Source organism: Hordeum vulgare, chromosome 6H, assembly GCF_904849725.1.
Source record: "Hordeum vulgare subsp. vulgare chromosome 6H, MorexV3_pseudomolecules_assembly, whole genome shotgun sequence".
In the NCBI taxonomy this organism is placed as follows: domain Eukaryota; kingdom Viridiplantae; phylum Streptophyta; class Magnoliopsida; order Poales; family Poaceae; genus Hordeum; species Hordeum vulgare.
In genome coordinates, this window is record NC_058523.1 from 20,368,095 (window position 1) to 20,439,701 (window position 71,607).

Consider the following 71,607-nt stretch of genomic DNA (forward strand, 5'->3'; position numbering starts at 1 on the left):
TATTTCATAATGTTGTGGGAGTTATAATCATATTACCTACATTTATACATCTACTGGGGTGAGACATGCATGTAAGGTTGTGCAAAATGCATACCTTACATGGTTTGATGCCTTGACCGGTTCATGTGTTGAACTTGGGGTGCGGTCATATGTTGATTTGTCACCCTGATCCATTTTGGACGACATGAATGTTCTGTAATTGACAATTATGTGTTCATTTGTCCAAATTGTATATCCTTGGATTTTGATAGGCTTGTGTAGGCATATCTACTATGTGTAGATGCACATGTCGTGTCTATCGTATCTTTGATCCAATATATGTATATGGTAAATCAGACGTATCCATTAAAAGGTTAAGGTGTGCTTGAAAGTAAAACTTATATCTATATGCACATAATTGAGTGATCTTACCCTATATATATTGTAGTTGGACTAACTACTTCGGACCCAATAAGTTTGGGGACCATATTGTGCTTAATTGGTGGTTTAGGTACTTTGGAGAAGCATTGCCATCTTGACTTATTCTCAGAAGAAGATGGTGCTGGTCACGAAGAAATTAGAGTCAAAATAGGACTCGGCTACTTCTACGCCATACCAATGCTTTTCGGGTAACAAGTATTTACTTCATGCATGTATAACATTAGAGTCAACCCTGTGTAGGTTGCATCATTGCATGAACATAATACTTTTTCCACTTTGTAATTTCCTGCATGTCCTTGTGAATCACACTGATGAAATGCTTAGTGTTGGTGTTCTCTTAGCACTTCATGGTCATATGAATGAGACAAATTTGTGCCATGGCCCTTGTGTCATGTGCCTTGCTCTTATAATAGGATAACTTGTGCATGATTCTATGCACCCATGCGTTTGACCATATTTTGGACCCACACTTATCATAGTAATCGAATTAGAAGATTTACATCATACCATGTCCAAAATATGTTTGTTGAGAGGCCTTTGGTTGCTACACATGCGAGAATACTCCTTATCACCTCATCATCCAAATCCCAGAAATTGCCTCTGCCTACTTCTCCCTCGGTCGTCCGACGAGTCTCGGACGTCCGACGGCTAAACACACTCCGGACGTCCGGCACATGTCGGTCGTCCGACGGCTGATGCTCTCCGGACGTCCGACGCCGTCGGACGTCCGACACATCGGGAGCCTCTATAAATAGAGGGGCGCGGGCTGGACCTTGCCCTAGCCCCCATGCGCCCCCCTTTCTCCCAGCCGCCGCCAGTGCCTGAGGAGCTCGACCGCACCGCCACCGGGGGCCCTGCCCCGCGATCTGGCTATTCTCCTTCGTGGGATCCTTCTTCTATTCCTCTCCTCTCTCGATCTGCAAGTATCCTCTCGGTTTCTCTCGTGATTGGTTCCCCTTCTCACTAGTTCATGTGTTCGTTCATGTGTTTTGACCGTGACCGTTCCCCATTGGGTTTCCAATCCTGCAAGCCTTGTTCCATCATGCCCAAGATTAAGCACACTGCCCAGAAGAACTCTGCTGGCTCATCCGCTCATGCCCCTCCTGGCACGGGGTCGGATGACTCCGATGTACCACGTTGTCCCTTCAAACGGCTCGCCCGGCGTCCTCCTCCACATCCCCGCTCCTCGTCTGATGGCTCTGACTTCGAGGATGAGCTTGTAGACGAGGAACGTGCTGAACACGTTGCCGTCCGGAAGACTATGCCGAAGCCGGGGACTCGCAGGCCCTCATATATGCCACCGCCTCCTCCTGAACAGCCCGAAGGTGATGCTCGTCGCATCTCCCTTGAACCTCCTCCTACTTTAGGTCGTGAAGTCAAGGACTTCACCACGGTTCCTAAGTCTTCCTACTTTACATTCCGCCGCGATGTTAACCAATTTTCTGTTGTACGTGACTCTATGGACTCACGTTTCCGCACACACGTCCAAGTGGACATCTTTTCTACTGTCATCGTTCCTAAGGGTCTCTCAGTCCATCATTATATTGATCTTGAGCATATTCGCACTCACCCGGCGAAATACCCGGGTGCCATTGAGCTCATTGAGTCATCGGGGCTCGCTGCCCCCCTTTACTTTTCGGTGCGATTTTAACAGTGCCACTATTCATCAATTTTATGCCACGTGTTTCTTTGGCTCAAACAACACTGTTAGCTGGATGACTTCTGATGTTGAGTTCACAGCCTCTTATGATGAGTATGTTGCCGCACTCGGTTTCCCTGACTCCGGCTTCAAAATCCATAAGAATGATCCTAACCATGCACATAAGCCCATTGAGGTGTGTGGGCTTCTCCTCAAACCACTTCGTGAACTTGATGCAGACGAACGGATGAAGGATCTTAACCAAGTATCCATCTGGCGCTCTCCCTTCTTTATCATTTTCAGTGTCTTATCCGCACCATCTATCCCAAGATGGGTGATAGGGGATCCTACAGCGGCTACTGTATTGATATCATGTCACATTTACACGAGTCCCCCAAGCGCAAGATTAATGTGCCTCACTTTCTCTGGCATGAGATTCGACTCGCTAGTCTTCAATACTAGCGAGCCTTCCCTCATGCCCCCTTCATCCAGGCCTTTATTCACCATGTTGCCGAATTCACTGTTGCTCCCACTCACACGCATCACAAGTGGGCCATTCCCAATCACATGGCGGATGACTATGCTCCTAAGAAAACCTCATCCACCTCCACTCGCCGCACTGCTGCCCGGTCAGCAACCCTTCATCCAGCTCAGCTCCTCTTGGTCGCTTTGCCAAATTCATTGACAAGGCACATTCTGCCATGATGAAGGCTTTCTCTTTCCGGTGCGGCCAAACTCATGATGTGGTTTCTCGCCTCGTCTCCTCCAAGAATGCCCTCAAGGCTCGTCTGAGAGACTCGGGCGCTCTTGATGTGAGTGACGATGAGGACCTTCCTGCTCCTCCTCCTTCTGACTTTGGCTTCCCATCTGGTCCTGAGTGGGCTGACTTTCTTGATGAGGCTAGTGGTAGTGGCTTGCCTGAGGATGATGATGATGAGGATGATGCCTGATGATGATGATGTTGATGAGGGTGATATTTGAGTATGTGGTAGCATTGCCGGGTTCCTTCCTTTTTGGTCCTTGATGCCAAAGGGGGAGGACATTATCTTATCTTAGTTTCGATTTTAGTTTCTCTCATAATGTATGGTATGATGTAGTATGTCGAACTTAATGATATGTCATCATGTAACGATACTTATGGATGATATGCTATGCCATCACTTATGGATGATGTATTGTTAAACTATCATGTGGTGATGAGATATCATGATATTATCGTTGTGTCATATGATGATGAGTTCTATGATATCCTATTGATTCATATGATATGCTTTGATTCATATGATATGCTAGGAATTATTGATTCATATGATATGCTACGTATTGTTGAACTATTATGGTGAAATGTTATATCATGCTATTATCTTCAAAGCACGCATTAAGGGGGAGCTCCCACACTTACCTATTTTACTATGCATATAATCAAGGGGAGCTTCATAAGCATCGTAACAAATCTCTCCTAAGCCACACATGTTTATTCTATTTTTGAGAGCTATATGTATGTTGTCATCAACTACCAAAAAAGGGGAGATTGAAAGTGCAGTCATGCCCTTAATCGTGTTTTGGTGTTGCTGACAACACAAATCACTAATCCCCTTTAAGCTATTGTTAATGATCATGTGTTGATAAGGACAAGCTCATGTGCTAACAAGGACAAGATCAAGATAAGCATTCCTGAGCACTACATGCTTGATTCTTGTGGATGTTCACATGGTGGACAAATGAAGATGAATACATAAGCTAGGCTTTCCACATTGTGTATGGGAGAGCTACTTGAAGACTTCATCATGTCTTGCTTTCAACTTGAGCCAAGAAGGAACAACAACATCAAGCTCAAGTGAAAGGGCTAACTCAAAGGTATCAGTTCCTTTGACGTTAGTTGTGCGGAGTGATGATCAGCGAATAAAAGTATATACTCAAGTGATGGATCATAAGTACCCTTTTATGATTCTTGAGTCTTTAGGGATCCCTCACTATTAAGAGGGGATCACAGGTTTTGCGATGAACTTGCTCAAACTACATCTCTACTTTTCTGCTCATACCACATCTCCACTGCTCTGCTGTTATCTGAAAACAGAACCAATGCCTCGGACATCCCGCTTCCTCCGGACGTCCGAGGGACGGACGCCCGACCACTTCGGAAATCCGGAACCTTATACCAGAGAAATCCAGAGTCAAATAACTCGGACTTCCGGCTCTCTCCGGACGTCCGAGGACCGGACGCCCGACCACTTTGGAAAACCGGAACCTTGCACGAGAGAAATTTGAGTCAAATAACACGGACTTTCGGCCTCCTCCTGTCGTCCGAGGGCCGGACGTCCGACCTCCTTCGGAAATCCGGTGCCCTTGAACAGAGCCAAAGTCTCGGACATCCGGTCCCTGTTCGACTTCACAGTGGTTCCTGATATATGTACATCCCTCGGACGACCGACCCCTGTCGGACGTCCGAACCCTTGTGGGCGTCCGGACATCCGAGAACTGCCGGACGTCCGACCACTGTCAGACTTAAGTGACCCCAACGGTCACTTTCCCTTCTCCACTATAAATAACCCCCTCCCACTTCGTGAGAGGGTGCCCAACACAGCCATATCCTCATAAGAACACATTTCTACCTCACACAAATTTGCTCACACCAAATCTTAGATCCCAAGAGCATTTGTGAGTCCCTTTGAGAGTTGTTCCAATCAAAAGATAGATCGTCTCCCTCTCCTTCTCTCAACCCAAGCTATTTGAGATTTGAGCAAGTTTTGAGCATTCCCTGTGATCTTGTTACTCTTGGAGGTTGGAGACTCCTAGGCGGTAGGAGTTCTTCGGAGAGGAATCAATCTGTGTGATTACCCCCTGGAAAAGTTTGTGAGGGTTTGGAAGCCACCTCACCACTAGTGGTTGAGAAACGCCTTCGTGGTGTTATCTCAAAGGGAGAATAGGGTGAGCCTTCGTGGCGTTGGTGTGCCTTCGTGGTAACATCCACCTCTCTAATGGTGACTAGCTTCCCTCCAAGGAAGTGAACATCGGGATACATCTTTGTCTCAGTGACCTTGGTTATCCTTAACACTAACTCCTTACTTGTGGTTTACTTGTGTTACTTGAGCATACATACATTGCATATTGTTTGTGCTCATTATATTGTGTTGGCTATTTCTTTGTACAAGATTAATCGTTCAGGCATACCCTCTATATCCACACGTTCACACTTGCAACTTTTGATATATCGTGTGCGTGTGATCTAGTATCTTGTGTTGTTCACCTACTTGTCGTGTGATATAGCTCAAGTAAGTTTGTGTAACTTACTTGTGCTTGTTAGTAACCATGTTGTGTCCATCTTGGTAGATCGTGTTGTTGGTACACATTGCGATGCCTATTGCATTTAGGATTTGTGCTTGAAAAGTATCCTCTTAGTTTATTTCCGCATTAGGTTTAAGTCAAATCCTAAGAAGTTTTTAAATAGCCTATTCACCCCCCTTATAGGTGTCATCGTGGTCCTTTCAAGCGTAGAAGGAGGCGGATGAAGCAGACCGATCCATCAGTTGAACTTGAGATTTTTCCTTTATTTATTCAAAAGCATCGGATAAGTCCGAGTCCAAAGCATCCTTAACACAGTCAAGTGGTACATAAAATCACATTACATAATTCAAAAATGGCAAAAATTCATGGCTAAGTAGAAAAAAATCGCCTTGCGATCAAGGCCCCTGATCAGTGATCTATGAAGATGCACCACCAAGTGGGCCACCTCTCGCGGCGGCTGCTGCTGAGGCCTTGGACATCGCGGGGGTGGCTCCGACGAAGCCTTCAATGGGTTCACTGAGGTTGGCGTTTGAACTCGTGAGAATGGGTGATGGGTTCGCCGGATCGAGAAAGTCCACTGCCCGTTGGATCGAACAGGGATGGGTGAGATCGGGTGCGGTTTCGGCCGGCCGGCCGGCGCCGGCTTATCCTGAGACGAATTCAAAATTTGAATTTCGGAGGCGCCGATGCGAGATGCCTATCGAGACAAGAACGCTCACATTAGAAATTTTAAAAACACGTGGGTAAGAGAAACAATGAAATTTCGGAGGAGGTAGCAGTTTATATGCTCAAAACCATGGAATAAATATCACGTCTATCTTTTTTGAGTTGGAATTGCTGCTTTATTTATCCTATAAATGATAACGTTCACACGTATGGTACGGGGCAATATGATTCACATGCCTTCATAATCATCCATCTTACCACATCAAATATACGAGATCAACGAATTTTTTTGTACTTAAAAATGTCTTATCTTTTAAATAAAAAATTCAAATAAAAATCAATTTTCATCACTAAATCCGTCTCGAAGGATCTTTAGTGTTTACAATAAAGTTCCCATGACCTGTTTCATTTAGTTTTTTTCCTAAATGTAATTCTAACATTGTATTTCAACTACTTTTCACTGTAATTTTTATCAAATGACCATGGAAAATTTTAGTAATTAACAATGTCAAAATAATTTCATTGATCATGATAATTTTTACTAATTCATCATGGCAAATTGAGTTTATAGATCATGGCAATTTTAGTATTTTGACCACGACAATTTTTACTAGTTCATCATGACAAATTGAGTTTATAGATTTGGTAATTGAGTTTATAGTTCATCATGACAATTTTAGTATTTTGACCATGGCAATTGAGTTTATAGACCATGGCAATTTTAGTATTTTTACCATGGCAATTCTAGTATTTTGAACCATGCCAAAATTATTTTGTTAATCATGGAAAATTTTAGTAATTCATCATGGCAAGTTTAATTTCTTAATTCTTTTTTGTAACATGTCAAAAATTATTTTAAACTTAGAAGGAAAGGTAGTTGAAATATATGATGACAACTTCAGTGTAATCATGTGAAAGCACAACTTCTTCCTAGATGATTTTGGTAATTAGTAACTATATTTTTCATTGAACTAATGATTTTACCAAGTATATTTCAGGAATGGTTCAATGAATAGATTGACAAAGGATTGTGAGGAGATCCTCTAAATGCAAGGAACATCAATTGGCAACAAGCTTCAAGTCTCTACATTTTTCTTTTATGTGAGAAATCATAGTTAAGTCATAGGAAATTCAATAATATTAAAAGGGAATGAGGTATCTATGATGATGTAGTTGCTCAAGTGCTTAGAGATAGCAACCAAAAACCCTCATGAAATTTTCCCACATAAACATTCTGTCCAAAACCTAAAGTCCAAATTCGTCGCCACCAAGTTTCCAGAATCGTTCCTACCGAGTTTTTTCCCAGACAAAATCAAGAGTCAACCCTGCCTTCTCGGTGACACCAAATTTGACTTCGGTGCAACCGGAAAAACAGGTGACCAACTCCCTGGTATCCATTTGCTCAAAAATGGAATTTCCGATTTTGCAAATCGGTGCCACCGAGTTTGCAAAACTGCCTAGGCCAGCCAAATTGGACTCAATGAGAATTATATATCGGTCTTACTGAAACGCCAAAAGTTGCCACATTTTGCACTAGTCGGTGCAACCGAGTTTTTTTGCTTTGGTTCCACCGAGTTGAACAATAATATTGTAACAGTTGAATTTTTTGAGATGCCTATATATATCCATCCACTTCCCTCTCATTCAGAGAGAGATTACCTAGAACAAGCCAACACTTGCCCCATCTATTTTCTGAGAGATAATCACCTACTTATGTGCAGATCGCTGGACACGGAGAGGATAATGGAGGTTGGTGCCATATACAAGTATGTTGTACGTAGATGGAGAGGATACTAAGGGAGAGTGTATACTTATACTTCGTTTCCCCTTTCTGGGTGTTGGGATTGATTCCCTTTTGTGCAGGCTCTGGATCTGAACCTTCAACACAAGTCCTTTTGTTTCCTGATGTCTATGGAGGCCACCAGCGTCGGGAACGACATGAGTCGGTATGGGCATTGCAGGTGCGCATGATTTTTTTCTAGGTGCAAGCTTCTCGTGTTCCCGTCGGCGCCAATGTCAACTACCTCGAGCCATTGCGTCCGTCCCCTACCGCACATCCCTCCATTAGCTACGTGATTATCCTACCAGCTGAAAGAAATTTGTCAGTTTTATGGAGTGAGATGTGTTATCAAATTTGTGCATCGTTGAAATTATGGTCTGTCCTTGATCCGTGAAATGTTACAAATCCGTGAAAGGAATAGCAAATCCGTGAAAGGAATTGCATGTGGATTTGCAAAGTACCTTGTCAGCTGCCGATTTAGACTTTCTACACAATTCTTTGCAGAACCATGTAGTTCATGCTTGATGAAATTCACCGTACTCCATCCTATTGGGTTGATATTGGATTTGCTATTTAATATCTAGACTGTTTTTCATTGTGATATTTGTAGGATTCTGTACTTGTCATGATTTGGTGCAAGATATAGAGGAGCATGATCAAGGTGTAGAGAAGTTCTCGAGTCACGCATTCAAAGAAGAGAGATAATACTTTCATCTTTGTTGTATCAAATAATTTAACTTCCCAGTCCAATATATATATATATATATTATTGTGCATTGCACAAAATCTGAGATCTACAAGATACATATACTCACTCTGCCCGAAAATACTTCTCCGAAAAATGAATGTATCTAGATGTATTTTAGTTCTAGATACATTTATTTAATTTATTTTTATAACAAATAATTAATTCCGTACGGAGGAAGTACATACTTGTGTAGTTCTGTGAGATAAGTATATCTTTCTTTAACATAATTAGTGTAGTTACATGGCGAGGCAAATTCTACCAAATGCTCATTGTGTCAGATAGTGGACCAAATGCACCACATCGCGGGCTAGCCTATCATGGTCGGAGACGAGACCAATCTCTCGAGGAGCCGGAGACGACACCGCCGGATCAGATGTTGTTACATTATAGACTTTTGGCAGTTTTAGCTTCCCCTAAATAAAGATAACATTTTATTTATGTTGACTACTACTCCCTCCGTTCCAAAATAACTGTCTCAACTTTATACTAGCTTCAGTATAAAGTTGTACTAAGCTTAAGACAGTTATTTTGGGACGGAAGGAGTATTTCAATGTTCTGAGGCAAAAACTACTAGAGCAATATCTGTGATTTAGTATGTTTAGCGGATTGTAGTCGTGAGTAGTTGTGTGTTAGTATGACGAATATGTGTGCGTGTGGCCACTTGAGAAACTAATATTACAGTTTAACACTTATGTGGAAAAAAAATTCCTTCGCCCAGATACTACAGACCAACTACAGGCTCAATTTTTTTTCCTTTGTCTAATATACTACAGACCACTATGCATGCAGTACTGATTGTCCGATATCATTTTATTTGCTATTGCCAGATGCTCTACATCTTCTCAATATATGACATAGCAAATACTAGGAAAACCAAGTATAGAGAATAACAAGCCTTCTTGCAAGGCCAAGATGGAGAAAGTAGCATTTGGCTTAGAAGGGATTTATAGGTTGGAAGCCGATATTGTGTATCTGTCAAATATATGACAATGATTTGATCAATGTCTCACTACATTCGTAGGTTCTGCCCTAGCCATGCATGCACACATCTTTTTTGTGATTCCGTAGCGTAGCACGGGCTTCTTGCTAGTAAATATAAAATAAATAAATATCGAACAAGTGTTTAAAAAATGGTAAGCAGGAATGTGAAATGTGTATAGAAAAAATGTAGACCATATTAAACAAATGATGAAAATATCTGATCACTTATATAAAAATGTTAATCAAATATTTTAAAATGTTGAATATGTGTTTGAAAAATGTTAATCTACAATATGAAATATGTTAAATTGGTATACAAAAATGCTGATCATGTATTAAAAATTTGGTGAATTATGTTTTTATCATGTATAGAAAAATGTTAATTAAGCATTTGAATTAATTTGAATAAGTATTTGAAAAAGTTAATCAAACATTAAAAAAATGTTTGATGTGTTTCCAAAAATGTTGGACATTTGTTCAAAACATGTTAATTTTGCATTTAAAAAATGTTAATCAAGCATGTCATAAATGTTAAATATGCGCGGAAAAAATCTTAACCATGTAATAGAAAAAGTTAATCTTTTACTCCATTCGTCCCAAAATTCTTGTCTTAGGTTTGTCTACAAATGAATGTATATAAATGCTAAAATGTGACTCGATACATTCATATCTAGAAAAATTTAAAAAAAAAATTTAGGATGGAGGGAGTATTTGAACATTTTAATCAAGCATCTGATTTTTTTTATAAATGTACATAAAAATTTAGTTTTGTATTTGTAAAATGTTAATCAAGCATCTATAAAATATTAAATATATTTATAAAATGTTGATCATGTATTTAAAAAACATTTAATTTATATTGATTTTTTTACTAAATACTCCCTTCTTTCCGGTTTATTGGGCTCAACTCAAGAATCTCACCAACCATGATAGATGATGAGTGGTGGAATAATTTTGATACTCCCTTCATCTCAGTTTATAAGTCCGGCATGTGTATCTAGGTCGTCAATTTGACCAACTTAATGATAAACATATATTATAAAAAATACTCCCTACGTTCCTAAATATAAGTCTTTAAAGAGGTTTCATTAGTGGACTATATACGGATGTATATAGACATACTTTAGAGTGTAGATTCACTCATTTTGCTTCGTATATAGACTCCTAGTAAATTATCTTAAAAGACTTATATTTAGAAACGGAGGGAGTATATCATTAGAAACTTTAGATGTTCTATTTTCTAATGATATATATTTTATATTAAACAATAGACTTTATATAAGTCAAATTGACGACCTAGATACACGTGCGTCCCTTCTAAACTTTGACGGTGATAGTAATGTTCAGCAATGCATTAATTGCAATGCATGCATGCATGACTAATAAATAACTAAAAACTTGTAGATGCATTGATGGATTTTCTTTAAACCCTTGCATGCAGAGATTTAATGCACCTCAATATTTGAGCGTGTGATGTGAAGCGTTAGAAATGAGATTTATAAAATGGGAAAACGAAAGTTTTGAGATAAATCCTGTAAACCGAAAAATAGGTAGTATGTATTAAAAAATGTTGTTGACATATACCAAATATGTAGAATAGATACCAAATCAAATAAAGAAAACTAAAAAAATTAAAACCCCAAAAGAAACAAAATAAACCAAGAATAAAATAGAAAACATGAATAAACAAATGTAAAAAGAATGAAAAAATTGAGAAGAGAAAAGAAAAGTAAAAAAAACGAAATATAAATTAATTAATTAATAAAGAAAATCAAATAAAATTCTGAAAGTGAAAGGAGAGAAAATTTGCTATTTGGTGCGCGAATCGGTTGGTCCGATCACTGTAGACCCCTTCAACGAAAGCTTAGAGCAACTGTAATAGTCGGATGCATTTTTTTTTATTTTTTTATCCATTTGGATCGACTCGTCTCCCCCTTTTGCATTTGTTAGGCGCACGGACACATTTTTGTCCTTGCGGACGGCCTGCGTCCATTTTTTTATTGTGCACAATTATTTTTGGTTGGCATTGAAACATTATTTTTATTCCATCAAAAACATTTTGATACATGGATTTATCAATTCTTTGCTACGAGAACAAAATCAAAGAAAACAAGAACGACAATTTAATATTCTAAAAGATGTCCAACTTTCATAACTGCTCTCACTAGTTGGGCTACTATATCTTCATTGTTGATCTGCAAATTCTTGAGCTTGACAACTTCTTTTTCTTTGAATCTAAAGAATTAGAGGTTGCTTCTCCTCTGGTCTCTTCTTTAGTCTCATCTCTAGCTTTAATTCCGACTAGAAGTGTACGAAAATCTAGCAAATTATGTTCGGTCAATCAATGTAATCTTCTTCCCCATACCATAACTTGCACCCCTCCTACACACAAATTTGAGCAAATAAGCTATCGAAATTTGGTGGAAGAAATCGAACCAAGAGAAGCACCTACCCCATCATTTATGCACTTGACGAACAACCATCGGGGATGTTTCGACGTCATGGAGACACGACACATGACCTTGTGTGGGCCTTCGTCGCACTTTATGAACGACAAAGGTGAGCCGGTAAGCCTCTGGGTCAGTGTCGAGCCAGGGCGACGGTCGCCCGTAGCTTTGTCAGAGAACCGATGATGGGATAGATCTGAGCGGCCAGAGGCGGACTAAACACCTGCATGCGGCACCGAAACATTACGATGACCGAGTGGACCGACACCAGTGCCAATCCATGGCAAGGCGGAGCCGCGGCAACCGGATTCGGCAAATCCAGCTAGCAAGATGCGCCAGATCCCACCGTCGCAGATCTATCGCTTGGCCTCCCGCACCAGGTCAAGGGAGGCACCAAGCCGATGGCTGTGCCGGGAGGAGGGGAGGGGGCTGGAGACCTTGGTGACCGAAAAAATGGGTGTCAGCGCAGGGTTTGTGCACGGGAGGGCGGCGGGCGGAGGAAGGGGATAAAAAAAGGGGTTATGTGTCCCCGACGGACAAGCAAGAGAAAGAAGTTGGCGGGCGAGACACGTGTCCGCACCGATGCATTTAAGACCTAAACTTGGGCTGTAAATATACCGTGTGACAAATTAAAAAACGGATACGTGTCTATTTGAATAGATGCATGTGACCGATTTTTACGTCCGCCACGATCCAAAGAAACACATATAAAACCAAATAGGTCGGCGGTTGAAGTTGGTCTTAATGCCAGATATAGTTCTGATGATTTGTTCCGGAGATTTCCCCGTGTGGAAGTCAACCATCCGAAGCTGAACGGAAGCCCGGCCATAGCCGCCGGCCCGCCGCTGTCTTACCCGGTGACCTTTCTTCCGTCACTACGTTGTGCCACGCCGCCAGCTTCCTCCCCATAAACTACCAGTCGTCCAACCACGTCACCGCTCCCATCATCACGTGTACAAGCCGCCACCGGCGCTTTCCCGCCCCCCACCGCGCTTGTTCGCCGCCGGTGCCCGGACCCCGACCAACCCACCCACCTGCCCGCTTTCCTGCCCAAGTGCGATGCGGTGCGGTGCTGCCTATAATAAATATCCTCCCTCTCACCGTCACTTTCACCATGCTGGGTCTTGCCCCCTCCTCCCCCTCCTCCTCATCCCACCTCCTCTGCCGCAGCCTCGCCGCCGCCAGGACGCTCTCCGCCGCCGGTGCCGGATACTCCTCCTCCTCCTCCAACGTCAAGGTAACCAACGTCCGCCCTCGGCAAGCTGCTGGATCGACGGGGTCAGCTGTGCTCAGTAGTTGGTGGTGGTACTACTCCGTTTAATTTCTTACTTGTCAGATGGCCCGCTCGGCGCTGGACGAGGTGACCGACACCGGCGCCTTCGACCGGACGCCGTCCACCTTCCGGAGCTTCGTGTCCAGCGACGGCGCCGCCCGCTTCCCGGCCGTGGCCGGCAGGTACCACCTCTACGTCTCCTACGCCTGCCCCTGGGCCTCCCGCTGCCTCGCCTACCTCAAGCTCAAGGGCCTCGACCACGCCATCTCCTTCTCGGTCAGCATACCATACCATACCAAACCTCTGTCCGATGATCGAATCAAAAAGTTGCTGCACTGCACCCGCTGACAAATTGCCTGGGTACGAGTCCCAGTCGGTGAAGCCCATCTTCGAGCGGACCAGGGAGTCGGACGACCACCTGGGGTGGGTGTTCCCGGCCGCCGCCGGCGAGGTGCCCGGCGCCGACCCCGACCCCTTCAACGGCGCCAGGAGCGTCAGGGACCTCTACGAGATCGCCAGCAAGAACTACACCGGCAAACCGACTGTCCCCGTGAGCCCTCATCCTCATCCGACTGATTGATTGCAGTACCGAGCAGAGCAGAGCAGGGAAGGTGATGGATGGATGGATCCTTTGGCCATGGCAGGTGCTGTGGGACAAGCAGCTGAAGACGGTGGTGAACAACGAGAGCAGCGAGATCATCCGCATGCTCAACGCCGAGTTCAACGACATCGCCGAGAACCCCGGGCTGGACCTCAACCCGGCGCACCTCCGGGCATCCATCGACGACGTCAACGGCCTCGTCTACGACGCCATCAACAACGGCGTCTACAAGTGCGGCTTCGCCAAGAAGCAGGGGCCATACGACGAGGTAGGTTACGCAGGGAACTATATATGTCTGACCACCATTTATGATGCGATTCCGAGTGTCTGACCACCATTTATGTGCTAACACATGCAGGCCGTCACGAAGCTGTACGAGGCTCTGGACAAGTGCGAGGAGATCCTGAGCAAGCAGCGATACATGTGCGGCAACCAGCTGACGGAGGCCGACGTCCGCCTCTTCGTCACGCTCATAAGATTTGACGAGGTAATAATAGTATATACTCCCTCTATTCCTGAGATTCCATAGGCATATTTTAGCGCCTCTTTGATTCATAGGATTTTAAAAACATAGAAATAGGAAAAGTATGAGGTTGGAGTGGCGTGCCCACTTAAATTCTATATTTGGAGCCGATGTTAGATTTTCTATGAAGCCTAGTAGTATTAGGCTGGCCATAGTAAGGGTATCATAGTTAGTAACATAGTCTTGAAACTAGCAAACATGATGATGTGACAAGTAATTTAAAAAAAGAAAGAGGGTTATAGTAATATAGGTAGATACCGTATCATGTTAAATGTTATGCTACTATGTGTCATGCATGTCAATAAATGAGATCACCTATGATACTCTAGTTTATGATACTATATACTACCTCTCTTCCTGAGATTCCATAGACATATTTTAGTGCCTCTTTGATTCATAGGATTTTGAAAACATAGAAATAGGAAACGTATAAGATTGGAGAGGCATGCCCCCACTTGAATTCTACATTTGAAGCGGATGTTAGATTTTTTATGAAATGTAGTATTACAAAAGATTTCATATAATTTCTTTTATGACATCCAATCCTATGAATCAAAGGACAAACATAGAAAAATCTAAGGATTTCAATCTCCAGAAGTCCCTTATATTTTTTTTTGAATCAAAGGAGCACTTAAAGTACAGATTCATTTATTTTTGTTTCATATGTAATTGGTAGTAAGATCTATAGAAAGAATTATATTTAGAAAACGAGGAAGGGGGTATATGGGTTCGTTTCTTCCGCTCTTTTATTAAGAATACTACTATGAAAATGTGAATATCAATAGAAAACGGTTAACATTTGAGAAAGCATCATTTTTTAGGGATTGGCAGTGTCGTCATGTGGTTAAAACGTTTTACAGAGCAGGCAACTGTAATCGCGTCCGTTTTAGCAGACGTGGTTGTCCCTAGCTCTCTCATCTTTTTCGGTGCTAGCCCAACTGGCCGGGATCTTCTATGGCCAACCCAGCATGCATGATGCCTACAACCGGTGTAGAAAATCCAAAAGCTGAATGTGGATAGAGACGTATCACGAGCAACTTTAATATACATCTTTACCACACGGGGCCCACAAACGGTAGGTACATGAGACCGATGACCGAACTACCGAACGAAAAAACCAGGAACGAAACCAAATAAACCGAAACTGATAACATCGGTTCTCAGAGCATCTTCAACCGCGGCGAAAAAATCCGCGTCCAATAAATTTTTTAACGCGTCACCGTAGCTTTTTTAAAGCACGGGAACTAGAGCATCTCCAACAGACACGCGGTAGTGAGACGCTCAATTCAACCAGATCCAACGGCCCCACCTACAGCAGCTCATAGTTTGCTGCGCGCGTAAGCCGACGCACCAATTATGTTGCGCGCAATAACGTTTTTGTGTATGTGATCAAATTTTTTTTGGCGCGCACACTGTTTTACATCGTCTGTTAAAGCTGTCCGACGTCCAAAAAACAAATATTTTAACATGTGGAGCAGTTTTTAGGCGCCTGTCGGAGATGCTCTCACAGCAACTCCAACCACGCCACCAAACGGGGGCGCGCTTTACATGTGTTTTATTGTTTAGGTCAACTTGTTCGATCTATCGCGTATGTTCAACATGACGATTCATTTTTCGTCCGCGCGCATACAGTTTATAAAAGGGTCTTCAACAAGTGCGCAACTGCGCGACGCGCTAAAACGTTTTTTGGGCACCAAAATAGTTGTTTTTTGCGTGCGGTAGATCGCTGGCTCCAACGATCGCTGCAAAATATGGTATGCGTGAGCAGCTCCAACAGACACGCTAAGTTACAACGCACGCGAGCAGCCTACTCTTGCAAATGAGATTTTCATGTGGCTTCACGCGCGGACGCTGACGCGACTCCACCCGCCGAGGTCGTCCGTGGCGCCACGAAAAGGCGCACGCGAGGCCTATGTTTGGAGGAGCGCCTACGGCGGCGAAGCTGAAGTTCAACCCCACGCTAGGGTTTGCGCCGGCGGCGACGGAGGGGTCGCAGGTGTAGGGAGGGGTCGTTCCTCGCTTCTTGCATATGCCGACGGTTCTTCCTCCTCAACGATTGTTCAACGCGCTCCTCGGACGTCGGCACCTTCTTCTTGTTGGCCGGCGTCGGTCCTTTTCGTCCGCCGCAACTCCCGGTGGAGCCGAGGGAGACAAGGCCGCCGGCGGCATTGTGGATCGGCGTGTCGTCGTCTATGGCGCGCGCGGTGAGAGGTGGACGTGAAGTTTTTTGCTGGGAATGGTGACTATGTGCCACCGACGGGCGGCCCAGAAGGATGAGAAGGACGGGCGTCCGACCATGTCCGCACGGACGCAAATCCGTCTTAAATTTGAGCTTAAAATGGGTCGCAGATGGACAAAAATCGGACGTGCTTCCGTATGGATTGACGCATTGGACTGTATTTTGTGTCCACGGTGACCCAAACGATCAGACGAAATGGATCGTTCGGTTGGAGTTGTTCTCATTGTGCTGTCTTGGGTTCCTATTGATGCCCCCCCTTTGGTTCCTTTTTAGAAAATAAAATGGAATGACCAAACCATCATAAAAGAAATTTGTACTAAATCAACGGCGATTAATATGGATCCAAGGAAGTACTATAGTATCTCTTCAGATTTTGGAGAATGGTCAACTGTTAGCTCAGTTCTTAACTGCAAAGTCGTCAAATTTGGTGAGAACCTACTACTTGTACTGCACTAAAAATCCACTGTTTGAAAGTCTGTTTTCTGATGAAGAAAATCAGGATAGGTGAATTTTTTTGACAGTAGAGTTCGGAATTTGTGTATCATATTAAGAATTATGTACTTCAATTCAGTTTCATGTTGTACCAAGCAGTTCCCGCAAACTTCTGTTAGCGAAAACCACATCGCACACAAAGAAATCAAATGCTACGAACTTCCCTGTCGAAACAAAATTTTCGAATTCTGACCCGCGGTTCGCTCCTACAGGTTTACGCAGTTCACTTCAAGTGCAACAAGAAGCTCCTGAGGGAGTACCCCAACCTGTTCAACTACACCAAGGACATCTACCAGATCCCGGGGATCAGCAGCACGGTGAACATGGAGCACATCAGGCAGCACTACTACGGGAGCCACCCGTCCATCAACCCCTACGGGATCATCCCCCAAGGCCCCAACATCGACTACAATGCTCCCCATGACAGAGAGAGGCTGTTCCTGTAATTTAAAAAAAAACGCCGTTTGCTCGTGTGCTTGAGGGTGCTGTGGTTTTGCTTTGCTTGTGTCCGGAGCTGAAAGCCTTATCTCGAATAAAGATCTATGCCTTTGATGTTCGCCGGGAGCAGCATGCGTGTAATAGGGTTCTGTGCATCTGTGTCGTTTTCACCGTAAATCAAGACGAAAGGTAAGCATCCATGGTTGTGTTGCACCAGAAACATCAAATCAAAGTATTAATGAAGAAATCACACCGTGCACACAGAGGCTTTCACAGATATTCTCTCCGACTCAAATAATGTCTTGTAAAAAGGTACAGAGTGAGTGGAAAAGAGACAGTTAAAAGAAATGTGCCTGCACCATCACCATCTCTTCTCCATCATCATATCCGTGCAGTGCACTCCACGCTTTTCTACACTTTCCAGGACATGTCTTACCAGTTACCAAACAGCAGGTCTTCTCTCTGTTTTATCTATACCAACAAACTTCGACCAAATTCATCAACATTTTGATTTAAAAATTGGCAGGGCCCGCGCGAACACGTACCCTCATTATAACAAATTATGACGTTCATTCTCCCGCTCGGGGAGATGATAGGCCAGCGCACCAACCAAGTGCAATGTTGGCCACTAGCCTAGGCCATGACCCTTCTTGATCAGCCATAGACCCCGTCCAGGTAAGTATGTTGCAACGAAGCATTAGGCGCTGATTATATACTCAGGCTGCTTCCTTAATCCTTCTGTAGCAAGACGAGGTGGTACTAATAAGGGGTAATTAGCGCATCCGTCCTGCAGACTTGGCTTTAATTCGAACTGAATCCCACGCATGGGCCGATAGACTTCCATGGCCCAACCAGCCTCGTTGTTCGTCTGCTGCCCAGACGGCCCGAGTCGTGCACTGCGTGTGAGTCCTCCTATTTGACGCTTTGTGCGTCAAATAATTGGGCAAATGCCGGTAACAGCCTATAATGGCTGGAAGGGGAATGACCCTTTTATTTTATTTCTTTCGCTTTTTTTTTGGAAAATTGATGTACATTAATTAATAGGTTTAAACTGTGATATACTATAAATTTTAAAACTGTTCCTGTAAAAACTATTGTTAAAGTATATTAAATATATCGGGCGGCAGGTTCGATTATCAATTTCAACTCATGAAATTGAAGTGTTTAAAAAAGGTACATTAAATATTGGAAACGGTATAGTACTCCTTTTAGACATGTATTTGAAAATAAACACGTGTTCAAAAATGTTCATGTGTATTAAACAATGTCTAGCATGCATTTAAAAAAATGTTCCCTGCGTACTTGGAATTTTTTTGATGATAGTTCAAAATAGAAATATTCATTGTATACTAAAAACGTTCAGTGCATATTTAAAAACATATTCATTGTATATTTGCAAAAAACATTAGGCAACAAAAAGTATTTCTATAAAAAAAAAGAAAAAAAAGTGAAAGGAAATAAAAACCGAACAAAAACTGGAGGAAAAAGAAAGAAAAAGGTTAAATAAAACACTACAAATTATGTTGCTTGTTGTAGTAATGGGAGCAGCATGCGTGTAATAGGTTCTCTGCATCCATGTCGTTTTCGTCCATTAATCTAAATGCATGAGAACTACACCCCTTGAGAGAAAGATGGAGCGAAGAAACTCAATCAAGTGAGTGCAAAAAGAAGCAAGATTCACCATCTAATCCCGTTCAAGACTACAACACATATGTAAATCAAGAGAAATTATATCCATGCTTCTATTACTTCAAAAATATCGAATCAAAATAAGAAACTATTGAACCATATTAATGAGAAAATCATACCATAAATACAGAGGCTTTCATAAATAGAAAGGAGAGGAAGTTTAAAATACATGTCTACACCATCTCCTCTCCAACATCATATCACTAGTACGTATGCAGTGCACTCCACGCCATCAAAAGTGTGGCATGCATAATGTAGGGGGGGGGGATAAATTTTACTATTGTACACACTGTCATTTCAAGGACATGTTTTACAGAATATGTAAATATAAAAAATCTAATCCTACAAGTTTATACAACATTCATGAAAATTTTGGTTTAAAAATTGACTAACGCGTATCCCCTCTATTATAAATTATGACATTCATTCTTCCTTCGGGGAGATGACAGGTTAGCGCACCAACCAAGTGCAATGTTAGCCACTAGCCTAGGCCATGACTCTTCTTGATCGGCCATGTAACCCGTCAAGGTAAGGGTTAGTTCTTTTGCAACTTCTAGCAACTTATTGTCAATATAAGTCAAAAGCTCAAAAGAACTAGTTTTGAAGAAGCTAGCTTAGGCTATTTTTATCTTCCTTTCCTTCACACTGGAGAAATCTCGGAGGAGGTAGCTTCCCGCAGCCTCCCACAACTTCTCACTTAAAAACGAAAGGGTATAGCTTGTTGCCATTGTTACTTGCACATATTACAGGAAAAAGCCACCGCCTAGCCCTATTGTCACTGAGAAATTTGATTATTTGTCACTTTTAATACGGGGTTTCGCAAAATTACCACTGTCAAGATTGACTTCGTAAAAATGCCATCCAGGTTATGTGCGCTTTGATTACTATGCCATTTACCTCCTTTTATTGATTTCCTTTTTCTTTTCCTATTTATAGGCATTGGAAAGACCAAAATGCCCCTGATGCTATCTACACGTACTTGCGCATGCAATCAGACTTCAAGCGGACGAGAGCGTGCTGCCGGCCGACAATACCATCCTTGACCCCTATCGCCTGGATGTATTGCGTCAATCGTTGGACGCCATCCCCATCTCCTTGATGTTGTGTGACCCCGATCTCCTGGATGCTGCTGATTTCTTTGATGACACATGTCGCCGATCTTGTTGGCATCGCATGCTGCCCATCGCCCGGTACAGCAGTGGCGACATGAACGCAATCTTTCTGAATATGTAGCAGTTGAGTAATGTTAGACTTACGAATAAGCTCTACAAAATCTTACGTTCTTCCCTTAAACTACTACTAATCTTCCCCTTGATTTTCAGCGGGGGTGGGCCTCAACCTCCCCTTAATCCAATCAAACGTGGCCAAGTCTGACTAACCTGTAAGCATACGTAATTTTTTTACGTGGATGTAGCATCTCTCGTAGCAGATTATGCTCAGTTTATGTCGTTTAATACTGTTTGTTTCAAAATTTTGGTCTCCTCAATACATCGAATGGAATGCTACAGTACAGTTTTTTCTCATTTTCAAATTAAGGTGTGAAAAATTGATTCAGTGCCCCCTCATCTCATTGACTTCACTTTCCATTAGGGTGGTAATAGCTGAATCCACTGGTGTGCGACTTTCAGTCCAAAAACTTGCACCAAGAAAACCTGGAATGCTATTCAATTATAGCTAGAACAACATCCTGGAACCAAAACGAGAGCATGGCAGCTACAGTCCTACAAACAGCAGCACATCTGGCAGTTGATACAAGAATGAGAAACTTGGTTTGTGAGACAAAATATGAACGGATGATTTAAGAAAAGTGGCATGATCAAGACCCGAGCACAAGGATAATCTAAAATACCAATGTAACGCAACTCTATTTCTCTACTAAAACAGCACTTGTACTCACTCTTTCAATTTAGAAAACTTAATCTTCCACCTCTAGGCAAACTTATCGTCCTTGCGCTAGGCAGTCGCCCAGAAGAATTCTTACCGGCGGACGGCAGCTCCTACGTGGTCACATGCCCATCCCTCCTCGGCTCCTCTTGACCCCCGGCGAGCGGCCGAACAGGGGGGCTGGCCTAGCTGCGACGGCGTGCGAGCAGGCTACCGAACATGATTTTTTTTGTGGCTCGTTCTCCTTTTTGTCGAACCAGCTGCATACGGATATTAGTACGTGTACACAGCCTTAGGGTAATTTGGTCTTTTCCGGTGCCTTTAACTAAGAAAGAACAAAAGAAATGGATAAAAGAAGGGAAATGGCATAGTAATCAAGGAGGTAATGATCTGGGTGGCAATTTTACGAAGCCAATCATGAAAGTGGCAATTTTGAGAAGCTCTATATTAAAAATGGCAAATAACCAAATTTCTCATTGTCGCTCCCGCTCGCTCGCTCGTCTCGTCTCGGACAGGAGAGGCTTCCATCGACAGGGAAACTTGGGTTCCTCCCTAGGCCGACAGCCGCTATGGGCCGCCGTCGATCCCGTCCCTCCCCCACCGATAGTCGTCGTTGATCCCGTCTCTCCCTCTGCCGCCGATCGTCGTTGACCCCGCCTTTCCCCTGTTCCCCATCTGTTTCCTTCGCTGCCGGTTGCTCCGGTCGACGCCCCACTCCGGCAGCCGCGAACATGGACGAAGGTTAGACTCCGACTGCTTGAATAATCTTCTCCGGTGCCTTCATGCAAGAGCACCAACTCGTGAGAGCAAAGGCTCCTCTCCCTTTTGTCCCCACAATTTTTTTGCTTCCCCCCCCCCCCTTGCTACTACTAGATGTTGATATGTGATGCTAGATGCAGATGATTAGGTGTTAGTAGCCCTCATGTGGTCAGTTTGATCAACAAATTTTAGTTTGGGATGCACTGTATTTTTTTCCCTTTAGATTAGATGTACCTCTGAACTGCTAAATGATGTTAATGCACTGCTAGGTGAATTTTATTTGTATTGACAGTGAGGTTGTTTCAATGAATATGAATAAAGTCTCTGTTAGAGTGAATATCGTTTCTGACAACATTATACTTCAAGGGCGTTATAGATTTTTCATTGGCTATACCATAGATAAGCTGAAAAAACAGACATTAAAAAGAACTAACTGGCTTATTATATCGAGCTTTTTTTCACATGTACTTATGTGAGGCTTATTTTCATAGGAGATTAGGAGTTTATTTCCACAACATAGCTCAAAAGAACCAACCCTAGGTATGTTGCAATGTAGGGGAGCTCATTTTAAATTTAAGAGAAAAAAGACTTTTCCCCTTTTCTATATATTTCCTCTTTTCGTTCGTTTTTTATTTTCTTTTTATATGTGACGCAAAAACATTTTTCGAATTTGAAGAATTTGATACGAAAAATTGTGAATAAATTTGGAAGCGCGAACAATTTTTTTAAGCATGAGTATTTTTTGAATTTTGATAACTAGATTTTGAAAAGGAGAATAATTTTAAAAAAACACGAACAAATATTTAAAGCACAAATATTTTTTGAATTTTGAAAACAAATTATTAAACTGCGAACAATTTTTTAAAGCATGAACATTTTATGAATCTCGAGAACAAAATGTTGAAAAAGAGAAAAATATAGAAAAACACGGAGCAAATTTCAAAGCGCAAACAAAATGTTAAAGCACTAATATTTTCTGAATTTTGAGAAGAAATTTCGAAATCAAGAATAATTTTGAAAAATCCTGAACAAATTTGGAAGCGCAGACAATTTTTTAATGCCCGGACATTTTTTGAATCTTGAGAACAAAATTTTGAAAAACCCCAAACAAATTTGGAAGCACGAACAATTTTGAATATTTTCTAAAACAGAGAACAAATTGGAATGCGTGATTTGTTTTAAAACATGAACATTTTTTGAATCTTGAAAACAAAATTTTAAAATGAGAAGCATTTTGAAAAATCGTAAACAAATTTGGTAGCCTGAACAATTTTTTAAACATGATTAAATCAAGAATAGTTTTCATACATTTTGTGAATTGTAAGAACAATTTTTGAAAACCTTAAACATTTTTGAATATACAGAACATTTTTTGAAAAATCCAGAACATATTTTTAAAAAAGCAAAAACTTTTTTTGAATTTGAGGAACAATTTTTGAAAATCCGGATTTTTTCCAATTTATGAAAATCCAGACTATTTGCCGCAATCAGTGGCAAACAGGGGATTCCGCAACGTAGCTTTTGATGCTGATTATATAGTGGCGCTGCGGGCTTGTAGCAAGCGAGGTGTACTAGACTGGTTGTTCGGCTCCGGCCCAGTTTGCCGGGTCCTGCACTGCATGTGAGTCCTCTTATTTGAGGCTTTACGCGTGAAATAATTGGAAAAATGCCTGTGCCAGACTAGATGGGCTGGAAGGGGAGCGGTTTTTTCAGTTTCTTTTGCCTTTTGTTTATGGATAAGTCTTGTACACTGATTAACTGATTAAAAATGCGTTATATAAATTTTAAAATATGTCTATAGAAACTATTGTTGAAAGTAAATTAAATATTAGAAATAGTATTGTGACTTCTTTTAGACATGTAGAAGTATTTGAACAAGAATCATCATATCTTAAAAAAATGCTCATTGTGTATTAAAAAAAATGTTAAACATGCATTTTATGAAATGTTTTTTTACTTGAACAACTATCGCCATATTTGAAAATAAAAATACTTATTTTGTACTAAAAGTGTTCAACGCGTATAAAAAATTAATTCACTGTATGTTCAAAAATGAATTCATGCATATTAAAAATTAATTCAAAATTTTTTTATGTGCAAAATTTGTTTACAAAAAAGAGAACGAAAACGTGAAAGTGAACTAAAATAGAAAAAAAAACTGGAGGAACAAAAGAAAAGGGTAAATAAACACGAAAAATAAGAAAAATTCAAAATGAAAGCAGAAAATAAATAATATTTTTTTTGAAACCAATAAAAAACAAATAACAATGGAAACTAAAGAGATGGAAAGCCGGACAATAACCAGTAAAGAAAAAAAATTAAAACTGGAGATCAAGAAAAAATGGTAGTCTTGTTGCCCTAAAGAGACGTCGTCATTGAGCCGACCCATATTGCTCGCATAAAACGACCACCACCATGCATCACAACATCAATTTGATGCTAAGAGCGTCAATTAGGAATGTCACTGCCTGTGCATCATCCGCTGGCAACACAATGAGGAGGCCTTCTTCTTTTATTGAGAAAGCAGGGTCGCCGGTCGCGAGAAGATGACGGTGATATATACCCTCAAATGTGGATGTCCTTTGCACATCGTAGGATCGAGGATAGTAGAATCTACTTGTGCATGTCTTGTAGTACTCCCTCCGTCTGAAATAGAAATAGATAAAAATGGATGTATGTAAAATTGAAACATCTATTTTCGGACGGAGGGAGGAAGTACTACTCAGCTAAGATTTTTAAGTGATCTGCCTATATTGTTTTTGTCAATTTAGGTTATGGTAATTTTAAAGGTCTAAGAATATGCCGTTCGAATGTAACATATATATAAATAAATTAAAAATGGAGCATCAAAAAGATGCAAAACACAATGATAATCACGCATACATCATCTCTATAGTTTTTTTTGCGGGGCATCATCTGTATAATTATGACGCACACAACCAATGTCAACTCACACATGCGGCAACCAATGACGGAGACTACACCCAACGAGCTAGGGCAGTTGCTCGGGCTCCTATGGTGCAAGTCGATGTAGCTATAGTAAAGAAAATCGGGTTAAGTAACAGTTTGTCTGGGCAAAAACTAATCAACTTGGGCAGTGGGCACACATAGATCTTGCCTAGGTTCTAAGCTTGGGGTGGCTCTACTACTGTTGGCAAATTTCAGAGTCATATATTCTATTTTTAAATAGCTATAACTCATTATCTAATTTTTCTTTTCATATAATAATGTCACCTCATCAAGTCATGCATGTAATTATAAATTACTTTTCCATTAACCTCTTCATGCAAATCATACCCTCATGCATGCATTTTTTCTAGATAATTAAGTCATTAAGACATATTTGTATTAATTTTTTTGCATCGATATTAGTTTTCTATCATTTATCCATATATTTTTAAATAACTCAACTGCAGCAATGCGTGGGGCATCATCTAGTATGATCAAAATTGTGCATAGTTGGATGGCGGTCTTCGACATCAGTATCCGCGGACTGATTTCCTCCTGTTGACGGGCGGAGGGAGAAAAAAATATTATGGATTGGTGTTGGAGATGCCCTAAGAATCATGCTTGACAATTAAGATGTGTTTAGTTGGAGAAACGGGCGGAATGCCACGGGTCGAACCTGAGCCTCATTCTCGCGTTCATTTGATAGATGGATCAGGGACGGACTCATTCCGAGGAACCGAATATTCGACCGATATGCGGAACGAGGTGATACCTCGAAATTGGGCGGACGACACATAACCGCTCGTTTCCCTCGCCCGCCTCCTCTCGCCCTCGCACTCACCTCCTATTGCCCTCGCCCCTCACCTCTCCCCTAACCCCTCTCCCTCACGCCTGTCTCCCTCAAGTCCGGCGGATGGGCGACAGTGACCAGGCCAGCAGCAGGACATCGGCGACCTGGTTCATTGGATGGACGACGACGACCTGATCTGTCGAGGGAGGCGACGACCCGATCTACTAGGAGACGGCGCCAACCTGCTCTGCTAGGAGATGACGACAACCCGATCTGCCATGGTCGTCGGGAACCCGATCTGCTAGGTGACGGCGATGAGTCGAGGTGCCAGGACGACGAGGAAACGACGGCAACCGAGCAACGATGAGCACTACCGTGTGATCCTGATTTTTCCATGTTCCTCTATTTGTTCCATATATATGTGCTGCTGTGTGATCCTGATTTATGGGATTCGTATGTAGACATGTATGGTTGTCAAGTATGGAGAATTTGTGTCATATGTGCTGTCATTTATGTGGCTAGCTTGTCAATATATATTGTTATGTTGTCTTTCTTAAAAATATAAACGAAATGTTGTCAAGACTTTGAATTTTATGTCATTTCATTTTTCATTTTGTGCTTTCAACCAAACACCGGAATAAAACTAACCCATTCTACTTTTTTCTCTAACCGAACACTGAAACGGAACCGACCTATTCCTAAGGAATGAAACCATTCCATTCCATGACAGCTGTTCGGAATCCCACCAGCTCCGAAGAGCTGCGGAGCCATCAAACTGACACTCCGCAAATTTCAACTATAAGTCCATCAGCTTCGGGAGTGGAGCTGTGGAGCGGAGCACCTTCGAACAGTGCCTTAGTATAAGGGCAGTACTGGGCGTCGGCGTGCCGACGCGAACGCTCGCGCCGGTCGCAGCGCGTCCGTCAGATCTGCGGGACGCATCATTAGATCTATCCATGCAACAATATTTTCTCGTTGCAGCAAATTTCGGTCACGATGCAGCAATTTTCGTCCACGATTGCAACAAAAATATGGTTGCAGCAAAAAAACATCAACGTGATCGTAGCAAAAAAACGACGCTGATGATGCGTGGTAGCAAAACAAAATGTGGGTTGTAGCAAAAAAACATCAACGTGATCCCAGCAACAAAACGACGATGATGATGCGTGGTAGCAAAACAAAATGTGGGTTGTAGCAAAAACAATCCGGTGAACTAGAGTTGCAATTCTGACGAACGTGTATGTAAATTTTTTAATAAACGGTTGCAGCATAAAATGATAACTGTGTAGGAAAAATTAACACAGTTGTAGCAAAAATGCGACAAACTCGGGTTACAACTAAACTTGGATGCAGCTTTTTTAGTGAACAAAATTTAACAACAATCACCAACATTTGCAGCAAAAATCATGTCAATAGTAACAGAAAAATAACAGTTACAATAAAAAATAACGCTTCGCAACACAAAAGGAAGGAAGGATCACACACGGGATCGCACGACCGGCCGAAGCTTTCGGCCGGCGCGCAAACATTTTCCTTAGAGGATCTCCAACAGATGCGCTTTGAAGGTAACATTTGGCGTTCGACATTTTTTTTACACAGGTGGAAATATTTTCTCTGACAGTGAACTCGTATGTCTTCTTTTCTCGAACTAGGATGGAAAATACAAACTTGTCTTCGATCACTGGTCCAGCGTGCCGGTCAACCTGAGCAAATAGTCCAAAATAACTGCAGTTCCCTTGCCTGATTCCATCTCTTTTCTCCTGTTTCCCAGGTTCTCAATCTCTCGCTCAAAACGAGCGTCCGTCGTCGAATCCAATCCAACTTGTGCTTCTCCTCCAACCCCATCATCGTACGTACGACCGCCTGCTCACTCACCACCGTGTGAAGTGCCGCTCCTCCATTGGCCCTGACGCAGGCACCGCACGACACGACACCCATCGACTCTACCATGGCGCCGGGGGAAGCAAACACGGCCACCGCCGGTGCCCCGGCCCGCCGCCGCCGCGTGCTGCTCTTCCCGCTCCCGTACCAGGGCCACATCAACCCGATGTTCCAGCTCGCGGGCCTCCTCCACGCGCGCGGCTTCGCCGTCACCGTCTTCCACGCCCGCTTCAACGCGCCCGACCCGTCCCGCCACCCGGCCTACGGCTTCGTCCCCGTCCCCGACGGCTTGCCCGCGGGCACCCCGGAGACGGTGGCGGCCACCATGGAGCACATCCTGGCCGTCAACACCTCCTGCGAGGCGCCGTTCCGGGAGCGCCTGGCCGCCCTGCTGGCCGCTCCCGGCGCCAGGGACGAGGTCGCGTGCCTGGTGGCCGACGCGCACCTGCTGGCCCTCGTGCGCGTGGCGCGGCGGCTGGGCGTGCCGACGCTGGTGCTGCGCACCGGCAGCGCCGCCTGCTTCCGCAACTTCCTGGCCAACCCCGTGCTCTGCGAGAAGGGGTACCTCCCGGTGGGGGCGGAGTCGCAGCTCGACGCGCCGGTGAGGGAGCTGCTGCCGTACCGCGTCCGGGACCTGATGGGCGCCAACAGCAGGAGCCGCCACGAGCACGAGCTCATGTGCGAGCTGCTGTCCCGGGCGGTCGAGGCGGTGCGGAGCTCCGCAGGGTTCGTCCTCAACACCTTCGACGCGCTGGAGGCGGACGACCTGGCGGCGACCCGGCGCGACCTCGCCGGCGTGCCCGTGTTCGACGTCGGCCCGCTCCACAAGCTCTCCCCGGCATCGTCCAGCAGCCTTCTTCAGCAGGACCGCTCCTGCCTGCACTGGCTGGACGCGCAGGCACCGGCGTCCGTGCTCTACATCAGCTTCGGCAGCCTGGCGAGCATGAGCGGCGAGGACCTGGCCGAGGCGGCGTGGGGCGTGGCCAACAGCGGGCAGCCGTTCCTGTGGGCGCTCCGGCCGGGGCTCGCCCGCGGGGCCGCACTGCCCGACGGGTTCGCGGCGGCGACGGGCGGCCGTGGCCTGGTGGTGGGCTGGGCGCCGCAGGAGGAGGTGCTGGCGCACGGGGCCGTGGGCGGGTTCTGGACGCACGGCGGGTGGAACTCGGCGATGGAGGGCGCGTGCGGGGGCGTGCCGATGCTCTGCCGGCCATGCTTCGGCGACCAGATGGGCAACGCGAGGCACGTGGAGCACGTGTGGCGCGCGGGCATCGCGCTGGACGGCGGCGTGCTGGAGCGGGGAGCGGTGGAGGCGGCCGTCCGGCGGCTGATGCGGGGCGAGGAGGGGGAGGGGATGAGGGGGCGCGCCCGGGAGCTCCGGAGCAGGGCGGCCGCGGCCGTCGCCGATGGTGGGTCGTCCCGGCTCTGCGTCGACAAGCTGGTGAACCACATCCTGTGGCTGTAGAAGCCTGGGGCAAGGGGATTGATACCGAGAAAGATTTCTTCTTATTACAAGACGTGATTTGATCCGCATATGTTTGGTAAAAGAACAATCTTCTCCTTTAATCATATCATAAATGGAAAGTGTTCAATTAGAACATGAAAACGTGACTCAATTGGTCTTAGTTAGTCTTCGGGACGGAGTGGAAGAAGGGCGGAGACTCTCGAACGAGGAAAAGGATCCCTTCGAAAGAATTGACCGAGGAGCCGTATGAGGTGAAAATCTTATGTACGGTTCTGTAAAGGGAGATTTTTCATCGGAAAGAGGTCTACGAAGACTTTTGGGAAAACGTCGACGTTTGCTGGCTTATTTGGCAAAGAAAAATAGAGTACGTTATAAGAAATTAATCGGTCAGTTGAATATTCGGGAGCAGTAATTTAATCCTTCAAATTTTTTTCTTGTTTTATTATTTTTTTAGTAGTCTTTATAGTAGTCTTAGATTTTTCATTTTGATGAGCCTCACTTTGAGGAATTCATGGAATAATCCATTTTCATGGAATAATGAATTAAGGAAGAAAGGATATGAGTCTACCGCTTACAAAAAAAGATCTCATGATAGTCAATATGGGCCCTCAACACCCATCAATGCATGGTGTTCTTCGACTGATCGTTACTCTTGATGGTGAGGATGTTATTGATTGTGAACCCATATTAGGGTATTTACACAGAGGAATGGAAAAAATCGCGGAAAACCGAACGATTATACAATACTTACCTTATGTAACAAGGATTATAGAGAGATTGTAGAAAGGGGTAGGATAGTTATTTTTGCAAGAGACTTGAATTCCTTAACTTAAGAAAGAAAAAAGAATAAAAACCACTCCGTACGTAGCATGTAGCCCCTACGACTGTACCACGAGAGCCCACGAGAGTTGTGTTTGCCCCGCCTCTCGACCAGTTTTTTTTTTTTTTTTTTTTTTTTTTCATTTTGTCCGGATCCGCGTCTACGTACTTCAAAGCGGACAGTCAAATTGGAGCATTGCTTCATGTACGACAGAAAATACTCCTTCCGTTTTTAAATACAGAATAAAATAAATAAATATATATTTATATACATTCGTATGTAGTTTTTTAATAAATTTTTTAGAAAAACTTGTATTTAAAAACCAAGGGAGTATATGATTTCTATATGGAGGAGTACGGTCACCGTTGATCAACGGTTATTCAGGATGGGTTCACGATGGATTGCACCATCATACGAAAATCAGACCTGCTTTTATCGTACGTGAGGCTATTCCGTTCAAATCGCCTTCAAACATTCTCAGGCAACTGCAACGCACGACCCTAAAATCGTCCGCCCAACGTATGATTTAGAGGTAAACCAATCCAATCCATGGACCAACACGTGGGGAACAAACTGACAAATATTTGTTTTTGATCCGCTTTTGATTCATTTTTGGTCCAGGTTTATGTCACATTTGCGATCAGACGGATACACGTGGACGTGCGCGACACGTGTCCTTGTCCTCTCTGCGTCCGCCTATCGGGGACACACCCGTCCCTTTTTCTATCCCCCAACTCGGGCCGCACACCCCGTCCCACTCTCATCTCGTCCCTCATCGCCTCCAACGCCATTTATCTTGGCCGTGTAGCTGACGAGCACGGCCGTGTGCTCGGCCACGCTTTCTCCTCATCACGAGTTGTCCAACCCCCCGCCCTCCTCAGCACACGTGACATCCGGATTTGGAGCAGATCTCGCGAAATTTGAGCGCGGCAGGCCACTAGAGGCCGCGTCGTGCCATGGACTGGCCGGGTACCGGCCTGCACAGCTCCGTCTACGCCCCCAGGCCGCATGCAGGTACCTAGTCCACTTCTAGCCGCTCGGATCTACCCCGCCACCGTTTCGGCGACAAATACACTAACGACCAGTGTCCGGGATCGGTGCCGGTCCAAATGCTCGTTGTCGCACTGATGTCGCTCATAAAGTGTGATGACTGTTGAGGTCTTGCGCCGCGTGTCTAACACACCGAAACATCCCAGATGGGTGTTTATCAAGTGTCAAAAATGATGGGGTATATGGTAGTTTAGCTTCGGTTGTGCTTCCAGATTGGGTTCGTTTTCTTACAACCACATAGTTATTGTGTAGGTTGGATGCAAATTTTGGTTTTGGAAAGAAGAATGCATCGGTCTACTGGGAGCACACAATTTAATAGAAGTCCGTGCACTTCTTGCTACAATAGAGGCTAGAGATAAGACTAGGATGTGCTGAAGGAACGTCTAATTCTTTAGACTCAAAGAAGAAAGAAGCATTCAAGATCAAGACTCTGTAGACCAACAACGAATGCATCAGGAAGACACTAATTCAACTTAGGGGAGCAGTTGCAAAAGTTGAATATCTTTTAAAATGTCTTCTTGTGGTTCTTGTTATTCTAGCCAAAATTTTGTGAATGTTTTCAATGTATCAAAAAATTATTGATTAAAATAATAAAAATGAGAAAAAAAATATATATGCAGACGAGATAGGACCGAAGACGCGGACGCGTGTTGGGCGCCTGGCCGGTGCAAACACAAAACCGGACGGACATGACCCAATTTCCACCCTCAAACGGACAAAATCCAGACAAAAACGGATATCCATTTAGGATTGTGCGTTGGAGTTGCCTAACCATGCTGTCCACATGTAATTTGGTATCCAAAGCTATCTCGTATCGGTCCGTGGACCAGTCAATTCTCTGCGTCAACAAGCTGGTGAACCACATCCTATCGCTGTAGAAGTCTGTCAGACTCCGTAGGTAGGTTGTAGTTTGTACGACTGTACGTGTGCCACGAGAGCGCACGAGTGTTTTGTTTGTCGCAAACCAATCTATGGGCCTGTTGGGATCATGGGTTAGACCCACGTTAAGGTAGTTGAGGCTCAACTAGCCCTAGAGAGGTGCTAATTGAAACTAGTTGTGATGGAGCCTATAAAAAAATCTTTTTTCCCAGGTCAGCCGCACCGAATCCCCTATCCACTCGGCCCTCCTCCCAGTGCTTCCGTTCTCATTCGTCCCGTTGCCCTGTTCACCCGCCCCCGCCGGCCCCTTCCGCCCGTCCCGTCCGCATCCATCCCGTCGCCCATCCGCCTCCATCCGCATCCATCTCGTCGCCCATCCGCCTCCATCCCGGAAGTGGGTTTTAAACTCCGAAAAAGTTTTGGACATTTTCGGCAGTGTACCGGGAGTGACGAATGACCTCCGGGGGTCCATCAGGTGGGCCCACTTACTCCAAAGGGTCTCATGTGTTGTGGGAGGACGTGAACCAGCCCCTAGTGGGTTGTCCGAAGTCCCCACTAAAGCCCAATGGACGTGATCCAACTCGATGACGATCTCGCCTCCAGAGAGGGGGATTTTTCATCGTTGTCATCACCAACCTCTTCTTCTTCATCATCATGATCTCTCTACTAATATGTGAGTTGAATGAGACCCCTACTTGGCGTGCATGGGAATTGAATGAGACCCCCTTATGTAGTAGATACCGAATTTGATCGGATTTGATACCTAGTACTCTATATGCGCCGCAGTTGACGTTGTTATGTCATTTTTGTGTTTAGTGCCTGACACTGGGATCCGATTGTCATAATTTCAGATTTAAACTCGTTATGTTTTCATGAATATATACATATGTTTTGATCATATTTGCAAGTTGTATTCACTTGTTACAGTTTTGAACAGGATACCACTAAGTGAAAATAATCAAAGTATCAAGGATGACGGCTAGGATTTGAGGATTACATCTACTCATAGATTTCTTAATACTCCCTCTGTTTCTAAATCTAAGGTGTATTAGTTTTTGAAAAAGTCAAACCTTGTCTATATTTGACAATTTTTATACCAAAATATATAATGATTTGCAATATTAGATATATATATAATATAAAAATATATTTCATGATGATTCTAGTGATAATGATTTGGTATTCTAGATCTTGATATTTTTGTCTATAAACTTGATCGAAGTTAGTGAAGTTTTTATTTTATTTTAAATAATACACCTTACATTTAGAAACAAAGGGAGTAATGCTTTGCTTCAGTGTTTTCTAAAGAAGTATCTGAGTTAACCTTAATTTTTGTTAGGAATCCAACTAAATTTGAAGTGTAGAACGAAAGATGTTGTGTAACTTCTTGTAGCAAGCACGTCCAAGTTCAACTACATTCCGAATATATGTCTACATATTATTGATGAATTAAAGTTTTACAACTATTACATAACTAGAGAAGCTACAACCAGACCCCTCAAACCTGTCACAAACGTCCGGTCAAGCCGCACGGTCACTGATCGGTCACAAAAATTTAACCCAGACGGACCTCTCAAAGCGGCCTCAAACGCGCGGGCTGACCGACACCCTCCATTTCCAGCCCAAATATGGGGCGGATATGAGGGAGCCCGGACGCGTCGGGCACGCCTCCCTCGTCGGACCCGACATCATGACCTTACCTTAAATTGCACCAAATTCCCCGAACCCTTCCTCCTCATCCCGTGCCCGATCCCTCGCCGCCCAGCACCCTTGCTCTCCATCCTCATCACATGTCCCGATCCGCCGTCGTGATTTATCCCACCCTGTCCCGGACCGCCCCGATGGAGACGCACTCCGCCTCGTCCATCGACGACCTTTCCTCGCTCTGTCTTGCAAGCCGGAGAATATTGTCCGTAAGATGCGCCGTCGCCGGCAGCGACACAGGCAGGCGGAGTGGCGGCGCAGGTACATGCGGGCATCGTTGACGAGATGTTTTCCCCGACGCACCAGGATCCCAGCACCCCATCCGTGCAAGCTCGAGGAGAGGTTGCAACTCTCACGTGACGCGGAGGATGCAAAAATCATGCTCACGGATGAATCCATCTTGGATGAACATGCAAAAAATGGCTTGTGGAGAAGAAGAAGGAGGTCAACGACCGTACATCGTTGGAGGCGGTGAGGGCGGCTACGACTGCGGCAGCGGAGCAGGCGGCCATGATGCAGGTGGAAGACGCAGCCCGGATGTGGACGGCGATCGTTGCGAGGATGCAGGCGGATGAGGCAGTCCGGATGCACGCAGAGATGAATGTCCACGTGGAGTAGGACGCATGAATGAGCTCGTCCGGTTATTAATTTTATTTTGACATTGTCCGTTTATTTGAACTATGATATCATTTACTTTTGTTTAAAATTCAAACAATTTATATCATACATGTATAACTTCATATGAAATACACGGAAAAAAATGAAGGCTTGCCTGAATGCGTCCGCCACGTGCGTGGGCGTATAGGTGACGTATAGGGAACCGGATGCTCTTAATTCTATCCGTGCAACGCCCATTAATCAGTAGCAGACGAACAGTTTCCATATTTCTGTTCTTGAAAACTACTCCCTCTATAAATTAATACAAAAACGTTTAGATCATTAGTTTAACGATCTAAATGCTTTTATATTAAAAAAACGTTTATAATCATTCGAATTATCTTTCTTTCTCGTAAGTCTCCTTCTCCGTGCGCCACGTGTGTGTCAGACTGCCCACCGCTTCACCCAAACCTTATCTTATCTCTAACGAAGCTCCTCCTCCACTCGTTTCTTCTGCTTCCTTCCTCTTACATCTCATCGAGAAGAGATTAGCCATGCAGTACTCGACCGACGGCGGCGGAGCTGCAAGCAGCTCTCGACGCCGATGACGGAGCTACAATGGAGCGCTCGCCGCCGCCGACGGAGCTGCAATGGAGCACTCGCCGCCGGCGACGGAGCTGCAATTGAGCGCTCCAAGCCGCTGTCGGAGCTGCAATGAGCGCTTGGAGCCGACGATAGATCTACAATGGAGCGCTCCAAGCTGTTGTCGGAGCTGCAATGAGCACTCGGCGTCGACGACAGATCTGCAATGGAGCGCTCCAAGCCGTTGTCGGAGCTGCAACGAGCGCTCGACGTCGATGACAAATTTGCAATGGAGTGCTCAACACTTGCGGTGGAGTTGCAAATGGATATGCAAGTCGCCGGCTATGAGATGCAATGGATCGCTTGACGCATGCGGCCGAGCTGTAATGGAGCCGCAAGTCGCCGGGTATGGAGATGCAATGGAGCGCTTGACGCATGCGGTCGAGCTGCAATGGAGCTGCAAGTCGTCGGCTACGAAGCTGCAATGGAGCTTCATCGGAATTGCTCGAGTACCGCATCAGCACATGAGGTGACGAAGCTGCAAACGATGCTGCATTGGAGCTCCACTGGAGTTGTAATGGAGCTTCGCCGGACGCATCGGTGCTGCGTTGAGCTCCGTCGGACGGCCATCGGCGTACCATGAGAGTTGCAGTGGAGCTTGTGTCGGGATTGGATCGTTGCGGCTGGAGGTGTTGTGCGCTTGTTGTTACCATGACATTGCCTAGGATCCAACGGCCATTCCAATGCTAATCCAATGGCTGTTAGAGAAATCATCCGGCGGATTTATAGCAGCCGCCTTTATATTAACTAGTTAAATGCCCGTGTCTTGCCACGACATACGAAATATTATATGAGAAGATTACTTGGTAAAATAATTCACTCACGGATGGTAAAATATTTTCTGCGGGAAGCTACATCTTTTGTTTTTTTAGGTTCTGGGCATACCAGTAAGTCATTGATGTTGCCTGGATTGCACTTAAATATCATTCATGTCTTGCAAAATCCAGATTCTAGTATGTTATTTCTGATTCTATTTATTTTACAATGTATAGTAACTTCCTCTTGCTGACAAAACCTGATGCAAGAGTAAAGTTGATTCCGGCACAAGACATCACTTATGTACGACATGGAAAGCCTTTTGGTAGAACAGTTGGCTCAGCAAAGCTGCAGAAAAGACACTCCAGACGAAGTGTCACTCCTCCTCCGAGTTCGCGTAAAGTTTCTCTTGCGAGGTCAACACCACTTACTCACAAGTCTACGCCACCGTTTACCTCCAAGGCCATGCCACCGCTTAATCACAAGGCTTCAGCGCCTTTTACTCATAAGGCCACAGCATCTCTTAATCACACGACCATGGCACCTCTTACTCACAAGGCCGCGGCTCCTCCTACTCACAAGCCCACGACACCGCCCCTTCCTGGTTCCTCGTGTCTTTCTCCTAATAAGAGAGTTGAGACAGCTCACAAGGCCACGGGACCTCTTAGCCCCAAGCCCACTACACCTCCCCTGCCTGTTGCATCGTGTCTTTCTCCTAAGAGAGTTGAGACAGCTGAAAACAGGCAACCATTTTCTCTCAATCGGCCATCACCACTCTACAAGGCTGTCCAGAGAGGTGCATTTCCTCCATCTGTTTCACGGAAAGAGTCAGAGATGAATCCCATCAATCCTAGTTCTGTGCATGTTCCTCCTGCATATTCAAGGAAAGTCCCTCTTCATAGAAAGGCAGAACCTTCTTCTAAGAGTGTCAGCACACTTGACAACAAAAAGTTATGCTCTACAAACAATCAGGCTGCACTTAGATGTCAACCTACAAAAAGAGATGCAGATCCTATTGTGGAAAAAGAAAATACTGTGAAGCTTCCATTACTGAGCCCAACATCTGTGCTTAGTTCAAGTTCCACCGAGGTATGCCCAGATACTAGATCAAGGTCTGCATCCAGACTAAATTTGTTTGATGAAAAATGCAAGCTGGACTCACCGCAGCCTGAAACAAACATACCTCAAGCAAAAAGCCCATAGTCTACAACTCCAGCCCCATATGCTCAACTTCCCAATGATTTGAGAGCTGTTTCCTCCACTAAGATCATTGTCAGGAATGAGAGACAAACGAACCAGGAACCATCAATTACTTGTAACATGTCTTCAGGTATAGTTATTATCCTGAAAGTAATAAATTGCAGAATCCTGATGCATGATTTAGCTGTAATTTTTTAATCTACGTATATAAAACAAATGGTATGCATGATATTTGCTTCACTTAGTTCTAATCCACTCGGATATATATTGCTGCATGTGAAATCTATGATGGTCAAGAAGACTAAATGAATCGAATACAAAGTTCCCTAGCAAAGCGTAGGTGCACAAGGATGCTTTTATTTGATGATGAACTACACCTCTTCCAAAAACAGTCGACCCAAATGGCAGCCCTGGATCGATTATCTTGTTTCTATCACAGGTGATGTTTTTATTCCCTGTTCTGATCATGGAAACATGACTAAAGTTGTTGAAGGACACCACATGCATGTCTATTTATGACCTTGCTAATATGATATCGTTTCTTCTTGCCACCATATGGGTATGCATAGTATGACATGGTAAGTTGAGGCAAACGTGAGAAGAAATTAAATACTCGCGTACACACAGGGTTGTAGTATATAGTTCCCTTGTGAATGTAGCAATATATATGGTGTACTGGTGATGGACCGGGTTCCACTATCAGCAAAATAATTACCGAAGGTTCACTACAAAGTGTACATGTTGCAACTGTGTGTTAATGGGCTTACACATGGTTTCATCATTCTGAACCAACATCAACTGTTGGAACTCTGGCATATATTTCTCATCAATATGGTCGCAAATTATAATACATTCTCATGTGCTTTAAACTGTCTTGTGCATACTCTGCCATCTGCTGCCTAATTAATTCATTTTGCTAGACAAGCTTTACTTGCTTTCTGAATCTTACATCCACCTTTTGTTGGCATGAGAGGTGCATAGTCTATATTCGCAACCATTTAAATATTTTATGTTTTATTTGCTAAAGCTCTACTAATTTGTCTTTGGATGGCAATAGATGATATGTGTATGTGGGGCCTTCCTTTATGCGATGTTGCGGTTGGTGCATATCCTTTGACCATAAGATCACAAGAACTTTGAAATGACAAGTCAGGTATGTTGCCAGCCATTCAACTTACAAATTCCACATGTCGTACTTCTGGAAAAACAACAAAATACGGAACTCAAATTGCACAAATTAATGGGTGTTCATTATTCATTTTCCAAGACTATAAATGACAAGTCAGGTATGTTGCCAGCCATTCAACTTAGAAATTTCACATGTCGTACTTCTGGAAAAACAATAAAATACGGAACTCAAATTGCACAAATTAATGGGTGTTCATTATTCATTTTCCAAGACTATGTGAACGCATATCTGGAGTCCTGAGTCGTTATCTCAAGGATATTCTTTGCTAACTCGGGCTATGATCTCGACACAGACAATGGCAGATAAATAATAATGCCGTGTATCTTGAAAATATATGTGCACAATTAGTTGCAGCCTTTCACCTTATGAACACGTTATATTTTTTTTCAATTACTGGAAAATGAAAAAAGAGTTCATGATCCCCTTTCACCTTATGACGCCCACCCCGAGCGAACGTCAGTAGTTCTTCCGCTGCTGTTCTTCCACTGCTCGCCGGGTGTTGTTCATAAAACACCCCTGCTGGCCGGCTATTGCTGCATCAGGTTAGTTCTTTCCGGTCCTGCGTCTGACTCCTTCTCTTCACCCGTACTTGGAGGTGGCCACCATGCAGGGGGTGTTGTGCAGCCGGTTGCTGATCTTCACCGAGTCGATGCCCTCCGTGTCCATGGCCTTCTTCCACCAGTAGCGAATGACTCCTTGAGGTCCTTGAGCTTCGAGTTCTTGCCTAGCTTTGGGCCCTCCTTGGACACGTTCTGTAATCTTGTCCTCATAGTCCATGTGGTATTGCATGATGCACGGTCCACGGGGTCGGTGAAGTAGATAACCTGCCAGAGAAAATGGGGTGTCATGTTACTTCACAAGCTTGATACAGATTCCAAATTAAACGGCTTGCAAAGGCCAATCCCAGCACTAAGTATACAGCTCCTGACAGGGGTGAGGAAGTTTTTCCATGACTTTAATAGGTGACATCTCTACTTTGTTATATGCGAGCCTCAAAATATCTTGACTTTGTACATCAATTTAGAAGGGACCAGTGTTCTTACCAGCAGCTAATAAAGCATCTATTCCTACCTACCAAAAACATAAGACAAAAAGGAAAAGAGAAAGGCATTCAGTATTTGTTTCCAATTAAATTTACGGATGAACCAAGGTATATTATTGCTACTCCTTCGAGGTTGTGTCAATTAGGTTGGATCAGATAAAGTACCATTATAGGACAATTAGAACCATGCAAAAAATGGCAGTGCACATAACCATAAGAAAACCTCCCTCCCAGTCCCACGTTTGGCTCATGTTAAGAATTTCTTGTGAGAATTGATAGAAAATTAATCTCCTCCAAAATAAATCAGATACTAAGCAACATGGATGCTATGATTTGCTATCCACAAGGTATTGTTATTTTTCTCTATCTGAAGTCCTAATCAGGTGTGTCACCTAACTCACTTATCTTACTTTGAATCGTAACGAGTCTCGCACTATCCTGTTTGTTTGCTTCTCATGCCTATCCGCACACTAAAAAATAAGTGCAGCATCAAAGTAATAGTATGCATTTGTTCTTATTTGATAATGGTGTTACGGGAAAGATCAGAGTTTTGTTGATGAAACACATCCCTTTTGTTAAAAATAGGTTTGTTTGAATATTCATTGGTAGCAGCAGGCTGCTATGAGGTAGGCACCATATGAATTGCTGAAACTTGTGAGGTGTTGACAGTTTCTGCCAATTAAACCAACCTGTTCTCCCCTCGCCCCTTTATTCTAAAGATTTATCACACTCAGCATCCCTGTTTCTACCGTAGACTTTATATGCCTTTTTCAATGAAAACTTTGTATGTATCCTAATCATCGCGATTGGCAATGGAAAAATGATGTCTCAATCGACCATAGTTATTGTTTAGTGGAGGACATATCCCAATTTCCAATTCCAGGATTAATCTCAATTAAATAAGAGCGACATAATGTAAATGTTAAACCAAAATAATGGACGAACCAGGCTGTACTCCAGCTTGCACGTTTGATCCCCGCTCCTGATCCAAAAATTCCTTTCAAATCAGGCCTCTCCCTTTCAAAGCAGGTGTCGAATTAATTGATCTGAAACCTAAAAAAAAGGTCTGAGAACCAAGCCAGCTTTCAAGTAGTAAAAAGCAGGCATTAAGTTGGAGAGTTGTGATGTATTCCTTTTTATTGAAATAAACTTTTTGGCAAGTTCTGATATCCTTTTTATTTAAATCACTGCCAGCAACCGAGCTGCTGCATTTCTGCAGCTGGTTAAGCTTAATAAGGCACTTGCTGATGCTGAGATGACAATAAAACTCAAGCCAGAATGGTAGCACCTAAGAGCATCATCTCCTATCCACAGGTTCGATTCACCTCTTGTGTGTGTTCGTGTGATCTGCTTTTCTATAGTGCGATGTTGTGTCCCTTAAACCGGTTTGGATCATGCCGCTGAAGTCCAAAACTCTCGCGCCTCAAGACTTTGCACCTTTACACACTAAACATGGAAAAGACCGCTTTAGCAATTCTGATGGTGATTTCCTTGTCTTGCTTGGTTTAATTTTTTGCTCTGACGAGTTTCTAACAGCTAATTATTGTTTCTCCAGAATCTTGGATTAATAGAGGAATCCAAGATTTCAAGAACATTACCTTGGAGGCCACCAACTAATGTTTTCCGTGTCAAAGAGGATGTTCGTCCTATATTCTGGTAATTTTTGTTTCTGATTTTTTCTTTGTGAAAGCTGATTGACTATTAGTACCACACATATACTCATTCAATCTTGTCTTTGATATAAGTGAGCAGGGCCAACAGACCAAAGAGTTACATTTGAAGGACCACTGGCTGGGATCAATACCCACAGGGGTGGTGCGGTGATTCCAGGAACCCATCATACGGAGCCCTTAATGACCACCAGGTAATTTCATTGTCTTGTTGTTTGAATCTACAATTATTGTATTCATAAACAGTTTTGCACAGACACTGCATGCAACATCTTCATAACTTGTAGACTCTGTCTTCCAGAAAGAAATATAGTTGAAAGTGAGCATTTACATAAGATCCAGAAATATTGGTTCAGCAGAAAATATTGTATGCCCAACACTCTTCTTGATGGGCTCTGTCTATTAGTTTTCTACGAAAAGAAACATTTATCTATTTCTTAGTACCAATTAAACCATCTGCCCATGCAACATAATTCAGTTGTTGGGCATTGGCTATTCACTGTTGCAAAGATTACCTATAGTAGTGGACCTGCTTTTTTGTGATTTAAATTTCATAAAGTTATAGTTGTATGTGATAACATATCCACTCTTTCACAGTTCACACGGCCACGTGGGCGTGGTAAGAAGCTCCAAGAGGAATGGGCTGTTCCACTGAAATCTGTGCAAGACATTAATGAGGTAACTCTTGAACTACATGATAGTATACTATTGCAATGTATGCCATACAAACAATTTCAAAGTGTCAATGTTTTTGCTAACCCACCTTTCTCACCTACAGTGGTTCGTAAACTTCTGTGAAGGAAAACTTAAAAGCAGCCCATGGTCTGAGTTAGATGGTCTTCAACCCGAGACAACGATAATTGATGATCAGTTGGTGAAGATGAACTCAAAGGGTTTCCTTACCATCAACAGCCAACCTGCTGTAAATGCAGAGAAATCTGAGTCTCCTAGTGTTGGTACGTCAAATTTGCTTTGCTGTATGCTTGGTCTTCTTCTGGTACTGCTGGGAGCAAGGTTTAGGTAGAGATGATATTCTCAGTCATAGTAATGTTTTCCTTACTAAGAGATAGTAATGTTTTCCTTACTAAGAGATAGTAATGTGTTCCTTACTAAGTCATAGTAATGTTTTCCTTTCCTGAAGATGCGTATATATTCATCTACCTGTGACTTGGCAATTTGAAAGTATTATCCAAATATGCCTCTATTGTAGCTCATGTTGTCATGATTGTCTATTTATTAATGTTGCTTGTGCTAAAGTTTTGCCGATCCTTTAAGGTTCCTCTTAAATTCAGGATAGGCATCGGAAGCATTAGTAAGTCAACACGGTAATCAAATAATCAACCCCTATAAAAATCAAGTTTTTAAATCTGCAGCTTCTTAACATGCTGGAGTTCCTTCCATCTCATGTTGGCGGTGCTTATTTATTTTTAAATTTTCACTCAGCTGCTATCAGCTTATACAAATGCTGTAGATCAAAGGTTGTAATCACCATGAGTTGAAGAAATCTGTACTATAGGAATCCTGTAAGTATCTAGCATGACACTATTCGTAAGAGGGACAGATGGTCCACCTATATGTTTTCTTCATACATGTAAGGATACCTTGATGTAACAGTAGGGATTTCTTCATTATGTCAGGGAACTTCAAATAAAAAGGAGAAGAGTTGTTTATAACAGTAGGGATTTGTTCTTCAGTTCATATATAAAGTTATAAATCCAACAAACCTTCTGCCATCAAACCCACCGCATGCATCAGGCGAGGCAAGGTGCTCTTCTCCAGGGATAGTTTGAAGACGAGGACGAGATGACGAGGGAGCCAGCACAAGGCGCGAGAAGGTGCTCCTCTGCTGCGGCGAACGGCGATCAGGCGAGGGAGGCGATGGTGGGCGAACGGCGACCAGACGAGGCCCAAGAACGAGCAGCACGAACGGCGACCAGGCGAGGCCCGCGAACAGCGATCAGGCGAGGCAGGCGATGGCGGCGAACGGCTACCGGCGAGGCCCAAGAACGAGCACCACGAACGGCGACCAGGCAGGCGAACGGCGGTCAGGCGAGGCAGGCGATGGCGGCGAGCGGCGACCAGGCGAGGGAGGCGATGGCGGCGAACGGCGACCAGGCCAGGCAGGCGAACGGCGATCAGGCGAGGGAGGCGTGCGTGCGTGGGTGATATTGTAATCAACTATGGACGAGGCGGGCGTGCGTGGGTGTGTTTGATTCAACTGTTTTGTTTTGACTACGAGGTGGGGAGTGGAGAAAATGACCACGAGGTGGGAGGTACTGGATTGGTTTTTGGACGGGGAGAAAAAAATCGGTTTGGTTTTTGGAGGGATGGGAAAAATCGGTGGGAAAAAATCGGTGTAAGGCAAGTGCTAGCGAGGGGATCTGTCGGTCGAACCATCACGACGACGGCAGATCCTCCTTTAATAGTAGAGATTTATAGTATTGCTGCTACATATTAAAAATATTGTTCGACTTTTGTTAGTAGAAGTATGTAAAAAATGTAGCGAATTTCGTCAGGTTTCAATAAATATTGTTCCGTCTGCATGGAAATCGTCCTTTTTGTTGAAATTTCATTGGAAATATATGCGGCACGGATGATTTAGAGGTCCGCGGTGGGGAAAACGAAAGAACACGACGCACGCTGGAACGGCATCTTAGGTACGGACGTGATCGATCGCGGGCATCTTATTTATTCAGCTCGAGCTTGACGACTAGTAGTAAGCAGCGGACAGCCAGCCGGGGCCGGTAGCTCAGTGCTGTCCGGGCAGCTTCTCCTTGATCTTGTCCACGACTCCCTTCTCCTCGCCGGCCATTCCTGCGTTCCCTTGCTGCCCGTAGTCTCCGCCGGCCCCAGTTCCCGCGGCCGTGTGCTGCCCGTAAGCCCCGCCAGCTCCAGTTCCCGCGGCCATGTGCTGCCCACCGGGGAGCTTCTCCTTGACCTTCTCCTTCACGCCCTTCTCCCTCCTCCCGCCCATGCCGTCATCCTCAGCAGACTGCAAGCACGTAACGGAAATAAACAGCTGGCAAAGACGTACAGGCCGAAGATGCGCATATGTCTATAAAACACAGAGGTCAAAACCGCACCGAGCTGGAGCTGCCGGAGCGACGCAGTATCCCGCCGGTTTTACGCTCCTCCGTGCCGTGCTGGAGCTGCCCGCCGGCGCCCGTGAACGCCCCGGCGGCGGAGCGCGCTCCCATGCTTCCGTGCACAGCCACCGGGTCGCCGTACTCGTCGACGGCGTGGTCCTGCTGCCCCCGGTACTCCATCCAATCACCTCTGTTGAGTTTGCTGCTGGATCATCTATCCTCTGCACCGGTCCCAAACTGGACTCTTGGTCAAGTTTTGAAGTAGCTACTTCAAAAAAGAAGGCTCTCAAGATCTTCTCTTTGCCCGATTTTCTGTTTGTAGCGCTGCACGGTGGGTATTTTTATGCTGCGGCGCCAGCCCTGACCCAGAACGGGAGGCCACCCATGGCGCATACGTGGTGGGTTGGGAGGCGGACGTGTTAGCTATCCTCGACGACAGACCGGCAAGTGTGTGTATGCGCCGTGGCGCCTGGAGCGTGAACGCCGGTGACTCCACGGATCAGCTCGCGGGTGTTTTTCTGGCAAAATTGACAAAAATGACCCCTGGCGGAAAGAACTCACGGAGTGACCTTTCAGAGAAAATATGTCACCCGGCTAACCCTTTTGTGTGGCGCCTGACACCTCGCCACACTACACTGTGTGACGCCTAGCCGTTCGGCGCCACACCCCTGACCATCTGGCAGAGAGGGCCCACCCCCCAAGCCGTGTGACGCCTAAGCCTCAGGCGTCACACATTGTAATGTGTGACGCCGAGAGCTTATGCGCCACACAATGACTTAACAGGCACGGGCCAGCCCCCTCCCCACCCCTCCCCCAGCCCCCTCTCCCAGCCACGGGCCCCTCTTCAAATCCTTCTCTAAATCACCAAATCTGAAGGTTTGGATCGGGCATTTGTTGTCCAATCACTCCCCTAAGGTATCCCCACCTCTTCCCTCATTCTCATCCAAAGAAAAATCTTTTGTGGTCTTTTTTTTGCAAATTTGAGGAAACCTTAGTTTTTCATGAAATGTGGGATGTATATGATATTGTTGTATTTGTTTGTATGTTAGGATAAGGGGTATGATGGGGTTAGGATTAGGGTTGTTTGGATGTTTGCATTATGGTTGTTTTAGGGTTAGGCTATGGTTAGGCTAGTGTTAGGGATGTGTGGTTGTGTTAGGGTTATGATGGGGTTAGGGTTATGGTTGTTTGGAAGTTAGGCTAGGGTTATTGTAATTGTATGATTGCTTATAAAAAAGTTTTATGTTTTGTTGTTTAGGGATGGGAAGAACATGTGTTTATGTTCATCACGTGGACAAGGATGCCTTTTTAAAATACAATATTGATCCGGACCCGGATGAGCTTGACATGGTGTTCCATTTGTGTCCTAGCTATGGTGAATTGTTGGAACAAGTCCCAAAGGATTTGAATTGGATGGACCCTAGTGATGTAGTTGAGTTTGATGGTAGGCATAATGTGGGATTCGGAATGCACATTCGTTGGAAGACCATGCATGTCAACTCCGAGCAACGTTGGCTTGCATACAAGGATACGGTGGCCGAATCACTAGACAAGGCTCTAGAGTTATTTGCCATCAAAACAAATGTTCCTAACTTGTTGGATTTGAACCGGGTTGCCTCTCCGATTGTTGAAGCTATTTCTGCACCCATCAACGAAGAGGCCAACATTGAACCTCTTTCTTGTGTCGATGAGGCCAACGAAGAGGTCAACATTGAACATGAACCATTGGTAGAGGCTACTGATGAGCACGATGATGATGAGAATGATGGTAATGTTCTTCATGACAACAATCTTGGTGATTTGGACAAATATAATTTGCAAGAGACAATGGACCATTCTATTCCGTACTCACGTGGCTATGCCTCTGAGTCTGACGATGAGGGTCCCGATGAAGAAGTTGATGAGGAAGGGTTCACGGCAAAGGAGGCTGAAGCTTTCACGAAGGTATTAAAGCGTGATCACCGGACACCATTGTTCGAGGATCTTAGCCTTGCAGATGAAGCCATGGTTGATGGAGGCGAAGGCATATTGTTTGGAGTTAGGCCACCTTCTCATCGGGACACACATGGGAAGAATATTATTTTGCCGGGGTCAAAGTTCGAAACATTCTTTGAACTGAAGATGTGGTTGGATGAATATTCTGTTACGCATTATAGGCCACACAAAGTTGTTCATTCAAACATGAAGCTGCGTTACACGGTTGCATATCAGGATAGAGGGTGTCCTTGGATTGTCCGTGCAAGACCATGGAAAGGAGGGCCAGGATGGAACATTGTCAGTTGTATGCCTCACATGTGTCGAGGCAAGAGGGTTGATGGTGCCCTTTCGTCGCAAAGCCATAGACAACTCACCTCCGAGTTCATCGCTTATAGGCTTTCCAACTCCATCTCCTCTCTTCCTACAATGAGCATAAAAAGCGTACAAGACCTTGTGAAAGCCCTCTTTCACTACGAGGTGAAATATGGTAAGGCATGGAAAGCAAAGCAAGCCGCATTCAAGATGTTGTATGGTGATTGGGAGCAAGCATACAACCGCATACCTAGGTTGTTGGGAGCTATTGCCCACACTAACCCGGGCATGGTTCATGTGGTCGAGCCGTATGGGGAGAAAACAAGGATTCTCAATGGAAATAGGGTCCGCATATTTGGCCGTGCATTTTGGGCATTTGAGCAATGTGTGAGGGCTTTTCAGTACTGTCGTCCTGTCATCTCCATCGATGGCACGTTTTTGACCGGACAATTCAAGGGCACTTTGTTGGTTGCAATAGCAAGTGATGCCAATAACCGGTTGATGCCTTTGGCTTTTGCTTTGGTTGAGGCAGAGAACAATGTTAACTGGGAATGGTTCTTGCATATTTTGAGAACCAAAGTATTACCGTTTGAGAGGGAAATATGTGTCATATCGGATCGCCATCAAGGCATACTTAACGCGGTTGACATTGTCATTCCCGGCCATGCTCCTTTGCATCATCGATGGTGCATGAGGCATTTCTGTGCAAACTTCTATCGGGCATGTGGTAGCAAGGAGTTGGCGGATGATCTTCAAGATTGTTGTCAAGCATTTTCGGACAAACGATTTGCAAGATTGTACAATGCTTTGCTTGTAAACAAAAAACTTGATGCAGGTGGGCTTGAGTTTCTGAACAGGCACATTAAACTTCGGGCCAAGTGGGCACGAGCTTATGACGAAGATGGCCGAAGATATGGTCAAATGACAAGTAACATGGTAGAATGCTTCAACCGGGTGTTGAAGGGTGTCCGTGCGTTGCCGGTGACGACAATAGTTCAATACACATTCGACAAGTTGAGAGCATACTTTCTAAAGTACTCGCAAGAAACAAATGATCAGATTGCGGGAGAGAACAAGAAAAAGTACAAGTACCAGTTTCCACCAAAGGTTGACAAATGGATGGTATTTCAATCACGGAAGGCTGACTCCCAAACGGCTACCCTGTACAACAACGAGGATTGGACATACCAAGTGAATGAGCCCGAAGGAACGACAAACGATGGCCAGCAACACAAAAACAGGGCGTTCAAGGTATCTTTATCCTTGTGTGATTGCTCTTGTGGGAGGCCAAGGTTGCTTCATCTCGCATGCTCGCATTTGTACACGGCAGCTCGCAGTAGGAATGTGGACGTCAACCATCCACTAACCGTGAGGGAGTCCGAGTTCTCGATCATGAACACGAAGCATACATGGGCTCCTAGATTTGAACCATACTTTGACCAATCACAATGGCCGGAGTATCATGGAGTACAACTATGGCCCGACCCAGAGTGGAAGGTTGTAAAACTGGGAAGACGAAAGACAAAGCGTTTTAGAGGAGACATGGATGGATGGGGCCATGGTGGTGGCAGAGAAATGGGGAACAACCAATTCCAAGAGCCTACTGAGAGATCACATTGTGGAGAGTGCGGTGTAACAGGGCACAACACAAGAAGGTGTACGACGCGAAAGAAGAAGTCCAAAAACAATGATTCCAGGTCAAGCCAACCAAGTCCTAGCCAACCAAGTTCTAGCCAACTAAGTTCAAGCCAACAAGGGACGGGTCAAGGAAGCACGAGCCAACAAGGGACGAGTCAAGCAAGCACAACCCAACAAGTTCCTACTCAACATGTTCCTAGCCGACTTGGGCTTACTAGAGGACGTGGTGCTAGAGGCAGTGGTAGGTGGTGCTAGAGGCAAGGGTGGGATAGGTCATGGTGGTGCTAGAGGCAGGGGTGGGATAGGTGGTGGTGGTGCTAGAGGCAGTGGTGGGATAGGTGGTGGACTTATTAGGATTGGTATGCGTGGATACCTACGAGGACCATTTCCGTATGTCACATATTTGACTTATCTTTATCATGTTGTTTTTATTCTCCTTTGTGTGTTATTTTACTAACTATGAGCTTTGATGCCTATTTTGTAGGTATGGCCGCTTCTCAACCCAACAAGGCAAAAGCGGAGTGGGGGGAGGAGAAGGATGCAGCCAGTGAGGAGCAGCGGTTGATGGAGAGGGCTGCAAAGAAGTTGAGAGAGGAGGATGCAGCCGAAGCACGAAAGAAGAAGGATGAGGAGCATAAGGCAAGGATGGATGAGGAGTGGCAAATGGAACTTCAGCGCATGAGATATGAGGCTAGGATAAAGGAGAATGACAGGAAGACGCTAGAGAAACGTAAAAAAGAATATGAAGCTAACTTTAAGAAGATGATGGCAGAGGGCGCAACAAAGAGAGAGCGAGAGCATCAACGCTTCACGGAGAGGGTTAAGGAAGAGGCTTCAAAAATGCGCAAAAGGGAAGAGGAAGAGGAAGAAGAGAGGAAGAAGAAGAAGGGAAAGGGGCCTTGCTCGACCCAATAGAGACGGATGCTTCTATTCTCATGCGCGCTTTCATCTTCGAACCCTATGTGTTGTTGAACCCTATTTGCTGTTGAACCTTGTTCGCTTGCGCGCTTTCTTACTATGAAACTCCACTATGTATGCACTTTTGGACGTATGTTCTTTAAGAACCCTATGTATGTTTGAACTCCACCCTCTTTGTGTTGTATATTTGAACTCCTCAAGCACTATTTGTGATGTATATTTGAACTCCTCTCAAGCACTATGTGCTGCAGTTTTCAGCATGCGGGAAAGAAGACGTGGAAATTTTGGCGGGAACGGAGGAGGGAAAGGTGGCGGGAAAGGGTGTGCTCAAAATTTGGGGGGAACGGAGGAGGGAAAGGTGGCGGGAAAGAGTGTGCTTAAAGGTTCCAGCAGGTTTTCACATGTGTGGCGCCTAAGCCTTAGGCGCAACACATGTGCAACGCCCAAGGCTTAGGCGCCACACATGTGAAAACCTGCTGGAAGCTGAATTTTGACAGCAATACAACTTTTTCACAGCATATATTTTGACATCATATATTTTGACAGAAATTTAAAACATATGTGCAACACAAACAACAGAAGTGCAACACCAACAAGTGCAAATGATTGTTCACAAGTGCAACATCAACACCAACACAAGTTCACAGCTCCTAATGGTTCACAACACCAAGTAAATGGTTCACAACTCCAAATGGTTCACAACAAAAGTAAAATGGTTCACAACACAAGTGCAACACCAACAAGTGCAAATGATTGAAAACTACAAATGGCTCCGGTTCACATCTTGGCGCCTCGTCTCCTCTTAGAAACTAGCTTCTTTCTTCTCGAAACTACAAATTGCTCCGGGTCATCCGACTCATCGTCATCGTCATCGTCATCGTCATCGTCCATGCTTCTCATACTTGACAAACGAGAGCCCCCGACGACCGAGTTCTTTCCTTTCGCATAATCATCTGGTGAGTACCGCCTAAATTCCTTCCTAGGCTTCAACATGTAAGCGGAGCGTCGGAAAGCCTTCAACGTCATCCCGTCCGCAACCTAATACATATGAAGGTTGAAAGTTCAAAGTTGAAGGTTGAAAGTGCGCAATGTTTTATGGCTATGTCATACCTCAGGAGTGTCAACATCATCCTCTACAGTATTTCTTTGGGTATTAGCTGCCGAGGTAATGTCACCATCGTCCATACGAGCGCCGAAGAAGCTGAATCGTCTAGAGTATTTCTTTCGGATGAACCGGATCTCGAAGGTGAAACATATTCAGGGTCACGGCAACCTAAAATGTTGGATAGGCGCCGTAACTTCTTGCCCTGTTCCTGTTAGATTCAAATATAAATGACATATATAAGGTACCGTATGTTGCATTCGTGGGCAAAATAATAATAATGACACAACACCTTTATGAAAAAACGAAGTGCAGATTCTCCCTTTTTTCCTCCAGGTGTCTTCTCTAGAATATCTTCAGACTCATCAGCTTGTTTCTTGACCTCTTTGCGCTATGATCACAAGACAATGACATGCAAGTGAATAGGTGTACTAGCATTCATACTTAACATAGGTGAGCACACTTACCACAAAGTTCAGGACAGGGGCGAAGGAAGTTTGGTACCCCTCGCGAATTAACTTGTTGTAATCGCCTTGGGCAAGTGCATCGTACTCAGTGGGTTCTTCCAATATGTCCTCCTCGTAAGCCGGCGGACAAATCTCGACACGAGTACTCTCGTGAAACCATCTTAAGTAGTTGTTGAACGCAAGCGGACAATGCTGGCGGTGCTGGGTTCGTTGCGCACTCGAAGCTGCCTGCACACTTTGCTCGAACATAATGACATAGTTCTTATGATGCTTATGCCAATCCTTGATCTTTCGCTGCCTCCTCCTATCCAACCTGCTTTTAACAAAACCCATCAGTAGCTCGCTCAACATTAAGGACAAAACTAATCAGTACTTCTTTATTGTGCATGATTTTGTTACCTGTGAAGCTGTGTGTCCATGTCCACCCACTCCGGCAGGTGTGGCTGAAACAACCCAAATTGATGCATCACACGATGCGGGAGATGAAACCCAACCGCCCAATTGCATATAAGGGGACAACACATTAGCCAAAGATGTTTTTCCTGCAGGCATAGTGGATTGAGCTCGAACGTGTGTGCATCACCAAAGTTTGGCCCGGCACCATATGGCTGCCATTCCACCTACAACACAACATAAAAGGCACAATTCATTTTACTCACAACATAAAAGCTGGAAGTCAACTCTGAAACCATCTTACCTGCTCGGGGGTAAGCGAATCCATCTCGTTGGTGTATTTCTTGTACAATAGGTTCACTTCGCTTGCCACCTCTGATACCAAGTCCCACTTGTAAGCCCATGTAGGAAGCCGTACAGGGTTGCCGTGGTCATCTCAGGTATTCCGCTTTGAGATTTTAGGGCGTCCAACAGGCAGGCGTTCCCAGCTCCATACTAAAAGTAGGAGCATACAACCACCAACTCCACCGTCCTTTGTGGTCCTGCGACAAGCATTGTCCAACTACAAGTAACAACAAACATGCATCAGTTTAGCAGAAAAAGATAACAGAGAGTACTTAATATTAAACAATTTATTACCTGCCGATACAAGTAAGCCAGTGCGGCCGAGCCCCAACTGAACTTGTTGTCGAAAACAGTCAACGCCTTCAGCCACATCCATGGAGCATTCTTGCCAGTGCCGTTAGCAAAGATAGTCCTAGAGATGACGTACCACATGTACACGCGAGCATACCTCTGGATCACCTCGTCATCTGCGTCCTCAGGACAATGAGCAAAGTTCACGGCAATCCAAGTGAAAGGAGCGCCGGCCGGGACTCTATCTTTCTTCCCTCCATCTTCTACCTCCGGCTCCTGCGGCGACATACCAATAAGGGCCTCCATTTGTTGCCGCCATCCCTCAGAATCACTGCTCATACAAAGAGGCTTCCCCTCGATCAGAAGTGCGGTGATCATGGAAACATCTTCAAGAGTAACTGTCATCTCTCCGGTCCGGAGGTGAAAACTATGTGTCTCCGGCCTCCAACGATCAATAAGTGCTGTGACCGCCGCAACGTTCAGATTGGGCGTTGACCGACTCACAAGATGAATGAATGGAAGGAATCCTGTCATCTTGATGTATGGGGTGTACCGCTCATCGTACTGCATTACAGACGATGCCCCATGAGACCGGATCTTCAAGGGCGTAAGCTCCTGCAAACAGATAGGAGTAAGTGATATCAAGTGCTTATTACATTTTCAAGTGCTTATTAAATACATGTTTTTTTTATCATATGATCTACTTACCATTTTCTTCTCTGACATGAAATAGGCCCGGTGTTCAACATCATAAACATTATTCAGAAGCCACACCATCCTACAAATCACAAAAAAATACTCATATTCAAAAAATTGCTCATCTACTAATCCACTCATCTACATATTATTCAAATCCTAAGAACTCATATGAATCTACTCATATCCTAACTACTCAAATCCTAAGAACTCATATGAATCTACTCATATCCTAACTACTCAAATCCTAAGAAATCATATGAATCTACTCATATACTAACTACTAAAATCCTAAGAACTAATATCCTAACTACTCATATCAATCTAGTCATATACTAACTATTAATACTAACTACTAATATGAATCTACTCATATCCTAACTACTCAAATCCTAAGAACTCATATCCTAACTACTCAAATCCTAAGAACTCATATGAATCTACTCATATACTAACTACTAAAATCCTAAGAACTAATATCCTAACTACTCATATCAATCTAGTCATATACTAACTATTAATACTAACTACTAATATGAATCTACTCATATCCTAACTACTCAAATCCTAAGAACTCATATCCTAACTAGTCAAATCCTAAGAATTCATATCCTAACTACTCAAATCAATCTACTCAACAAAAACCTATTCCACTTGGATAGAAGGATGGGAAACGGAAGAGATTACCTAGTAGCCAACCTTGGGGGATCAATCCAAGGAAGAAATCACCAGATCTGAAGGAGATGGGGGAGGGGATTAGGGATTGGAAGAGAGCCAGCCGCCGCCGTTCCTGTTTCTGTTTGAATGAGGGAGGGGAATGGGGAGGGGGTGGGGAGGGGGGCTGGCCCGTGGCCTGTTAAGTCATTGTGTGGCGCCTAAGCGCTCGGCGCCACACATTACAATGTGTGACGCCTGAGGCTTAGGCGTCACACGGCCTGGGGGGTGGGCCCTCTCTGCCAGGTGGTCGGGGTGTGTGGCGCCGAACGGCTAGGCGTCACACAGTGTAGTGTGGCGCCTAGGTGTCGGGCACCACACAAAAGGGTCAGCCGGGTGACATATTTTCCCCGAGGGGTCACTCCGTGAGTTCTTTCCCCCCAGGGGTCATTTTTGTCAATTTTGCCTGTTTTTCTCCTCACAAACGACGGTGCGTTTCGTCGTTGCTCGGCCCCCCGTCGCATGATCCATTGCAATTGTATGCCCTTGCGTCGGGGCTCGTTAATGATTTGGTACATCCAACATTGTTAGGCCCTGTTTGGTTCCAACTAAGTCACCAACTTAGGGCCTGTTTGGTTCCAAATAAGTCACCAACTTATAAGTTGAAAAGTGTAAAAAGTGACTTATTTTGCCAAACAGACCCAACTTATAAGTCACCCCAACTTATAAGTCATAAGTTGCTCCACCCCAACTTAAAACTTATAAGTCACCCACTTTTGCATGAAAAGGTGACTTATAAGTCACATGACAACCAAACAGGCGTGACTTATAAGTCACTAGTTTTAAGTCACCTGACTTATAAGTCACCTGACTTATTGAAACCAAACAGGGCCTTATAAGTTGAAAAGTGCAAAAAGTGACTTATTTTGCCAAACAGACCCAACTTATAAGTCACCCCAACTTATAAGTCATAAGTTGCTCCACCCCCACTTAAAACTTACTCCCTCCGTTCCTAAATATAAGTCTTTTTACACATTTCATTAAAGGACTACATACGAAGCAAAATGAAGGAATCTACACTCTAAAGTATGTGTATATACATCCGTATGCAGTCCCCTAATTGCACCCTCTAAAAAGACTTATATTTAGGAACAGGGGGAGTATAAGTCACCCACTTTTGCATGGAAAGGTGACTTATAAGTCAGATGACAACCAAATAGGCGTGACTTATAAGTCACTGGTTTTAAGTCACCTGACTTATAAGTCACCTGACTTATTGAAACCAAACATGGCCTTAGACCCTGTTTGGTTCCAAATAAGTCACCAACTTATAAGTTGAAAAGTGCAAAAAAGTGACTTATTTTGCCAAACAGACCCAACTTATAAGTCACCCCAACTTATAAGTCATAAGTTGCTCCACCCCAACTTAAAACTTATAAGTCACCTACTTTTGCATGGGAAAGTGACTTATAAGTGAGATGACAACCAAATAGGCGTGACTTATAAGTCACTGGCTTTAAGTCACCTGACTTATTGAAACCAAACAGGGCCTTAGTATAGACCGGCCAATTAAAGTGTTGTTCAGTTTCTTTATATTATTTATAAAAAATATAAATTAAAAGCAGTTTACAGATTTATAGAAAAAAACTTCATCCATTTAAAAAAAATCATTTTTGTAAAATAGGTTCATCAATTTTGAAAAAACTTCATCAATTTGAAAAAAAGTTCATTGAAAATGGAAAAAAGTTCATCCAATTGAGAAAATGTTCATTGATTTTTTAAAAGTTCATAGAAAGTTAAAATAAATTATGTAATTTATAAAAAAGTTCATTGATCTGAAAAAAACTTCATCCATTTTCAAATTTATTCATTGAATATCAAAAAAGTTCATCAATCTTAAAAATTATTTGTTGAAATATTAAAATATTTTATCGATATTCAAATAAGTTTATAGAATTAAAAAAAACGAAACAAGCACCTAGATGGGCTGGCCGAGTTCAAACGCCACACGCGAGTAAACAAAAATGTACATTAACTGATGCGTGTGACACCAAATAGGAAATGCCCTTGCGTTGTGAGAGGAGAGATTTCATTTTTTTGTGAGTAGCATGAGAAAAGTTATTTGATTTATCCTAAAATGATATCAGCATCGATGGACCACAAAGAAAGGAGTTGTTGTCTTCTCGCGGGTTATGTTTGGCCCGCAAGATTTTGTAAGTGTCTTCAATAAAAGATATAAATTTAAAGATATAAAACAAAAGATGTAAAAGAATTACATCTTCAAAAAGTGTCTTTTACATCTTTGGAAAGTAACTCTAACAGATGATGCAAAACGAAGATGTAAAACAACTACTCCAATTGGTGATCAAACACAGATGTAAAACCGACCGTCGACCACGCAGTTGATGCACAACCTCCACATTTGCACATTGCATTTTCATGATTCTAGCAACAAAAATGCCCAATCAACCATAGTTTCAAATCCTACAAGCAGAAATCAATTGTCTCACACGAAGTTCTTGGTTCAACAAATGAAAATGCGCATAAACATCATTCAAATTGCATCCTCTCCGTTCTGGACGATTGTACGATCATCATCAATGGCATCTTTGTCGAAGGTCACTTGCATTGTAGTCTCGTTGCCGCGAACTCCACGGGAAGCACCTTCGTTGACACCTCCCATGCCGCCCATGTTTCCACCGAAGGCACCTCCCATGCCACCCATCATGTTGTCACCAAAGGCACCTCCCGTGCCGGTCATGTTGCCACTGAAGCCACCTCCCATGCCACTCATCATGTTGTCGCCGAAACCACCTCCCATGCCGCTCATGTTGACGCCGAAGCCACCTCCCATGCCACCGCAACCACCATCCATGTTGCCACCAAAGTCATCTCCCATATTTACACCAAATGCACCATTCATGGCACCACCCATCAAGTTCATGTAGCCTGCCATGGCACCTCCCATTCCCCCTCCCATTCCTCCTCCCATAGCACCTCCCACCCCCCTCCCATTCCTCCTCCCATCATGCTTCTCATTATCATTTGCTTTTTCAAGAGCATTTCATCGCAACAAAGTTCAATATACGCCTTTGCCTTGGCATCAAGAGTGGATATGTCCATGAACATAAACTTGAGTGCCTTCTCCTCCACCATCTTCATATCCTCGGCCACCGCCTTTCTCTCCTCAAGCTCAACCTTCCTCTCCTCGGCCACCTCCATCCTATCCTCAGCTGACGCCCTATTCTCCCTGGCCACCACCCTCCAGCGCTCGGCTTCACCCCTCTCATCCATTTCTTTGAGCTTCATGAATCTTTTTTCCTATGCATACTCTCTCCTAGCCATAACAATGGCATTAAATCCTACCTTGAGATCATTTTCTCTAGCCTTGGTTCCCTTCACTTTCTTCACTCTGTTGGACCTATAGGATTTAGTCACCGAATGAGGGGTGGGGCTTCTTCTCTCATCACCGGAGACGTCTTTCTCATCCTCCACTAACACACTCGTCTTCTTCTTCGAAACATCGAAAACTTCTCTACTTTTCCACTTCTCCTCATCCTTTAGCTCTTTGTAGAAATGATGGGAAGTGAAAGCCTTTCCTTTCTTCTTCCTCTTCTCTCCTTTGTTGTCCCTCTGTAGAAATAACCCTTGCACAATCATCTTATACAAAAAACAAACAACATGTCATCATCAACAAACAATCAACATTTCAACAATTGTGGAAAGTAGAGAAAATACACACAAAGAGCAAATGATTATTACCAAGTCACTTTCACCACAACCACTCGGGTTCATGCGATCAACATTTGCCAAGAAACCGCCGACTTTTGGCATTCGGCGTTGATGGTGCCCTAACGTTAACGAAGGGGGTCAGTTGAGTGATTGTGCCCACTGGTGTTGCGAGCATCGAAGTACTCCTTGATCTGTTGCCAATAAGTGTTGGCGGATTGGTCGGTACCAAGGGTTGCATCTTGAGAGACTTTCTTCCATGTGATGCAAATCAACACATCTTCTGTGTTGCTATATTTTGCGGTTCTTACCTTGATAACGAAGTCCTCATCATCCATGTCGAGATTGTCATCAGTATATTGTGTAATTTCATATTATTGCTATGCATATTCATGTGAATAATCATCATTCGTCACATTTGTCGCGCGCATGAAAGCTTCATCGTCGAGACTACAAAATAACGTACACGCAGTGAACTTCATATTCCAATGGAATCGACATTTCAAACAACAAAGGAATGCAACAACATTTTTTACCTTTGAAGCATATCATCGAACACAGTATATCCGTTCACGGTCGGCAGAGGCGGCGGAACATGGACGGAGGAGGATGACAAGGTCGACGGTGACTAATCGACCGTTGTAGCCGTGTCTGGCCTCTAGTTTTTTCGCCGTCCGAGGGTTTGCCTCCGGGTTTGTGGGATCGAGGAGAGGCACATAGAGGGGGGGGGGGTGAATAGACTATTCAACTAAATAAAAACTTATCCTTTTTCTGATTTTACCAGTTGGAAAGGTTTAGGAATTATATCAAGTCTAGCACACCCTACACATGCAAGTCTACGAGTATAGCAGAGAAAAGGAAATACATGAAAGCGGAAGTAGAGGGGTAGAGATAGGAACATATAACACAATGAAGACACGGAGATTTTTGGCGTGATTTTGATAGGTGGTGTTATCGTACATCCATGTTGATGGAGACTTCAACCCACGAAGGGTAACGGATGCGCAAGTCCACGGAGGGATCCACGAAGAAGTAACCTTCTCTATTCCACCATGGCTTATGTCCACGAATGACTAGCCTCACTCTGGGTAGATCTTCAGGAAGTAGATGCTATCCTTGCCCTTACAAACTACTTGGTTCAACTCCACACGATATTGAGGCTCTCAAGCGACACATAATCAATCTAGGAGACACCACTATCCAAAAGGTAATATATGTGGTATGGATGATAAACTCCATGCCCTAATGCTTCAAAAGATAGTCTGCTCAACACTTAATCACTCTCTCATAGAATTTGGTTTGGCGGAAGAGATTGACTGGGTGGAAAGCGACTTGGGGAAGCGAGAAATCAAGAATCATATGGTTAGAGTGGAAGATCTTGATCTCGACACATGAGTAGGTGGTTCTCTCTCAGAAAATGAATGGTGGAAGTGTTTGCTTGTTCTAAGTGCTCTCTCTCCGAATGAGAGGGATGTGGATAGGTATAATTAACCATCTCCAAAAATCCAACAGTCACAACATTATTGTCCAACTTGATGGAACCGGAGTAAAAACTCGGTTGCATCGACTAGTGCAAAATGCCCTAACTTTTTGGTTCTCGGTGAGACCAATACGAAGCATCTTGGTGAGACTGATTCGGTTGGCCTGGGTAGTTCCTCACTTCAGTGGATCTGATATGTAAAACTCGGTAATTCCAAAATTTAACAAATAGATACCAGATGGTTGCTCACTGCTTTTCGGCTGTAGCGAAGCAAAACTCAGTTGTACCGATTTGCTAGGGTTTGGCTTGGGTTCTGTCTAAGGAAAATTCGGTGTGGCCGATATGTGGAATGTTAGTGGCACCGAATTTGAACTTTAGGGTTTACGATAGAATATTTTTGTGGGAGAAATGTTGAGGTTTTTGGTGGCTAATCTCTAAGCACTTTTCGCAACCAAATCATCTTAGATACCTCATTTCCTTTTAATAGTATTGGCTTTTCTATGGACTCAAATGTGATTTTTCACTTAAAGTAAAATGTACAGTCTTAATGCTTTGAAGCTTTTGCCAATCCTACTCCTTTCCTCCTTGGGGATCCTCCTCACAATTCCGAGCCTCTATAATCTTTGGACTTAATCTGAAACACACTAGGTGGAACCATTAGTCCAAGAGATAATGTATGTTTTCATGAATTATCAAAACCTCCAAGGGAGCATATGTGCTTTTAATACCCCCTTTTTTTGGGAATTGATGACAACATAGAATCAAATCTTCAAATTGAAATAAGTAGTAATATATGATAGCTTTGAGAAATAGTATATGACTGTGGCAAGCTCCCCCCTATATGTGTACATTCCTTTTTAAGGAATGGTTGCATTTGGAATGCATGAGAACACACACAATAGATAAAACATGAGAAGTCATATGTACCTTGGCCATATGCATCAGATATATGAGAATGAAGTGTCTCCTTGTTCAAGACTCGGTCTTGCAAACAATATGTGCAAGAAGCAAGAGATTATCCTCACAAAGGATATTATGCATATATGTACCTTGAAGTTCCGGAGCATTTTAACTAGATAAACACACTTGAGAAAACAAGGTTAGATAACACAAGAATATTTCTTTCATACAAAGGCTAAGAACTTTAAAATTACCAAGATTTGGATGACATGTAGGAAATTATGTTTTCTTAAGATTAGCATGTCTCTAAGAATATTTATAGAACTTTCTCTCGTGAATATGATTTTTCATTTTTCCTCTCCCCCTGAATCTTTAGCATGTAGGTATTGGAAGGAGGTAGGGTGAGACAAGTCTAGAATGTAAACATGAGATCCACACATGATCATAACTCTCTCTCTCTCCTTTCTAAAATATACTAATATGATATGAATTGATCCCCCCTTAATGATTAGCTTTGATCTTTGATAATTCTCTCCTTGAAGTTTAGAATTTAAGCTTTGATATTTGATACGTCTTCGTCGTATCTACTTTTCCGAACTCTTTTGCCCTTGTTTTGGACTCTAATTTGCATGATTTGAATGGAACTAACCCGGACTGACGTTGTTTTCAGCAGAATCGCCATGGTGTTGTTTTTGTGCAGAAATAAAAGTTCTCGGAATGTCCTGAAAATTTACGGAGATTTTTTGGAATAAAAGAAAAAATACCTGCGCAAAGATCCACCAGAGGGGGCGTGCGAGTGGGCCACAAGCCCACAGGCCGCGGCCACCCCCCTAGGCCGCGCCGTGTAGGCTTGTGGGGCCCATGTGGCACCACCGCCCCCAAACTCAGATATATATCTTTCGTTTCGCCAGGAAAAAAAATCAGAGAGAAGGTTTCATCGCGTTTTGCGATACGAAGGTGCCGCCACATCCTGTTCTTCATCTGGAGGGCAGATCTGGAGTCTGTTTCGGGCTCCAGAGAGGGGAAATCGTTGCCATCGTCATCATCAACTTTTCTCCATCGACAATTCCATGATGCTCTTCATCGTTCGTGAGTAATCTCATCGTAGGCTTGCTGGACAATGATGAGTTGGATGAGATCTATCATGTAATCGAGTTAGTTTTTGACGGGGATTGATCCCTAGTATCCACTATGTTCTAGATTGATGTTGCTACTACTTGGGTATGCTTAATGCTTGTCACTAGGGCCCGAGTGCCTTGATTTCAGATCTGAACCTATTATGTTGTCGCCAATATATGTGTGGTTTAGATCCTATCTTGTAAGTTGTAGTCACCTACTATGTGTTATGACCCGGCAACCCCGGAGTGACAATAGCCGGACCACTCCCAGAGATGACCATAGTATGAGGAGTTCATGTATTCACCGCGTGCTAATGCGTTGGTCCGGTTCTTTATTAAAAGGAGAACCTTAATATCCCGTAGTTTCCATTAGGACCCCGCTGCCACGGGAGGGATGGACAATAGATGTCATGCAAGTTCTTTTCCCTAAGTACGTATGACTACATACGGAATACATGCCTACATTAGATTGATGAACGAGAGCTAATCACATATCTCTCCGTGTTATAGCTGTTACATGATGAATTACATCCGTCATACTCATCCATCACCGATCCACTGCCTACGAGTCTTTTACTACTGGTCCTCGCTATGTTACTTTGTCTAGGCTTGTCCCTTGCTACAAAAGGGATTGGGCCACTTTGCCACTCTGCTGCTACTGCTGTCACTTTGCTGTTACTGTTGCTACTGCTGTTACTTTGCTGCTACTGCTGTTCCTTGCTACTCCGCTGCTACTTAGTGCAAGACCTTTTCTGGAGCAGTTGTTGGGGAAGAATAGTCCCCCGTCAACGTGCTTTTTACTGGCGCCATTGATACAACAGTTAGGAATAGTCTGCCGTCAACAGATCGTTTCTGGCACCGTTGCTATCATACTACTATGCTATTGATACTTTGCTTGCAGACACTAATCTTTCAGGTGTGGTTGAATCTGACACACTCAGCTGCTAATACTCGAGAGTATTCTTTCGCCCTTGTGTGAACCAACAAATTTGGGTTGAATACTCTACCCTCGAAAACTACTGCGATCCCATACGCTTGTGGGTTGTCAAGGCTTTTTCTGGCGCCGTTGCCGGGGAAGCACACCTATATTCTCTGAGTCACTTGGGATTGACGTCTGCTGATCACTATGAGGAATTCGAAAGATCCAAGAACTAAAATCCTGCCTTCCACTACGAGGAGAGGTAAGGAACTGCCATCTAGCTCTGCACTTGATTCACCTTCAGTTTTGAGTAAGTTTGCGACTTCACCTCCTGCTAGAAATCTTGATATGTCGCCTGTGCTTGATGATGCTACTTCTGCTGCCCATGATGCTTTTGATGATGTTATGCTTGATACTATGCCTGATGATGCTATGCTTGATACTATGCCTGATGATGCTATGCCTGATACTGCTTTGCCACTTGGTGCATTCCTTGATGCACATATTGCTAGAGTTGCTGCTAGATGTGATGATACTTCTGAAACTGCTGATACTATCAAAGTAGAACCTGCTACTATGCCTGTTATGCCTGATACACGCTATGTTATGGAGGGAGAGATAGGTGAGGATTTTCTTGCGTGTAAGGATAGCTATGATGTTGAGAAACTTCTGCGCAAGTGGAAAGAAAAATCTCTGAACGCTAGGATGAAATACGACCCGAAGTTTGCCACTTCGCCTATCTTTGTGACCGATAAGGATTATGAATTCTCTGTCGACCCTGAGTTAATCACTCTAGTCGAATCTGATCCTTTTCACGGTTATGAGTCTGAAACGGTTGTAGCCCATCTTACCAAACTGCACGATATAGCCACCCTATTCACTAGCGAGGAAAAGATCCGCCACTACTATATGCTCAAGATGTTTCCTTTCTCGCTAAAGGATGATGCTAAGACCTGGTTCACTTCTCTTGCTCCTGGTTGTGTGCGTAGTTCCCAGGATATGGTCTAGTACTTCTCTGAAAAATATTTCCCTGCCCATAAGAAGCAAGCTGCCTTGCAGGAAATATACAACTTTGCTCAAGCTGAAGAAGAGAGTCTCCCACAATCTTGGGGGAGGCTCATCCAGCTGCTGAATGCTTTGCCTGATCATCCTCTTGACAAGAATGAAATACTTGATATCTTCTATAACGGACTTACCGATGCTTCCAAAGACCACCTAGATAGTTGTGCTGGTAGTGTTTTTAGGGAACGAACTGTAGAACAAGCTGAGATTATGTTGAACAACATCTTGTGCAATGAGAATGCTTGGGCTATTCCTGAACCACCTCCTAAGCCAACTCCGAAGAAAAGAGGTATTCTATTCCTCAGTCCTGAAGATATGCAAGAAGCCAAGAAATTTATGTGAGAGAAAGGCATTAAATCTGAAGATGTCAAAAATCTACCACCTATCGAAGAGATCCATGGTCTCGATAACCCGATACAGGTAGTAGAAGTAAATTCTCTGTGTAGGTTTGATGAGAGTGATATTCCTTTTGATAAACCTGCTAGCCTATGCATGGATGAATTTGATAACTTCGTTGTCAAACAACAAAGTTTCAATGACTATGTTAGCAGACAATTGGAAAAGAATGCTCGTATGCTTAGTCAATTAAGTGCTTGTGTGGACAAAAATGTCAATGAGCTTAAGCTTCTGAGTAAACATTCTTCTATGGTTACTACTCAGGTAGAACAAGTACTTAAAGCTCAGAATGACTTGCTCAATGAGTTGAATGACAATTCTGTCAGAGTCGTCACTAGAGGCGGTAGAATGACCGAGGAACCTCTGTATCCTGAGGGTCATCCGATGAGAATTGAAAAAGATTCTCAAGGAGTTAGCACTGATGCACCTAGTCATCCTAGAAAGAAGAAGAAAGATGATAGGAACCTGCACGCTAGCAACCCTGTTGCTGCTACACCTGAGAGTCCAAACGATGCCTCTGTCTCTGATGCTGAAACACAATCTGGTGATGAACATGAGCTTAATGATAATATCAATAGTGATGTTCATGTTGATGCTCAACCTAGCAATGATAAGGATGTGGAGATTGAACCTAGTGTTGATCTTGATAACCCACAGCCTAAGAATAGAAGATACAATAAGAATGACTTCGCTGCTAGGAAGCATGGTAAAGAAAGGGAACCGTGGGTTCAGAAACCTGTGCCCTTTCCGCCCAAACCATCCAAGAAAAAGGATGATGAGGATTTTGAGCGCTTCGTTGAAATGATCGGACCTGTCTTTCTTCAAATGCGTTTGACGGATATGCTCAAGATGTCTCCGTATGCTAAGTACATGAAAGATATTGTGACTAATAAGAGGAGGATACCTGAGGTTGAGATTTCCACCATGCTTGCTAATTATACCTTCAAGTGTGGAACTCCTAAGAAACTAGGTGATCCCGGTGTGCCCACTATACCTTGCTCCATTAAAGGAAACTACGTTAGAACTGCGTTATGCGATCTTGGAGCCGGTGTTACTGTTGTGCCTCTCTCTCTTTATCGTAGACTTGAACTGGATAAGTTGACACCCACTGAAATCTCTCTACAAATGGCCGACAAATCAACTGTTTTCCCTATCGACATTTGCGAGGACGTGCCTGTTGTGGTTGCTAATGTCACTATCTTAATAGACTTTGTTATCTTGGATATTCCCGAGGACGATGCCATGGCTGTCATCCTCGGAAGACCCTTTTTAAACACTGCAGGGGCTGTTATAGATTGCAATAAAGGCAATGTCACTTTCCATGTCAACGGTAATGAGCATACGGTGCACTTTCCGAAGAAACAATATCGAGTACATTGCATCAATGCTATCGAAAAAACTTCATCGATTCTTATTGGGAGCTTTGAATGCCCTATTCCTCGTGTCAAGATGAAGTATGACTTGCTTGTTGGGGAGATACACATCCCCATTGAGGTTACCTAGTGACTATTCGAAAATTCTCCGTTTTCTTTTGCGATTCGAAAAGGTTTGTCGAGGAGACTTGATCAACCTCATTGGCAGATTTTCTTTCGATGACCATGAGATGGATGAATCGAGGAGTCACAAACCTCTGTTCCAAGCTTTCACTTTAGGTTGCTTAGAAGAAAAATGATAGATTTAGTTTAGTTTTCCCTGTTTTCTGTTTTAGCGTCCGGTAGAAAAGTACCCCGAAAATAAAAGTTCTCCGAACGTTGTGAAAATCAAGTATGATTTTTTCTGGATTTTTTGAAAAATACAGGGACAAAGAGTCTGTCTGGGGGCCACACTAGTGGGCCACAAGCCCTAGTGGTGCGAGCACCCCCTGGCCGTGCCGCACAGGCTAGTGGGGCCCACATGCACCCCCTCCACTCATTCTTGCTCTCATCCGCTTCTCCTACCTCCAGAAAAAATTGTTTCGCAGCTCAAACCCATGTTCTTGCTCCTCTTGCTGGGATTTTCGATCTCTTTGCTCAAATAACCGTTCTCCGAACTGTTTTGGGGAAATTACTCCTTGGTAAGTGACTCCTCCATTGGTCCAATTACTTTTTTATCTAGTGCCTTATACTCCGCGTATTTTTGCTGCCTTGGTGACCATGTTCTTGAGCTTTGCATGCTAATTCTAGCTGGTCCCAAGTAGTTTTGATGCGTAATATGGTCTTTAGGCACTTGTGGGAGTAGTTGCTACGAGTTTAGTTGAGCCTTGTTCACTTTTTCCTTTGGGTCACTGAAAATTTCAGAAAAGGAAGATGTTCAGGAGAAACTTTCATCATGGTTCCTCAAGGAAGAGAGGTCCCCGTCTTGCGATTCGGGAGCCTGATCCTTACCAACCTAGGGACGCGCAGGTACAACCATGTGAATGGCCTTCTGATGAATTTATGATTGAGGCAGGTTTCAAAGATGAGTTTGATGCACTTGCTCACAACGTCGGACTCGAAGAATTCATCTCCGATAAATGTGAACAGTATGGTGCTCTCACTGCCTCTTTTGTTCGTAGATTCAAATTTTCAGCTGGCCGTGAGCCATTAGTACTGTTTGATCTCTATGATAAATCGTATACCATGGATTTAGAGGATTTCAATAGAATTTGCAAGATACCTACATGGGGTAGCCTCAAAGATCCTCCTAAATCTTCGGTTAGAGATTTTTGCTCTGGTATTACAGTTGGAGAAACTAGAGACATTACGCAAGCTACCATGGGGAGTACTCATTTTCCTGCCTTGCATTACTTTGCCCTCTTCATAGGCAGATGCATTAATGGCAAGATTGAGCATTGTCACCTCTGCGCACCCGACCTTAGTATCCTTAAGAGCGCAGTGACAAGTGACAAAAGCTTCAACATGGGAGCTATTATAGCAAGGAGGCTGAATAAGAATGCTATTGAAGGGGATTTCTTTGGTGGGATCTATGCCACTCGCATAGCAAATTTTCTTGGAGTACCCATCCGCGAAGGAGATCTCCCGCTCCATACAACTTTCCTTGACCGCGTCGCTTTGACACGCTATCAGTTCCTTGAGAGGGATGATGAATCCCTCCTGTACCGTCTGATATTTAACCGGCAGCGTGTTTTCCATATTACCCTTCCTTTTCCCGCCTTCTTTGACTTTCAGGTAAAACGGAGATATTACATAACCAGAGGAGAGACAGAGGAGTATGAGAGGGAGTGTCGTGGTTTTGTCACGGCAGATGTCCTAGTGAAAGGACTTAATGATGGAGCCATCGCACCTTGGTGGCGACTCAAAGGGGTTAAACGGGAGCGAGACTCGGATTTACCCAGGTTCGGCCCCTCGTGAGGAGGTAAAAGCCTATGTCCTACTCTGTGTTGTATTGATGGTATTTCGATTACAAGGAGGGCGTAACTCGCCTGACCTAGCTCTCGATGATTTCTAACCTACCCTATCCTCCCCGGGACTCGCCTTTATATATAGGTCGAGGCCTTAGGGTTTACAAGAGTCCCAACCACAATACAGATCATGGTTTCCTTTATCTCTAAGTCGCCGTACTTTCCAAGACTGGAAACCTCGATGGCCTATCGTCCGTGTAGATCTTGAACCGCCATCCGGCTCCTGGGCCCTCCGGGCCAAGGCTTGTATCGCCAAAGGATGAGTCGCCCATATGATGACCCGACCCAACTATGGCGGGTCATGTCGCAGATAATATCCCCCAACATTAGGCCCCAGATTGACTTGAACCTGTTCACGCCAATAAACCCTTACCTAGTTTAGGGGCGACTCATTCCGCTCCTTTTATGCATCACACGCTTAAGCCGCCATACTTCACAGAAATATCCAAGCCGCCGAACCTTATCTTGATGACATCATCTTATCCCTTTAATCTCGGAAAAATGATGACGCAATCCCCAATGGATCTCACGGCACAGATATCCCGAAAATATTGGCGCTATTATTGCGAATCTTTAACTTGTCTCTTTCGGTTCCCGCTCGAGGCGCCTTGATTCCAGCGCCCGTCCCATTAAATAGGCTCGGGAAAGGGAACGAAAAGCATCTCCACCTACTCACTTCGACTGCCTCTTCTTCCTCGCGACCGCACCAAGAACTCCGTCGCCGCCCGAGGAACTCCGTCACCGGCCACTGCGTCCGGCGCATCTCCGAGCCAACCAAGGACGCGACATTCACCGCGGATCTCCCACGGTCGCTTCGAAACGCCATCATCAGGTTAGTCCTTCGCCATTATAAATAGATCTTAACTCCTCGATGTTCGTCGTCTGCCGGTTTCTTAGAACTCCTCGAACACCTCCACATATACTGATTGATTCATAGTAGTAATAGGCACGGTAGCATCGACCGTATCCTCAATCGATTAGCTCCTGTTTGAGGAACCAAAAAGGCTTCGGTCAGATCACCCTTACTGCATTTACCCTAGCCATGGTCACCTTATCCAGGCCCTTTTCCGTTCATTTTAACTCGTTCGTAGATCTATATTTCACTTCATGCTGTGTAGAAACCTGTTTATAGATCCGCACTTCATCATTTTACCGCACGTCCTCAATGCCCTGGGATACCTTCTCTGAGTAAATAGGAAATTCCTAAGTCGCCCTTGTGCCCAGATCTGGTCCCTTATTGGCGAGTTAATAGATTCCCTCAGCCACTCGACAAATGTTCGGCGGGTTAATAGATCCTCTTAGCCACTCAAGAAGTGTTCGGTGAGTTAACTTACCCGTGACCTTTTCCTCTGTAGCTATGGGTACCGTTTTCAAGGCCGATTGGCTCCCGACCTGTACCGCCCCGGACACACTCGCCGGCGGTCGTTACTCCTGGCGGGATCTAGATTGTCCCCACATATCAATACTAGTCTTTTCTACGCACTTTGTCCTCACTCATGCGCACCCGAGAACAACTTCCCGGTCAGTCACCCATCCTAGAACTACTCCAAGCCGAGCACGCTTAACCTGGGAGTTTTATCCGAATGGGCTCCCGGAAAAGAAGGAATTCCTTATTGATATGAGTAGTCTATCATTCCTAATAAGCCAGGCTATCACATACACCACCACTCAGAGGAACTGACGTCGTGGCGACACCTGCTTCTCTCCCTTCTTGCCGTGGTTGAACTTGCATGCATAACGCATTCATGGCATATAATCTTGTGTTGCATGTTCTTGGGCCGTAGCTCCGTTCTTTGTTCCGCGTGTTAACCGTCTAGGATGCCATGTAGGATCATCGCTACACCCTTTCCATGTTAACAACAATTTAATATTGCCGTGTAAATAATCGGGAGTGAATTAAATAATTAATCGTGTAGTTTCGTCGATATGTAACCCGTTGCATATCGAGCTTCACTTAATGTGTAGTGTTTGTGTGAGGTGAATTGCCATGCCATGCCTTGCATCTTTGAACTGATCATGCATCATCTTAGGTTGTGCCGCATGTCGTGCAATTGCCGTGGTGAATATTTGTGTTGATGTTTGTTTCCGGTTTGCTCCGTCTCGATAGAGTTCCGCAAGCGTGTCGGAATGTGAGGACCCGTTCGACTACGTTGGTTCGCCGACATCTTGGAGATGTTCTTCTTCCAAGCGGGATCTCAGGCAAGATGACCATTTGCCCAGATACCATTACTATCATTGCCATGCTAGTTTATCGCTTCTAATGTTTATGTCTCATTGCCTACCACTTGTTAAATATCAGCCTCTCTACAATGCCATGATAACCTTCAACCTGTTCGACCTAGCAAACCACTGATTGGCTATGTTACTGCTTGCTTAACCCTGTTGTTAGCGTTGCTAGTTGCAGGTGCAGTTGCTTCCATGTGATAACATGGGTTCCTTGTCATATCACCCTATTAAATGCTATTTAAATTTAATGCACCTATATACTTGGTAAAAGGTGGAAGGCTCGGCCTTTTCTAACCTGGTGTTTTGTTCCACCTTTGCCCCCTTACTTTCGGCTACCGGTGTTATGTTCCATAAATGAGCGCTCCTAACACGATCGGGGTTGTTATGGGGACCCCCTTGATAATTCGTTTTAGATTAAAGCTGGTCTGGCAGGGCCCAACTTTGGTACTACATTTGCCTAATAACTAAATAACTGCACAGGGAGTAATTAACCCGAGGATAATTTAATCAACCCCCGGGCCAGTGCTCCTCGTGAGTGTTGGTCCAAAATGGACAGACTGCGGGGCCACCACGGGGCAACTCGAGGTTTGGTACCTGTAGGCCTTTCCATCTGTCGTGTCCTGAGAACGAGGTACGCGACTCCTATCGGGATCGTCGACACGTCGGGCGGCCTTGCTGGATTAGTTTTACCTTTGACGGAATATCTTGTGCATCGGGATTCCGGTGATGATTTGGGTAATCTCAGAGTTGAGGTTTTCCACTAGGGAATCCGACGAGATCGCGAGCTTCGTGATTGAGGATTTCTATGCGGCTTGTGGTAATTTGTGATGGACTAGTTGGAGCACCCCTGCAGGGTTAAATCTTTTCGGAAAGCCATGCCCGCGGTTATGTGGCAACGTGGAAACTTTATTGAACACTGGTTCTAGATAACTTGAATTTAACTTAATTAAAACATGCCAACTGTGTGCATAACCGTGACTGCCTCTTTCGTGAGTTCTTACTCCGATCGAGGACACGGCGGGGTTATGTCTGACGTAGGTAGGTGTTCAGGATCATTCATTTGATCATCAGTAGACACGTCCGTTATGCGTAGATCTTCCCCCTCTTATTTCTTGTACTCGTAAGTTTAGCCACCAAATATATGCTTAGCCGCTGCTGCAACCTCACCACTTAACCATGCCTCACCCATTAAGCTTTGCTAGTCTTGATACCTTTGGAAATGAGATTCCTGAGTCCCCCGTGGCTCACAGATTACTACAACACCAGTTGCAGGTACAGGTGAAGGTTACTTGACGCGAGCGCGTTGATTGATCGTTTGGAGTTGCTTCTTCTTCTTCTTCTTCTTCATCGATCTAGGATGGGTTCCAGGCCGGCAGCCTGGGATAGCAAGGATGGACGTCGTTCTTCTTTTGTCATTTGTTTTCGTCCGTAGTCGTACCCTGCTCTTACTCTTTATGAATATGTAATGTACTGATGTGACTCTGATGTAGCTTGTGGCGAGTGTAAGCCAACTCTATATATATCTCTTCTTTTCAGTACATGTACTTGTAACGATATCCATTCTTGCGACATGACGAGATGCGCTTCTATCCCTGACGAGGCCCTCGTGCCAAATTGAGGATAGGGTCGCATCTTGGGTGTGACAAGTTGGTATCAGAGCAGTACCGACCTAGGAGCCCCCTTGATTGATCGAACTTGGCCGAGTCGAGTCTAGTGAAAAGAATACTTTGAGTCTAGTTATATGTCGGAGAGTATGATTCTTTTTTCTCCTCTTCTATGCTCTGGTGAGGAATCTTGACGTAATAATTTAATTCTACTCCTCTTCTCACTCAAATTTTTTTTAGGATCACACGGATATTTTTGGAATCTATATGATGTCGATGTGACGGAGTTTTGTCTTGGTGCCTCCTATCTGCTTTGAGTTTCAAGGGAGTTGAGCTCCAGGGGATTCTTGAGCACATCGTTATCATTCAGATTTCTTAGTATCTCAGAACGAAGGATGTTCGTAATTGCTTCAATACTAGTAGTGGCGAGATAACCCCGATGTCCCCAGTACTGGTGCAGATTGTTCGGGAGTACTGCCAAACTTGTATCGTTGGGATTACGAGGGTCTATTGTAGATGAAGGTCCGAGATTCTGGCTGTGTGTTGACGGATGTGATACAGGTGACGGATTAGTATAGGAGTTGTGTGACATTACTCCTTGTATCCGTGTACCAGATTGCATGACCAGATATTTCGGGAATTCTTAGGTGGGAATTCAAGTAGTTGCTTATAGGACAATCTTCCAACAAATGCATGATGTTAGGTTGGGGTTCGACATCTAGTGGATTCCTGTCCACGAAAATACCGGACGAAATCTTTCTCATGAATTTGTTCTGGCTTGATTCATAAGCCTTTCCCTTTGTCTTGTTGATATGGTCATTTGTGTTGCTTCGATGCCAAGTGGTGATTTCAGATCTTTTCTAAGAGGTGTTCTCATATTTTTATGAGAGTATTAATTCTTTTGCTCTATCAATTGTCTTATCAATTCCTTTTCAACCGGAGTCATCGTATCAATTCCATTCAAACGGTGTGCTTCTCTTCAACTGAATTCAATCTTATCTAATTTTGCAAGATCATTCTCTCTTTTATGCCGGAGTTCATATCATTTGTTCCAAGTTTTCTTTGTTTTTTCCCCGTCCTCCCACCCTTTTTCTCAGTGATTCAATTTTCATCCAAGAGTTTTCTCTTCTTTGTGCTTCTGCTGTTTGTTCTTTTCTCTCTTATCCGGTGATTCGTTGTGAAGATTCTGCGGAGATTCGTGTCATATTTGTTCATTCTTGTCATCCTTACCGGTGAATTTAATTCAGTTGTCCGTGTTCCTCATATCCTTTCATCCTTTAAATTCTTTCCTATGTTGGAATTTTTTTTATGAGTCTATCTTCTTGTTGTCACTTCTTCTCTTTCTATCTGGTGTATTGAAGATATCTCGAAGTTCTTGTTCTCAATTCTTTATTTATTTCGAGGTGCTAACCTCATCTAGTTCTCTTCATACCGGTGTAATATCTCTCTTCTAAGCAATCTTTTGTAACGGTGATTTCTTTGAGTGGGCCCATAACCCACAGGTTCTTTCCCAGGATCTTACCTGGCTCTTTTAATTTTTTCCCGGAGTTCATTAAATCTTTTCAACTATGACGTAAGTATGATTTCCATCAGTCATATTACTTCTTCAAGTTCTATTTGAATTAATTCTCATATTTGGCTCAACCTTGCATTCTTCATTATTCCGGAGTGTCTCAGTAATTCTTGGTGTTGCTCTCGTCATCATTCTCATCTTGCAATTTGAAGGAGTGTTTCTCTCATTCTTGGTTCTTATCTACAAGATCCATCATTTTAGCTTGGTGTCGTCATCTTATTTGTTCCAATCAGGAGTAATCTATTTCTTGCTATCCGGTGCATTTCTGAGTTGTTTCATTCTCGATTCTCCGAAGGCCATCATTTCAGAAGAACCTTCGTTCTCAGCTTTCAGCTTTCATCCTCAATTGTTGTCTCTTCGTTCGTCTCTCAATTATTCTCGTGTCTTGTTTAAATTTCTCTCTCAGGTGGCTTATGATCTCTTCATTCTCATGTGTCTCCATGCTTCCTTGGTATTCCCATTCAATTGTGATTTCTTACCGGTGCTTCCTTCAATTATGCTTCAAGTGGTGCTTATCTCCCTATCTCTTCAAGATTCTTTCAAGAGGAATAAGTGGTATGCTAAATCCGTTGATTGTCATCAATTAAACTTGATGAAGGATAAGCATAACATAATTCTTATTCTTGTTCATAGTAATCTGAATTCTTCTTCCGGAGTGGCTCATGATATCGATTCTTTTCTCAGGTGCTTATCTTTATTTTCCGGAGTTCCAAGTTCTTTTAAGTATCTCTTTGTGAGGCTTCATCTAAATCCTGGCAAGGTCATAATCTTATTCTTTTCTCCCTTCTTATCGTTGCGTCATTCATTTGTATCCGGTGGTCCTTCATGGTGGTTCATCAAGCTTTCA

General features: G+C 44.0%; 5 protein-coding genes, 1 long non-coding RNA gene and 2 other non-coding genes across 11 annotated transcripts; 4 read left to right on the forward strand and 4 right to left on the reverse strand.

Annotated features, from left to right (window-relative positions):
* The first annotated feature begins 12,993 nt into the window (after nt 1-12,993).
* LOC123404084 (glutathionyl-hydroquinone reductase YqjG-like) lies at nt 12,994-17,650 on the forward strand. Its single transcript, XM_045098013.1, has 6 exons — nt 12,994-13,203; nt 13,303-13,515; nt 13,613-13,789; nt 13,884-14,108; nt 14,199-14,327; nt 17,307-17,650. Exons 1-6 carry the CDS (start codon nt 13,081-13,083, stop codon nt 17,538-17,540), a joined length of 1,101 nt encoding a protein of 366 aa, XP_044953948.1. The 5' UTR covers nt 12,994-13,080; the 3' UTR covers nt 17,541-17,650.
* A 404-nt stretch (nt 17,651-18,054) lies between these two features.
* Nucleotides 18,055-18,215, reverse strand: LOC123406436. Its single transcript, XR_006612141.1, has one exon. It is a non-coding gene; the product is annotated as a U1 spliceosomal RNA (small nuclear RNA).
* Nucleotides 18,216-19,599: 1,384 nt separating this feature from the next.
* On the reverse strand, nt 19,600-19,757 carry LOC123406442. Its single transcript, XR_006612146.1, has one exon. It is a non-coding gene; the product is annotated as a U1 spliceosomal RNA (small nuclear RNA).
* A 7,701-nt stretch (nt 19,758-27,458) lies between these two features.
* On the forward strand, nt 27,459-28,946 carry LOC123401928 (DIMBOA UDP-glucosyltransferase BX8-like). The gene has a single exon (XM_045095795.1). The coding sequence runs from the start codon at nt 27,552-27,554 to the stop codon at nt 28,944-28,946; it is 1,395 nt and encodes a 464-aa protein (XP_044951730.1). The 5' UTR covers nt 27,459-27,551.
* An 11,048-nt stretch (nt 28,947-39,994) lies between these two features.
* LOC123401854 lies at nt 39,995-42,730 on the forward strand. 4 transcript variants are annotated; one of them, XR_006611193.1, is made up of 7 exons: nt 39,995-40,139; nt 40,232-40,307; nt 40,381-40,481; nt 40,578-40,689; nt 41,093-41,173; nt 41,274-41,451; nt 42,190-42,730. It is a non-coding gene; the product is annotated as an uncharacterized LOC123401854 (long non-coding RNA). The 4 variants fall into 4 exon arrangements; XR_006611192.1 differs by lacking the exon at nt 40,232-40,307 and having other exon boundaries at nt 40,571-40,689; XR_006611190.1 differs by lacking the exon at nt 40,232-40,307.
* A 304-nt stretch (nt 42,731-43,034) lies between these two features.
* On the reverse strand, nt 43,035-43,899 carry LOC123403738 (dehydrin DHN3-like). The gene is made up of 2 exons (XM_045097651.1): nt 43,579-43,899; nt 43,035-43,487 (listed from the first exon to the last, which is right to left on the reverse strand). Exons 1-2 carry the CDS (start codon nt 43,759-43,761, stop codon nt 43,245-43,247), a joined length of 426 nt encoding a protein of 141 aa, XP_044953586.1. The 5' UTR covers nt 43,762-43,899; the 3' UTR covers nt 43,035-43,244.
* A 4,095-nt stretch (nt 43,900-47,994) lies between these two features.
* On the forward strand, nt 47,995-48,423 carry LOC123406060 (vicilin-like seed storage protein At2g18540). The gene has a single exon (XM_045099555.1). It carries the CDS (start codon nt 47,995-47,997, stop codon nt 48,421-48,423), a length of 429 nt encoding a protein of 142 aa, XP_044955490.1.
* Nucleotides 48,424-51,021: 2,598 nt separating this feature from the next.
* Nucleotides 51,022-51,861, reverse strand: LOC123404695 (protein MAIN-LIKE 2-like; the record flags this gene model as incomplete). The annotated part of the gene is made up of 2 exons (XM_045098644.1): nt 51,733-51,861; nt 51,022-51,639 (listed from the first exon to the last, which is right to left on the reverse strand). Coding segments are annotated over exons 1-2 (747 nt in total), but the record flags the coding sequence as incomplete, so codon positions are not given.
* Nucleotides 51,862-71,607: the final 19,746 nt, after the last annotated feature.

Coding starts and splice junctions, on each gene's coding strand:
- LOC123403738 (XM_045097651.1), bottom strand. CDS start 43,761: ATGGAGTACCGGGGGCAGCAGGACCACGCCGTCGACGAGTACGGCGAC. Junction 43,488..43,578: donor GCTCCGGCAGCTCCAGCTCG/GTGCGGTTTTGA, acceptor ACGTGCTTGCAG/TCTGCTGAGGATGACGGCAT.
- LOC123406060 (XM_045099555.1), top strand. CDS start 47,995: ATGGCCGCTTCTCAACCCAACAAGGCAAAAGCGGAGTGGGGGGAGGAG.
- LOC123404084 (XM_045098013.1), top strand. CDS start 13,081: ATGCTGGGTCTTGCCCCCTCCTCCCCCTCCTCCTCATCCCACCTCCTC. Junction 13,516..13,612: donor ACCACGCCATCTCCTTCTCG/GTCAGCATACCA, acceptor TACGAGTCCCAG/TCGGTGAAGCCCATCTTCGA. Junction 13,790..13,883: donor CCGGCAAACCGACTGTCCCC/GTGAGCCCTCAT, acceptor TGGCCATGGCAG/GTGCTGTGGGACAAGCAGCT.
- LOC123401928 (XM_045095795.1), top strand. CDS start 27,552: ATGGCGCCGGGGGAAGCAAACACGGCCACCGCCGGTGCCCCGGCCCGC.